The sequence below is a fragment of the Ischnura elegans genome, chromosome 6 (genome assembly GCF_921293095.1).
Source record: "Ischnura elegans chromosome 6, ioIscEleg1.1, whole genome shotgun sequence".
Taxonomy (NCBI): domain Eukaryota; kingdom Metazoa; phylum Arthropoda; class Insecta; order Odonata; family Coenagrionidae; genus Ischnura; species Ischnura elegans.
In genome coordinates, this window is record NC_060251.1 from 33,466,882 (window position 1) to 33,538,970 (window position 72,089).

A 72,089-nucleotide genomic window follows, 5' to 3' on the forward strand; every position below is an offset into this window, starting at 1 on the left:
TTGATTTCATTGCAAACTCAGTTTTACTTATTACGAAATTAGTAAAAATATCATTTGCCTTAAGTAAATTAAGTGTTAGGATACATTTAGGATACTTTATTATTGACTTCATTGCAAATTCCAAGTTTATCATAATCAGTGGCGCAGCGAGGGAGCGAGGCGGTTTTTGGGGGTGAAACCCCCAGAGCTCACAGAAATGTTTAAGGTAAATCTATTTTACATAGCTGGATTAATATTGCTTATAGAATAATGTGAGGATTAATAAAATACCCATCGGAAGGCCGTAAAATTCAAAATTTTGACCCATTTATCTTCTTTATTTTAATTTTTTTCCGGCGGAAGGCCTTCGCACCTCCCATTTACCCTGGCGGGTATACAATACCCCAAGCTCCCCAGTTTTAATTGCGCCTGAAACCCCCCCTAGCCTTATTTCCAAGCTGCGCCCCAGACCATAATAATTAAATAAGTGAAATCAAATAACCTCTGTTTCAAGAAAAGTCACGTGTGCAAGGCTTAGGACGCATTTTGTCATTATTGACGTTTAATTTAGGCATCATGTATATTTTAACGCACCGTTCATTTCAAGTCTGGAGTTCTCTCTTTATCTACTCCAACGCAAATCAACATTCTGGTTGAATCAATGAGTGAGTAAAAATTGCAGTCAAACGCCATAAACGGGCATCTATCCATATCCTACAGTTACTTCCTTTCCCTCTTTGCGTAACTGTGGGTCTCCCCCGAAATACTGTACCACATACCTCACGCGCTAGGAGTCTATGTCATAAGATAGGTGCCAAAAGTCTCTACTCGTGCTGCTTACACCTTTCCCTTTTTTATCACTCCTACCTCTCACTGGGATGCGGAACAAGTAGGAGAACCACGCGGACATTGCCCAATTAAACATCCACACCCCTCAAATCCACTCATTCACCCCACCCAGAGCTTGGTAAAGTGTACGGGGAAGGGATCCGACGAGACGCCGGTTTGTCAGCGTGGACTTAGGTAGCAAGTTAGAAAACCCCGCCCCCGAGTGCGACACCTGACTACGCCGGTATATATAGGAGGCTTAACGACAGAAGGAAACATCAAACGGCGCAGTCTCTCAAGGAATCACACCCAGTCGAATTCGGAAATTTACCACAGCCAAGGTGAGTGTCCTGGATGAAAGGCTGCCTTCCGACGAATAGACTTCAAAGAAATTTAATTACTTCAAATAGTTGAACCGGTTATACGTACATAATTCTATAATAAGAAATCACGTAGATACGGAGCATATCTTTACCCTCCAAAAAAATTTTCCTGTAAGCTATTTCAATACTTGTGGGCTTTAACCGGGACTTAAGTTGTGAGAGAGAAATGAGTTTAAATAGGAAGTGTAATGTAGGTACTATGATTGGGCCCAAAATTTTTATTCCTAAACTATTTTAGACTGATTAACCTACTTACTGATATTTTATATTGCAGCACTAAGCGATTACAGTTATTGCACATTAATGGCTAAGTATCAGAAAATAAATAAGTCAAAATATCAAGCTAAGTCGAGTGTGTAAGTCTTAAGTTATATCTCTTGATTATAGACGCATAATCTAAGTAAAATGTAATTCACCGTTTACTTCAAGGTTATAGTCTCAAAAAAATCAAATACGGTCATACTATTAACCCATTTAACTCCTCAAAAGTTCCAAGGCGTATTTATTTAATAAAATTGCTCACGAAATCTTCAACTGCTATACCGTTGCAGGAGCTATTTATTCGTTCAAATCATCTCATTACCAAAAATGACTCGTTGATCGATGAATTCGACAAGATTTATTCGAAGACTATAAAATATGATCCCTCCAGCTCACGATTATTCCGGAGCTATATCATTGATAGAAAATGAATACCTGCCGGTTAAAATAGCATTACATCGAGCATTTATTGAGCAGCTTAGCCCGGTCTCCAATCTTAGTTTGGCACTGAATGCAATAAGAAAAATAGCTTTCTTCCTATAAAAAAATCTTATTTTTCTTAATCATTTAAAAACTAACCCCTCTTGGAAGGCTTATGTAGCATTTAACAGCTGAAAACACCACGCTCCATCCACAACGTCTGTATCTGTATGTCCACCGGAAGTTTCCTATTTTCCATCACAGCGCCCAGCATTTATTCATTCCCTTTCATCTCCTCACAATTCACCTTCTCCATTCTCCTCCAAATTCACATCTCGAACACCATGGATATTTTCTTATCCTCCTCCTTCCATTGATATTTTGTTTTTCACACGATATAGTATCACAATGTTTATCTTTTCTCTTGTTTCCAGATGTTTACCCGCCTTGCATTCCTCGCCCTCGCGCTGGCCGTCTGCAATTCTCAGCATCACGGTAGTGCCTCATCCTACTCGTCCTTCAGCCAGGGTTCGTACGGTGGTCACGGAGGGGCTGCCAATGGCTACAACCAGTACACGGGCCATGGCTACGGATACGCAGCTCCGGTCGTCGCCAAAGTCGCTGCCGTAGCTCCCATCGCCAAGGTGGTCGCACCCGTGCTCGCCATCGGAAAGCAAGTCGAACACCAGATCGACTACTTCGTGAGTATTCGAAAAAAAATGGGAGGAGGAACATACCGCTGGGGTGATTGTGAAAAAACGCTCGAGATAATTCCAAAGAATATGATTGAAGGGGAAAAGACTGCGGAGGCATGGGCTATTTAATCGCTTTGAAAAACTCATCCTTCGTCATAGTTATTCTCGCTAAGCATACCTTTGTGCTATATCGACTGAGTTCTGATCCCGTGGATTTTCACGGACAGAAAATTTAAACTCAAAGAAAGTTTGAGTAAAAATTATCATAAGCAATGAGCAGGCAAGTTTCCTAAATTCTCAAGATGGTATCATTGGTTTTAGACAAGAAATACGTCCAGATATTAGGCCAATTGAGTGGGAGCAATGCGTTCACAGGCAACTGTAATATCTCAACAAGTGTTTTAGATAAAATAGTATGGGTATAATACAGCAGGGAAGGTTCAAATCTCGTAGGTACGCATTTTTTTTGTGTCCATTCCATCCCTATTCTATAGCGTATATTCTATCCCACTTCTATACCGATCAAAACCGCACTCTGCGATAAAAAAGATTGAGTCGGAAAAAATGTATCACTGGCCTATAGGTACATAAGGGCTAAAATCCAAGAAGTGGAATATATTTTTCAGGATATTTCCATTAATTAAAAGGTGCTCCACTCTCACTCCACTGGTCACATTTCGTCATTTTTAGCCTCATATCATTGTTAAATCTTACCATGGCCTGTAGAGGTTTTAGGCCAAATAGAGCAGATACAAGTCAATACTTATCTATGTGACAAATTGAAAATTATAACTCAGAGAAACTATTTTTGTCATAAGCAATACGCAGGTGACTTCAGGACCAATTCTATGTATTCCTTCACGTAACCAAATGATGTAATCAGTTTTAGACGAGCAATACTTCAGAATATCAGGTCAATTGCATGGGAGTAATGCGACTCCTATGCCGCAAGGAATGTAATCTTAGATAATGAAGAGGAGTTGCATACCCCTAATACATTACGCAGATGCACAAATTCAAAATGGAAAGCACTTTTTTCAATATTTATAGTTACCTAATAAAATACTGGTCCGCTCATAAAATTTCTATTCCATATTTTGACTTCTAAAAAATAACAATCTAATGCAACAAATTAGTGGAATATTAGTAAACACCGTCCTGATTCAAATAAGAAAGTATAAATAATTATGAATTAATTCATGATTTAGAATGTCTCATAACAAGGAATTGGTCGGACAGACATGAGTTATGGTGATATAGAGGGCCTTTTGCATGAATTTTTGTAAAAGTTTTCCATATTTCCTCTTTCAAGAAGTTAATTAAATGGCTAATAATTGGGATATTATCACTTCAGGCTCATCCCAAGTACCAATACGAGTACGCCGTGGAGGATAAGCACACCGGTGACGTCAAGAGCCAGCATGAAGAGCGCGACGGAGACAATACCAGGGGATACTACACTGTCAACGAACCCGATGGCACCATCCTCACCGTCCACTACACAGTCGACAAGCACAGCGGATTCCAGGCCGTCGTCGAGAGGAAAGGACACGCCGCGCACCCACAGCAAGTCAAGAAGGTCGCAGTCGTCGCACCAGTCATCCATCACGCACCAGTCCTGAACCACTACGGCCACTACTGAGAACGTAGGACTTGAATAATCCACCAAAAAATCAGCATCATACATTTCAGGTCATTCTTCTGGTGGTATCGATGCAGTGTTATAGCTGCATAGGAATTCATCCATTGTTTACCTCGAGCGCGTCATTTGATTCATCATTGTGCATCCAATGTTAAACGGCATTTAAAAATGCCGCAGAGCCAATTGATATATTGGCTGATTAATGTACAGTTCAAGAACATTTACTCTGGTGAATGCGCTTGCATATTTGTTGTTGCACGAGGTCATGTTCATATGTACATATTACATGTTGTTTTTCTCTTTTGAGATAATAAACGTCTTTAATTAAAAAATATGTTGTTGGTATATATGTATTATTTTTGTTACATTTTCCTAGTTACATAGAGTATATCTATGACTGATTAATATTTAGATACGAGACAATAATCCTAGTTTTGCAGACCACAGGAACTTTGAAGTGGTAGCTATTACGACAATACTTACAACTATGGTTGAGGCTAAAATATTCCACTCGAAATTTCAGGTATCCTTGTTATATTCTTCATTTACATAACTAACTGTGATATTTTATCATTAACACACCATGCCACGGACGTAATAATACGTATTAGTAATATCTCTGAAGATTGCCCAGTACTTACGTAATTCTGAATGTGAAACAACATTTTTTATGATTTCCTTGAATAAGATAGTTCTCATTGAACATATCAAAAAATTACAATGCATTAAATGGCGGTAGATCAATTGTTTCAACTTCTTTTACTTTAAAAAAGTATGCTTTCATAGTTACATGATATATTTTAAAATCAGCAAATAATTTTATTCGTAACTCATTCATTGCTTAAAACCAAATTTAATTTATATAGAAATACTCTTTGTAATATATATAAAAATTTTTTGCTGGCATCTTAAAAATATTATATTAATTTAGTCAAAATTGCCGGTTTTTCATAAAGGATTTTAAACTACCGGCCAGTACTCAAAGTGTTAAGGATAAGATCTTAAGATGTTCAATTAATTTTCATTTTTCAATTCATTATTTGAAAATTCGTGATTTATTCTTCACAAACGTTAAAGAAATATTTTTTTCCAAACTCCTGCATATAATACCTTTTAAGGAAATAATTTGGTAACTATTATGAATGAGCAGCACTGTTATGATGGTATACAACAATTTAAGCAATCAGTGCTGATTACCTCCAAGTATAATGGCAGAGAAAACGCAGCAGTGTCTTCAGGTCAATCCAAGAAATGTAATGGTAAGGATGGAGGTGAAAGGTAATGGAAAAATTATATGGGCAGCATGAAATTTTATCGTATTCCCACAACTCATATCAGTGGCAATTTGCGTTGAATAAAAAATAGACTCATTTATATGGGATTATATTACGCAATTACAAATGCCTTTGAAGCGATGAAAATCTCTTCGGGATGCCTCTCCGGGACACCAATTTGTGAATAAACGCATATTTGTGAAACATTTATAATGATAAAACAAGGTGGAATATAAAATAACGATATTGCAAGACATGCACCTCTCCAATGAAACCACAAAGATCTGAAAGACTTTTGAAGATCTTCGTGAAAGCAATTACTATAGCTGAACATGTTTCTTTTAGTGTAGATTGCACGTCCAAAACGCCTACAATTTTGCACGTATTAATGAATAACAAATGGAAACATTGAAGAAGTCTTTTTTCATTACTTTCCTGGACTAGCTTTCCAATATTTACTTGAGAGAAGCTAGTTATGTAGATGAAAATATAGTTATTTACAATGTCCCCGAATGTCTTCTCCAAAGAATTACTCCTCATACGGCATCGTGAGTGACAAGTGGTGCAATATAAAAGGTTTAAGGCAACTACGTCTCTTATTTATGTCCTGGAAGGTGTCAATCCGTAAGATGTTTTTTCGGAAGTGTCCTCTTTACGGATTAATTATAAAAATACATGGATAATATTCGCTAATAATTGTAAAGTGTTCCTTCGTAGCGTAGGAGAATTTCGGGGGAAAACGCAACAAATTAAAATTTCTGAGTTAAGCATGGTTAAAATAGCGACCACTAAAAATGATAAAATATAATCAAAATTGAAAATAAATATACAACAGACGCAAATGAAAAAATGGTAAAATGTCTACAAACTGAAAAAAAGTAACCTTAACAAGAAATTTTAAATAAAATTCATGTATTTGAATGATCTAATTGTCTTTAGTCCAAACGGACCATTTCTGAAGTGAGTTGTGACAAGTTTTATCATCTTCTCCATTACTTACAGTAGAAAAGTAACACTGGTCCCTTATACTTTTTGTGCCATTTGTCTCTTAGTGCGCTTCATACGCAGCGTAAATGAAGCTGAAGAGGTGGCTTAATTACGCTCCGGCATGCCGGAGCAGGTTCAGCTGCCAAATAACGGGGATAAATTTGGAGGTTGTCTTCGGCAGTTAATTTTCTACAGTTTAAATAGACTGTACATGGGAAAATATCTTCTTAATCCAATTTATCATATCAAATGATATTTGGATATGTACCATCGATTCAGGAGAATATCGGATTTACGCCATCGATTAAATGAATAATCGGTAGAATATAATACGATTCAATGCCTAATAGTTGTTAGGTAATCATATAATTTTCTGTGGAGAAATGATTATAATATCATTTGATTCTTCTTTGGTAAATCGGTTGACTTAAACCATGTTTATTTTATAGGAAATCAGCCGACGGAATAAGATTTTTCAGTTGAGAGTCTTATTAGAGTAGAGACTTATCGCATGATACTCTGTAAAAACACCGTAGACATATTATAAGAATTTTCTGCGGTTAATCGGTGTTATGGCATATGATTTAATTTATACTGGATGCACAACCATTTGGTTGAGACAATTTATTGTTTAAGGAATCTGTTGTTAATCGTTTTACTCTTCGGATTACGCGAATTACTTTCCATTTTTATTAACCAAACAATTAATGACAAATTTATTTTAAACAAATTGATAACTTTGATTACAAAAGCACAAAATTAAATTTCTAAAAATTATTCCTCGGGGCCAATATTAATTATCCTTTCCAAATGAAAAGGAATAGAATCAGAGACATTGAAAGTTTTCATTTTCATCAAATAAAGTTAGCGAATCCAAAAATTTCATAATGCCAAGTAAAAAAATGAAATTTTGCTTAAAATGACGAGCCCATTTTTGGGTCAGCTCTGCCAAAAAATGTAATAATAGAGTAGAGACTTGAACTGTCATATACGTAATTTGATCGTATTAAAATCAAGCCTTCGGCGACGTTGCGTGACTAAAACCGCTGGACTCTTGTGACACACTCGTATCGTTCCCATTATCATAATTCCGGCTTCGCAACCCGCCGCAGACCGTCTACGGCAGTTCAGTTCCTCTCGTCTGGCGATGCAAGAAACTTGTCGAAAATAAAGTAGCCCTTCCACAGGCTGCGTGGGATTCCTTCAAAAGGAGGAGATGCAGAGTACGCCGTGGCCATAGGGCCGACCACACCGTTTCCTTTCTCCGCGCGCCGGTTCAGGAAGAACCGGATCGTGACTGCAACCCTCGAAAAATCAACGATCTCCTCCCTTACCGTCACTTCCCCAAAAACGGCCCAAAATAATCTGGGGCACTCACCTCTTGTTAGGCCCGGCCCAGGAACCGAATTCGGTGGTAAATCCTGAGTCCGCAAAAACCGGAATTTCAAGAGCGGTGTTGTAGTCAGGATTTCGATTAACGACGGAAGAAAAACAAACTCTGCGATCAGCCTCTTTCTCTCGGTGAATTGCAACATTAGAGTGCTGAGATTACCATAATCTTTCTGTGAAAGTTTTACTCTGGACCTCAAGATGGACTTGTTACATTAAATTTACTTCACGTGACGGAAGGATCCGGGAGTTTTCTTCAGACAAATTTTGATTAATAGAAGATAAACAAAAGAACTGCGATCAACATCTTACCCTCTGCATGCATTGCAACATTGGAGTGTGGAGATTAATATAATCATTTCCGTGAAATTTTCACCGTCTACCTTAAAAGTTATAACTGCACTTTGGCTAAATCACTTTACACGAAGGAAGAATCCGAGTGTGTTCTTGGCATGCATTTTGATTAACGGACGAAAAAGCGATCAACATCATACTTCCTGTGCATGCAACACTGGAGTGCTGAGATTACTATAACCATTTTCGTGAAATTTTCACAATGGACCTCAAAATCCACTCTCATATAACAACGATAAAAAAATATAAAAAATTCGTGGCATAAGAAACTGTAAATAGTTTTGTGAATTTTTCATTTCAAGTTAAATTCTTTTAAAAATTTAGTGCATAATAAAAAAGAACTACTCTTAGTTTAGCCCGCCCAGAAAAAAATTTGCCCATGGTAATTTTTTTGAAACCAAATGGGTAATGGTTTTCATTTTTTTCTCTTTGTATAATGGAATATTTAAATCTATACTTTTCAACATTGTAAATACCCTGTATGCCCACCAAAACGATAATGACGATGAAAATAAAAACTTCATTGAAAAACTTCACTTCAACAACAAATTTCTGTTAAAAGGAGAAATTGCTTCACGCACTATTTTTGAAAAATTTCACATTTATCATATAAGATACCAGTATTACTGAAAACTACACAATGGATGATGTTTGCGATGAAAAATGAATTGGCTTAGCCGGTTTTCGAATCCGGAGATCACGATCTCTAAATAATTAGTACACCACCTACCCATATTCTCAGGGCAAACCTCAGGATACTCGGGTCCGAATCCCGGCGAAGTCAAATATTTTTAATGGCAAACTTCACCCTTCGGTGTATATAACTATGCACCCTTTCACATGACTTAGTATAAAGCCACTTTTTTCATGGAGTACTATTGTAAATGATGTTTATGACTGTAAGCATTCGCAGAATGTTATTTTTATATTTGCTTCTAACGCTGCAGCTGAATGATGGTACGATTTAAAAAAAAAAATAGACTTTAGTAGCTTTTAAAGTACCACATGCCCATGGATATATATCGCTCATTTTTAATGCCTATTTGGGTAGGGATTCCCTGCCAAGAAATTATCTTAAGTATACTTAGACCTCAATAATTGAGTAGAATTTGAGTTTAAACTATTGTTGGTATTACGTTGTAGTACTTACACTTCAGTAGTATTCATAAATAATTACGATCAACCACGCATCAAGTACCATTTTATGTGCTTGAAATATCCATAATAACGCTAACAATTACCCTTGCAACCAAATTGGTCGATACAATTAAAAGATACTAAATTTATAATAGATAAACAGTGACCAGCAGATAAATTGTGGAGGGTGTCAGTTTCTCCTATGAAATGGAATCCCTATCACCTTCACGGCGCAGATGGAATGAATACTTTCTAGGATACCAATCTTATTAATAAACTTTGGCTTTCACAGTGAATTTTAATTTTATCAATTTGTAAATTATTTGGGACGAATAATACCAGCTGACACTCAAGACCGGATATACCTTGCATGGCGCGCCGTGGTCAAAATAAGATCGCGTCACGTATTAGTCGAAACGGCGAATGCGTAAATTTTCACACGGACTGCAATTAGGGTTGCATATGATTAAGTTCGAGCACGTTGCATCCGGATAGAGAAAATTTATTAAGAATTCAAGAGACATCTGCGAAAAAAATTATGAATATTCAAGCATTTTCCTGTGCTCAAATTATTGGAGGCATAATAGTAAAACGGTCAAGAGTAGAAGTAAACATAACTATTTGGATACGCTCTAGTATTTCAGAGCACATTGTAAAAACTAAAAAAAGGTAAAATCTTGGTTACTATGCATTTAAATAGCTGTTTTGAGGATTCAGGATTAAAAGTTTTTGAAGGAAAATAAAACATAACGACTTACCATTACGTGCAAACGAAAATGCTTAATGTATTCACTCCCGACGGAGTTGGAACTCAAGACGAGGCCATGAGCAAAAATCAACCCACACGATCTTCCTTATTTCCGACAAAGTTAGAGCTGTGAAAGCTTGACACCACCCCCATAAAACCCTCCCATGGTTCACATTGATGTAATCGCTTGCTGCTCCAGGTTCAAGGATCAACGAGAAAAATTGGCCGGGAACAAAAGACTTGAGAATCAAGTGAGCGGAAACGAGTTGTCACACCGGTTATGCTCCGACTGATTGTATCCCAACAGCGTAATAAGCAAGACGTAATAATAAGCCGGTTGTGAAGGAAGTAGGGGTGGCCCGACAGGTTCTGTATCTCCGATCAATCACTGCGGTACTCGAATGATGGACGTGACATACCTTCCGGGTGCGGCATGCTCTGTATTACTGGAAAAAAACCTCCTCCAGAAAAAAAACATAAAATTTTACCCATTCTGGAGTAAACGAAAGTGATTTTTGTCCACAAACCAGGAACAACTGGATCCTCTGACAAAATTCAAGCGAGAAAGGTAATTCAAGACTTTTGATCCGAAACCACTGTGTCGAATAACATATGTAGACCAGGAGTGGCTCAAATTCCTGATTTCATGCGATTTTTGATATCTCTCAACCATTCTGTCCTCTATGCAAATTATTTTTTAATGATATCAGGAGAAAATCAAAAACTCCCACTAATCAAGTGGTAGAAAAAAGGATAAACCGTATTTTATTTGAACAATTTTATTACGGTGATTTTAATTATTACCCATAAGAACGAAGATATTGACGAAGACAAGATGAACACATTAATCACCACGGGAACAAATGAATTACTCCACTATTAATGATTTTGGTCTTATTAATAACTGAACATTTGTACTCATGTCCTATGAGTACTGCACATCTTCATTATTGGCCTCAAAGTTTCCACCGGAAATTCACCAAATATTAAATATTTCCATCGTCAGCTGCAATTATTTATCCATACTGAAATCTCAGTTTTTTTATAAAAAACATAAGTGCACGACCTAACTCTGACTTATTCATCACCTGAATATTTTTACGATAATTCTGACACAGTCAATGCTCTTCACAGTGCATTTAACATTCGTTTGATACCAGGCTGAACATATACATTAAAATAGTACAAAAGTAAATCAGTTTACTACGTAGTAATTACCTAAGACGTTCTACGTAATGCTTTATTATTTTATTAAGGAAAAGATAAAAATCGGTCTGACCCATATTTCTATGGCTATGAAAACTTGAAGATCTACCTCCACATAGCACCCTGTTTCCTAAGCACCAAACAAAAATACAAGCCACTGAAGAAGCAAGAGCTATAAATAAAACTCCACGACCAGCTCACGCCCAGGTTTTTAATTCACAGATGGGCAAAATATTCAAGGAAACAGCAGGGTTCGGATCAGCATGGGCCGGGAAATCTGGAAAGAAATTTCACCGCTATCATTCATCGCAGCTAATGAACCCCATCAATCATGAGTTCCAAAGCCGCTAACATAGCTTACATTCTCCGATTCGGAACTCGGGAGTATAAACGTAAAAGAAAAGAGGGAAGTGAATGGCGAACAGAATATACGTTTGCAGTGGACTGGGTGGGTTAAAGCTTTGAGAGAAGGTGGGAGCGAGACGGACAAAGAGGTCAAACAGGTAGAGATACAGTTACCACTTCCACTAATAGGCGCGCGAGGCATGATCTGAATGAAGCAGAAAGGAAAGGCTCCTTTCCTTTTGACGTTGGTCATTTCTTCACTGCTTCCTCCTATTGGCTAATTGTTTACAGAGCGAGTCTGCGGCTCTTCAATTCGCCTTAATGAAAGCCTTTCGTCCCGCAGTAAAAAAGAAATTTTTATTCGACCATTAAGTCATTCCATGGGGTTGTGTAAGAGGCGGACGATTTTCCGAGTACTATTTCATCTGATTACACGCGAGAGCATGTCAATCTTTAATTACAAACAGTTTATAAGCAGTAGCCTTCCGATCAAATCTGCAGAGAGGGTAATTTTCTCGCGACGTTGTGAGTGCAATATATTTCTGCGCCAACTTAATCGCTCCACTTTATAGGCTGTCAAGATACAGGGCGCTGCAATAAATAGGAGGTATTTTTGCAAATTGTTCTGGCAGCTAGAGAATGCTATTAAAATTACCTATTTTAAATAAATCGCTCTGATTTATCCAATCTTCATAAATGTTGACTCCTTTTGGAAATCATACATTTTGAAATATCAATTTTTAAAACATAAAACATGGTAACCAAAATATGCGGAAATATTTAATCACAATTTTCATTTTTCGTACATACTAAAAATAGTTTAAGTAAGTTTAATTATTACCTGTCGGGTGTATCACTCTAGTAGTAAACAGAGAAAATGTTTAACGAAAAAATTGGCATATGGATTAATGGCTTCAGTACCTACGATTTACGAGCTATCGGAAATATAATTTTTGTCTCTTCGGGAATTCTATGCTGCACGTATCAACACCGCACACCACCAGAAGTTACATCACCAAAAGATCTAGTGATATGATGGTACGCAGCATATAGAAGCAACGTAGGATAAGTAATCGCGCCGAATTTAAAAAAGTTAAAGAGAAAACGGTGACAGAATCTTTGCCATAAAAAGTTGATTTTTCTTGGTAAAGCTTAGTAATTTGTGTGATTATTACGATACGACGATAAATAAATATAATGAAGTATTTTTAATTTCAATCCTTTAAACCTCAACATCAAAAACCTGTGTGTCCTGTAATTATTATTGATACATTTTGGTTCAAAATAAAAATGTTTAAATAAGTTCCAAAACGATTGAATAGTTTATATTTTAGGTTTCCGGTTGTTTAAATCCTCTGATATCAGGAAAATGCATTCGGGGCTTAGGATATGCTAGGATAAATACGTGTATCACCATAACCCAAAGGATAATACGGCATTTTTCCCACGAAAAAAAATTCAATAGGTAAGAATTTAGGAGGTGAGACAAGGAGTTGGAATCCTACTCTTCGACTCTATGACTTTTAACGCAAATACATTCATTTTCTAAACCAAAGCTAGGACTTTAAAATAATAAATTATTAATTGTGAATCTTGGTGAATCTCATAACATCCTGGGTGATGTGCTATAAATGATGCACGACGCTACCCACAGCATTTGATACTGCGGCATTTTGCGACCGTTCAATATAATAAATATTTATGTAAAAGACAAAATTTTGCGGCTCAGGGGTGGAATTTTAATTAGAAATGAGAGCAAAAGAAAGCATCTTTATTCCACCAAGCCAATTTATCAGTGCTGATTGGAAATTAAAGCTGCGCTTTGTTAATGCATAACTGTTGAAAGTGCGCAAAAAATCGTATAACAGGGATAAATTCCAAATTGCATGCGGATTCATGCAAACGTCTATCACCAACTGGCATAAAAATAGTCAGTCGATGAGTTACTCTACCCGCAAAAGCAGTTCACCTGAGAAATATATGCCAACAACACCAATGTAGTTGGAGGAAATTCAGCAGCAATAGTAAATTATATCGGGGACACGGAAGCATTTATAAAATCGGTTGTAAAAGAAATAATTGAAATTAATATCAAACCTGCAACAACTATTATCTGTTTTATAATGCATGGAATCTAACAAGTTCTTTAATGACAGAGTAAAAACATGCCAGAATAAAAATGATGCCGGAGGCTAGAATGCAGAAAGCGATAAGTGCTTTCGTTCAAGTACCGCTATACAATTTTGTTCCAATTTTCTCTTTCATTTCACTCTATGATACCATGCCATTAATAATTATCCTCACTACGGAGAGAGTTTTACTTTGCACATAACTTTTAGAGCTATAGGTTTTAAAATATGAATTAACTTTCGGGCAAAATTTTGAAAGCATAGCATATGTGTTTCATTCTTAAAAAACCTGTGCTTTACCATGACAATAAAAAAAAACAATTTAGCTACCGGCTCTTAAATATATTATTTGAACAACAATTCTGCTCCAAAATGGTGTCCAGTAAGTGGTCCTAGTCTAATTAAAAGATTAATGATTTTTCAAATTGAATAATTTTAAATTGAAACATTATCGTCATAATGGAAGAAAAAAAGTGTAAATACACATAGACTTTCAGAAATTAGGAAATCCCGGTATAAAAATAATACTTATATTTTTATGGCTAGCATGGTCAAACCCTAAAACGAAATTGAAGTAAATATCAGTTGCACTTTACATTGCTTATTTTAATGCGCACCACCTGTTCCGGCTCACAGGCCCATTATCTGGTTAATAATACTAAATAGAAAATACTTGAAATATCGATAATAAAGCTTACCTCTACTTTATTAATTCGGGAAAAAATTCACCGTGAAAAAAATCATTTGGCTCAACCAGAATTTGCGCTCGGATCTCCCAATTATTATAGCGAATTCCATCCTTTGTGTTTATAACGCGCGTGCCTGCGTAAAAAGTTACTTTTTTCCTGTAGTACTTCGATTACATTCAGTTTCCCAAAAAAGGAGGAAAAATACGCAAATGAACACACCATGTAACTAGAAAAAATTTTATAGACTACTTATAAAACTAACATTTGACTGAAGCCATCGTTACAACAGAAAAATAATATAGCTCATGGATTTCTTAAATAAGAAAATGCACGACGGGCTACATTCTCATTCACTCAATCTGTGGTAAAGCTCAAAGTTTCACTTGAAAAGGGTGGGAATAGGGCTCACCTGGACCCTAATACCTCGCATTTCGAGAATTTTATTTAGGAGAGTCCACATTTAATTATTAGGGATTCATTTTGGGGCTCCACACAAGATTTGACCCTAGAACCCCTTCATCAATAGTCAAGGACTCCTAATGAGCAACCTTGGTAACTTCATATTTTCGCATGTTTCACTAAAAAGAACGGAATACACATATGTACTTCAAGACACATTTTATCGATGCAAAATTTTAAATAAACTTTTACATGACTGATTTTACTCATTTACCTTATGATTGCATTACAGATATATTTAAAACATTACTGTGAAATTGAGATCTGTTTGATATTTTCGTTTGGCTTTTAAATATAACATGTGTAAGGAGTGTTGAAGTCACAATAGTGGTCATGTATCGGCTGTATGCAAATATACGTCTGCTCATAATATTAAATGATTGAATAGTAGGATAAAGCAAAAAATCGTAATTAGATCGATTGAACGGCTTATCTAATGGAATGTACTGCTCTCCTGTCCAAAAAAATATTATTCTTTCTTTTATAATACTCGGTGAACATGAAAGTAAACAAAATTTTGAGAATAACCCGTACTTTAAATATCTTTGCATATATATAGTAATTCAATCATAGACTCTTATCTAAAATCATACACTTTTATTGCCAACACCCTTGAATAACATCCTGAAATATTTAATAATGAGTAAGTTTTCATGTCATAGAAGGAGGAATTTCAATACATGCCAAGGCTTAAAAAATCACAGAATCCCCGATTGGGTAGTCTAGTAATATAGTAGGACGTAAAGGTAAAATGATATGAATATTTGGGCAGAGTTCTATCATTTCCCAATTACCAGTGCTATCTATCAGTTAATGAAATTTACAGCTCACCGTGCGTGACGCGAGCCCAAGTGGCAATGGTTGGTCATAAGTTGACGCGTGAGTGCAAGTTCAAGTAGGCTATAAATCAGTCCCATAAAACGTTTTCCATAGGTTTCCCGCGATTTCACATCAAACACTTGAAATATTTATGGCTAAAAGCTAGTTCAAAAACCATTCCTTCCAATCATTAATGCTGATGTATAAGAAGAAAATATATTCAAGTAAGAAAAATCTCTCATGCGACCGAGACGCATTTGGCCATTGCGATAGCGATATCAAATTGTGTCACACAGTGGTGGAACACGTTTAGGAAAATCTGTGCATTTTCAAGATAGATATTTAATATGAGAAGGCCATTTTCAAGTACCGTAAAACGGCCTGACTTTACCCCAAGCGGCCTGACTTTTCCCCACCCTGTGAACAATGTTTCATTTCATAGAAATGGATACTGTGTTGTCGATTGGAAGGGGTTTTTTATTTTTCTTGGATTCTTTGGCAACACTGCAAGACATTAAAATGTTTTTCCAGTAGTCTTGCATGTTCTAGTGAAGGGTGCTGTTGATTTTGTGAGGAGGGTGTTTTTGTGGTACTAAAGTTTATATGTAAAAAGTTGCTGATTGTCGGCATCCTAGACGCTTCCAGAAGTTGAGTTATGTATTTTTTACCCAAAATTTGCCATAGATCAGCCGCATAAATCAAACTTTTGTTCACATCAATCACGAAGAATTATATTAGCAAGTTTCTGGGACAACGTACCTTTTCAGAGAAATCCGGAATGACTTCACCCCAGACATATTCTTGGGGAAAAGTCACATAGTTTTTCATGTCATGGGAATGTTCAATGTTTTATCGTAAAATTACTGTTGAATTTGAGTTTTCTGTTTTCCTTTCCCCTCCCATGTCCTTACACTTTATTTTCGTTCATTTTTGGTGTAGGTAATAAAATGCGCTCTAAATATAAAAGAAAGCCAGGAGCCTAGTCTTAAAGTTGATACTTTCTAACATATAAACTCTTTAAAATACTCTTATGATGTTTCATTTCTCCAAAAATCTTTTCTTGTGTGTGTTACAATAGGAATAAAATGTTGGGGAAAAGTCACCCGATTCCCGCCTGACTTAGCTCCAACGATATTGAAAAACAAAAAAAAATATTTTGAATACTTTACTGGTCTAAAAAGGTGATTTTCAGAAACTGTAAAATATCAACAATCTAACCTGAAAGAAATAAAAATTAAAAAAATTTTTTTCAAGCAATTTAAACAAAAAATTGAGTGAGGAGTCAAAATATTTGGGGCAAAGTCAGGCCGTTTTACGGTATCTGATAGCAGAGAAAGACTTTTAAGTCATATTGAATAGAAATACTAGTTAACTCAACCTTAAATCCCACCATGAGAATTCATTTACGTTTTAAATTATATACTCGACTGCTGGCACGACCTTTGAGGCATCGTTTAACTGCTACGAATAGAGCTATTGTTACTTCCAACAATTTTCCAATAATCCATAAGTCACTAGAGAAAACAAATACCACGGTAAACAAGAGAACAAATTAATTATGTGGATTTTTATCAGTATTTTTTATTGTCTACTTTTTTCTATAAATATAATATTTGCAGGCACAACATGAGCTGATGTGAATATACGCTAGTGATTCCCATAAATATCGTAGATAACATTTAATAATTGATTAGTAATCACGTTTAGTAGTCACCCCGAAAAAAATAAATGTGAATATACGCTAGTGATTCCCATAAATATCGTAGATAACATTTAATAAGTGATTAGTAATCACGTTTAGTAGTCACCCCGAAAAAAATAAATGGACTATGAATAGGGCTAAAATGGGGTTCAAAATGTAATAAACCACTGCCATTATTAATAATATAAATGAAGACTCATTATTTATCTCCGAAAACTGTTCTTCAAAGCAAAGAGTGATAAGAATGGGTGAGGTAGCTGCTCACCCGATATAACGCGTAGGCGTGTGGATTACACAACGGAAGGGTATGGACGACAATATCTTTAAGAGTCCATTTAAGTGGTTTATTCTCGAAATAATGGCTACTGAATGACAAAATATAGGAGCATTCGCATATATTGGAGCAAGGGCGGGTCCAGAATTTTTTTCTGGGAGGGGGGGTCTGACTGGGAAACGGTCTTTTCATGTTTGGGAATAAAAACTACAGACAAAAATTACTCTACAAAATATACTCTTCATTTTATAATAACAGTTAGTTATAGGTAAATATTTAAAACTTTTATATTATAATATAAAATTTGTTAATATTTGTAATAAAAAATCCCCTTTCTAAATCCGCCTGTGTATAGGGGCAAGTATGTAATTTTATCATTTTTCATTGTGCAAAATCATTGCACATGAAAGTAATATCGTCACAAAAAAGCTTACCTAAGGTTACGAAAAAGTCAAGGTCACCACACTATAGTTGTTTTCCATGGCTTAAAACTTATTGACAATATTGCTTACCTATTTAGCGTAAAAATAGGTTCTAGTTGTAGGTTTAAAATGATAGGTTCAAACGAACTCGAACGTAATGAGGCTGGACCGAATGCAGCTTCTCCCGTGCAGTTTGACTAGCACTTATTGCGAAGCTGGCAGTCGAGCTGGCAGCGCGGGCAGCATGTTTCCTGTTCTATAGAGTCTAAGAACACCATCTTCTTGCTCGAGGACAGGACCAAGATACTTAATTATATTAGGAAATTTTTTTGGCTATTTTATTTTAACTTTTAGAGGAAACTTCCATTTGGCTCCTATTGAATGAAGTTATAACAATTAGAAGCTAATAAGATGCTAATGGAATATATTCTGGCTCAACATCTACGAATTTTTTATGATAATGGAAAACTTACAGTGTTAAGGAAATTTTAAAAGCTTTAGTACTCCAATCATTACATAAAATACTATTTTAATTCTGACATTTTGCTCAAAATGCACGTTTGAGTGTTTAAACAATGAAACGTTAACATCATGGAGAAATATACGTAGACGAGGTAACAATCTAGAAGGCACTTGCTAATGGAAAAAGTTCCTCCTCAAAGAAGATCAAAAATCCGCTTACATTTAAAAATGGCTTGATTTTGTACCCTTCTTCTCAGCTCAGATGGAACTCAAAGCAGATGGCGCTATCCTAGAGAGTATCCAAAACGCTAGGACATAGGGGCTAAATATTTCATTATTACGGCGATGCAAAACAGTATTATTCATAGAAGCGGGCAGTTGAGTCATGAACCAGGGGGGAATTGTGTCACCGTTATAATAATCGTCGCATTAATGTTGCAATGAAAATGTTTTATACACCTTCGAATGTGCGAGAGATATGCATTAGATCCAGCTAAGTACCAATTGCTGCAGGCACCATACACGACTCCCAGAAATAACAAATAAAATGATATCAAATGGAATTTCTTGAATTGAACAAAATCCTTGATTGAGTTTCTTTACAATTTTTTTCATACATTTTTCAAATTATGACGCTGATTGTTTCGTGCTCTTCACGGCCCAACGTTGAGCTTCCATGTTTATTTTTGGTGATTTCAATATGAAAGTACATACTCCAAAAATAATTCAAGGGCAATTTTACTTTTAAAATCCGCGTGGAGCGTTATTGAAAGAGCAAATACAGCACTATTCAAAAACCACATTATGAAATTCAGAAATAACACGTGCAACCTTTGAAGGAATACCCTGCTATTTTCTATAAGTGTAATAAACCGAGACGCTGCAGGTAGAAATTTGAATGCACGCTAGGTATCCCCACAGAGATAAAATAAAACAGCTGTTAAGTGATTACTAATCACGTTTAAGTCAGCCCGTGAATTATTCCATAAATAGGCATAGGGATTCATAAATATTCCATAAATAGGGATGGAATAGGGTTATAATATAATTTATTCACGGGAATTCTTAGCAATTTAGATGAAAAAACTGATGCGCCTGTATTTTTATTCGAAACCTGAGCTTCGACGCAAAGGATGGTAAGAATGGGTTAGGGAGCATCTCACTCCAGATTAACCCGCAGGCGTTAGTAATACACAAGAATTAGTGAGCACAATACCTTTCTGTGGAAGCCCTTTATTAGCAAAATTATGGCCATTGAATTAAAAAAGTACAGGAAACATGAAAATTCCGCATTCTTTAATAGAGCAACATCATTGGTCAACGACCCAAAATTGGTTTGACGTAGCTCTCCACTCAATTCTCCCATCAGATAACTCTCTTTTTCACACCTGCGTATTTTTTCTTTTTCACATCCTTATTTCTTTATATATTCCAGTCTCTTCCAGAAAAAAACCATGGCGATATTGGCCATGGGGAAATTGTATCGCGATGCAAGCATTGTTTCACAAATTTCCTACTAAAAATATTGGGCAAACCTATGGATGTGTGTGAGATGCACCTAAGCTCCAACCCATCAAATGCTGCATGCACCTCATACGACAGTTAGAATTGACAGCTAAGTTTGCCTCAAATGGGCTGTATTGAATTAAAGTAACTTCTTGAATGGGTTTCCCCAAAATTTACAAATTATTGCTAATAATGCTCATTATATCCAACTCTCCACGGACTTACGTTATGATCCTTCATTACTTTTGGGTTATTTCAATCTGAAAATACGTTCTCAAAAAAACAATTCAAAGACAAATTTATTCAAAAGTCCGCATAGAGTCTTATTGAAAGAGCAAATGCAGCACACTTTTCTAACCGTTTGAAGAAATTCAGAAATCGCTTGAGGTACCTTTTAATTAGTTCGTATAAGAATGATAAACAAAGATATCATAATACCCGCAAATTTCATTAAACAGTTCACAACGTTTGTTTAGATTGCCTTAAAACCATCGCCAGGTAGTGATCAACTAAATCAAAAGCAATCTTTGTGTTGTATTAACAGTTTAAACCTAGTGGGCAGTTCGATGTCTTTGTTTATCAATCGATGTGTTATTCCACAATATCTCTCCGGAAAAAGTCGACTTTAGGCGGCATACGTTTATCCAATCAAGGCGAACATTTTATTTCAAACAAATATAAACGGTATATTGGATTGACCGCTGCATTTGGATCGCAAAGTGACCGTGCGCCCTCTTCCTCCATCCCACATGTTTCGCAACCGCATTGCGTACGTGCCGAGCGCGATGTGTTTGCCTCAAGCGTCTGCTCTCCCGTGAGACATATTTCGGACCGTTCATTCCGCCGATGGACCCTCGGGGCACTCAAAGAAAGGGACAGTCACTCCGCCTGGCTTCTCACCACGCATGGACGTCGATAAAACCTCACCCTTACGATAGGGAAACGGAAAGTGAAGAGGCGTGTAGGCTATATGGAAGTAAAATGAGGATCGAAAAAAATATATCTACGTAAACCGTAATATATAAATTATATCGTAATCCGCATCACCCGTGGATCGTACCGTACCGGTAGGGTATGCGGTTTATCATATATTACGGTGTTACGGTTTTACTAAAAAAAAAACATAAGTTTCAAGTTTCCTCTGCCACTTTTCAATAGCCATAATTTCGAGCTCTCAATCAAGCACTTAAAAAAGACTCCCACATAAAGGCTTTGTCCTCACTAACCTTTTCATATATAATCTTAATCTGGAGTGAGCTGCTCCCTAAACCAATCTTGCCAGCCTTTGCGTAGAAGCACAGGTTTCGAACAAAAAATATATGTGTATCAGATCTTTCATCGAAATGTTTGAGAAATCCAGTGGTTTTATTATATTTCAACCCTAGTTCAGCCCTATTCGAAGTCTATTTATAATTTCCGGGGTGACTTTATATTCCCGTGATGACTTATCGCGTAATGGCTGCTTACTTTGATATCTATGATAATCACTAGCGTACATTCAACTTTGGCAGGTTTAAAAAAATATTATGTTTGGTGCCCAGCCAAGTTCCCACACTAAGCAAGAGAGGCGCCAATTTATTCATCACACAGGCGATATAATTGACTCTCCTTACAAGGAAACCCTTGGCATCTTTACCATTTCTGACGAAAACGTTATATTTCTTTTAACATTGAAGCGTGTGAATTTGAAGCAATCTTCTGTGAATATTTTTGCTCCTTTCTTCATATTAAAAGAGTTTTCTAAATTTAAAATTATTTTCTTTTCATTGTTTTAATATGATTTCCACTTGTTATAACTCAGTCGGTCAAGTTGACTCAGTTAAAGGGAGTTTTTCTCCAACTATATTTTTGATTTTTAACGAATTAACTTTTACTAAAAATTTTTCCAACATTTTGATGGTAGAGATTAAAACTAATTGTTTATGATGGTTTTCAAAGTACTATCATGGCTTAACTTACTAGAAAGCAGTTTAAAATACAAATACGACCCGGTTTACGGAACCTAAATAATTGCACACATATATTTTTAAAATTTTAAATGTGTAACATTTTACTTATTTTGTAATTTTTTCCACATGTTGTGAGTAGAGAGTAAGGCAAATGGCTTACGATGGTTTCAAAGCATTATCTTACCTTAACTTACGAGGAAGCAGTTGAAAAAGACAAAAAAATGTGACAAAATTGACCCGGTTTACGTTACTCATATATATTTACTCACAACCGACGTTTTCCTGCCGATCTCCTTTCACCGCCGAAATTCTTTTTCCGTAGAACCAGTCCCCACCCTCTTCCGACTCGCCGGGAAAAAGGCAAAAACAAGGTGGAAGATACTATAAGCGCGTAAAAACCTGCCCTCCCATGCCGTTTTTACGCGGACGTTCTCTTCCACTCGTCACTCAAGTTCCTCTCACCTCTCGGGGGGGTACCTCAAACGCATATGACGATATCTTCCTCCCCTTCCTCCTCAAAATGGGCCCTGCTCCGAGCGTAAACCTGCCACCGTGATGTAACACCCAAAGAGGCAAAATGGAGCTGAAATTGGGTGTGCGTCGTGTGGTGAGGGACTGTAGGGGTCGGTCTATAGATATAAAAGGGTGGATACCCAAGCTGTAGTCATCAGTTGTCTCAGTGCCTTCGAAGCAGGAGCAGCAACATCCACATCAGACGCATCACTCCCACCGACCAAGGTGAGTTTGAGGAGCCACAGTACTAGACGTATTAATACCCTAACCTAAAGTTTTCTCGGTACTCTCATACAGAATTCATTCTCACTCAGTAGACAGTGATACAGCTATACCCCTCCACCCTCAGGAAACACAATTTTCTTGTAAGGCAAATATTTCTCATAACTTCTTTAAACTTCCTCTTCAAGGGCTATAAAAGGATCAGACACCGGATTTTTGCCAATAAGCGAGAAATACCTCAAACGGATATACTATCCACCTCTGAAAAGCCAGAGAAATACTAATTCGATGGTATTATTTAATTTACAATCAGTTGGTACAATAATTACCCAAGACATTTCCTTATTTATTTTTCCATATTGTATAGAACCAATGCCGCAACCTAATTTATGAAGTAATTTATCTACAATTTGAACACCTATTCCTTCACGAAAATATACAGCATCAAGCACCAACAGGAAATTTTAAAAGTCTACAGGTACCCATACGAACTTTTCTCAACATTTTTATCCAGCAACAGGCGGCATCGCAGCCCAGCCTTTTACTCCTTGTTTAAATCTGAAGGGCTGTAGGGGTTGGTCTATAGTTATAAAATGATTGATGCTCTAACTGTACATCAGTTGTCTCAGTGCCCTCGTAGGGACAGCAGCAACATCCACATTACTCCCACTGACCAAGGTGAGCTTGAGGACCATCAGTAGGAGACGTAGTAATACCTTAACCTAAATTTTTCTCAGTACTCACATCAAGGACTCATTCTCACGTATTAAGAAGCGGAAGAGCTATACCCAACCACCATCAGGAAACCCCATTTTCATGAAAGACATAAGTATTTCCCTTAAATTCTTTCAATTTTCTCTTCAAGGGCAATAAACAAAACCGCCACCGGATTTTTTCCAATAAGCTTAAGGTACCCACAAACAAATACAGCCTCGGCCTCTTGAATGATTGAATGATTCGATAGTCATTCAACACGAATTTCGAAAATACACCCTACTATACATACACACATCGATATAAAACTTTACCTTTCGCATCACCAAACTAAGTGACTTGATCGATTTATTTAAGGGAGCTAAATTAACGAGGAATTCTAATCTTGATATGTGTTCGATGCGTAGGTCCTCTTCTCCACAAAACCAAACATAAGCGTCTATCAACTTGTCCCACTTCCTGGCACTTTGTCGGTGATGTACACAGATAGACATAAGCATGTCAAGTAACACACTGTTTTGTGAATCGGATCTGAAATATATTCAAACGAAAAATATTCCTTGCATAATACATTCTTAGTATATGTAAAATCCTTGGCTTAGTTGACTACAGCTCCCTATTTATCTCTATCCATTGCAATTATTTTACTTCCAAGTGGTTTATCTGCCTCGACTTCTCTGTTCCTGCTTCAAGTCTTCCTCGGGGTATTTTTTTATCAATTACTCCTTTCATACTGTTTACTGAATAGTAGTTAATGGCTCAAAATTTCCTAGAATAAGTCACAAGTGTCAGGATTTCACACATTCAGGGTATTAGAGCAATTTTTCTTTCACAAGGGTACTTTTGACTGTATCCCACAAAAGTATTACTTTGTTTGTCTTTTTATAGATTTTTATAAGTTTGCGCATAACCCTTCGTCATGGCTAAGAACTACGTTCTCCTTTTATTCTCCAAACTGATTATAACTCGGTATTACCTAACGTTCCATTTGGAAGCTCGCTGGGCTGAAAGTACAGTGCATTCCCTGGCGCGGGATAAGAAAAATTCGGGTTGGGAGGGCCATTTATTTTCCCTGGGCAACCTCACAATAATGGTTTATTTTTTGGGAGCACGAATATTGAAACGAATATCCTCAAGTCAGCCTCTCAATGTGCTTTCACTCACCGTGTTTTTTAAATGGTTTTACACAAGTCTCCACTCGCTTCGCTGACGGACAAAGTGATCCGAATTTCACGGGGAACAAGGTACGGGTGTTAACCGAAATTTATATGCATGTTAGTGAGATCTATCAAATTTACAACTCTTCAATGCTTTACTTCGCAATTAAAAACATTATACTGCAAAATATTGGAAAAGGCGGATATCATTGCACTCCTCATCTAGCCGCGAACATTTTTGAAAACTGATTTGAATGCGACCGAAATGGCAACAGAAGTCTGTCTCCTATGGGAATGAATTAGACCTGCTCCATGCAGTCCCCTTAGTTGTAAGTGTCTGGCGGGATTACTCAGGATCTCTTCGGTCAGTGGCCAAACGATTAACCGACTGCGCTAACACACTTCCATGCCGTAACTGAGAAAAACCCTACATGCAGCCTTAGCTTCTAGAAGAATCTAAAGGAGACTTCAATGCTCTTTCTCCGCAGATGTACGCTCGCATCGCACTCCTCACCCTTGTGCTGGCCGTGTGCCAAGCATTCCCTCAGCACGGCGGATCCTATTCCTCCTTCGGCTACGGAGGCGGACAAGGTGGATATGGCGGTAACTACGGCGGTGGATATGGCGGTAACTACGGCGGTGGATTCGGCAGGGGCATTGGCGGAGGATACGGAGGCTATGGAGGATATGGAGGATACGGAAGACAGTCTTACGTCGCTGCAGTCGCGCCCGTCGCCAAGGTTGCTGTCGCTCCCGTCGCCAAATACGTCGCCCCAGTCGTCGCTCCCGTCGTTGTCGGCAAGCAGGTGGCCCACATTGACCACTATGTAAGTATTACATATGCATAAAACTGCACGAGTCGACTTAATAAGTGCGTGAGCGGAGGCACTAGGATATTAGTCATAAGAAAATTTCGGTGCAACGGAGATAAATAGTTGTTGGTAGGCACTATAAGAAATTGTACTGCCCGAACACGACTTAGCACTCATTCTATGACTGGACTTTTAGGAGAAGTACGACCTGTGCAGTTGGACAACCAACTTTGCAAAAGATATGATCATCATTATTTGATAATTTCCCTGAGGATTGTTGGAAAAAATACATATAATAAACAGTCACTTCAAAAATGTGAGAAGTTAAGCGTATATTTAGAATGACTTTGCAAATCACGAAAAGCGTTTTCATTAGTGACAAAGAGGAAATATAGGATTAAGAAGGAAAAAAGTAACACTTTCTGTAATAATTAACTAAGCACAAAATTAAAAAATGCGATTTAACTACGTATTCATTTTGATTCAAATAAATGTTTTATATAGAAACGTAAATGACAAGCAATATTTTTTCAAAGTATTCACAGCCTTGAACTTCCATTTACTCCAGTACTCTCTTCATTATATGAAGAGAAATATTAGCTTTGGTTACAATCAGATTGAAGTTGAAGCAACACCTTGTCACAAGAGTAGAAGTAGACAAGCAGAAAATTTGTAATAATGACCTCTTCTTTGGGTAGAGGAGAATTCTCAAAAGTATCTTCTAAAGGGCAGCTTAAAGGCAAAAAATAAAAATAATTTATATACGCAAAGCCAACCAAATCAAACATTTTCACGAAAAAATGACCCTATAATATGGCTATCGCATACAAATGACTAGATATTTTAAATAAATGAAAATGTTGGCTTACAGGCAGAAGGTACGAAGGTAGTAATAACGTCCGGAGTTATTGGAGAAGATAAATTATTTAAAATCTCAATTTAGGGGGTAAGAAGCTGAGTGGTATAAGTAATTTTTTCTTATCAGATTAAGGTAGAGAAATTAAGTAAAAAAAAACGAGCTCAACTACACATTTAGTTTTGCATATACATATTTAGTATTTTAATTTCCACTCAATATCAGTACAGAACAGAGACTCGCTCTTATTGCTTGGCAACCGAATGTTTTTATACTACTTCAATTAATTTCAGCACCTAATTCTGTTCACATAAAAATCACTGCTACCGTTTCGCTAATAGCCTTCTTATTATTTTGAAATAAATTGACTAACGCCCACTTTTCCTTCTAGGCTCCCCCCCACTACTCTTACGAATACGCAGTGAAGGACGAGCACACCGGTGACGTCAAGAGCCAGCACGAGGAACGTGAGGGCGACAACACCAGGGGATACTACACCGTCAACGAGCCCGATGGCACCGTCCTCACCGTCCACTACACCGTTGACAAGCACAGCGGATTCCAGGCCGTCGTCGAGAGGACCGGCCATGCCGCTCACCCACAGCAAGTCAAGAAAGTCGCCGTTGTCGCACCCGTCGTTCACGCACCAGTCGTGCACCACGCACCAGTGGTCCACGCCGCACCCTACGTCCAGTCCCACCACTACTAAGCAGTGATTCCCTCAAACACCACCGAAGTGGTCCATCATTCTCATTTCCCACCAGCCACTTCATCAACTTAGCTCAACCATCCGATAGCATCGATGATACCATCGCGTGCATCGTCACCTGTATCTATAACCCATCGACCGCATTCTTCGAGGCATCAAATACACCATGCTCCCATCTTCTTCAGCGAGCCTCGCGGAAAAGAATCATCGACGCATCTTTAAGTCATGGATGACAAACTTCAGTTTTCATCCAAGTGCTCGTGACTTGAGAGTCTGAGAGCTTGTAAAGGTGTGTTTGTAAATTTGTACATATGTATGGTTTAGTTGTTAAATGAAAGATGAAATAAAAAAATATGAAAGAAATCTTACTTTTTTCGTTCATTTTCATTGCCCACCAGCGATTCCATTTTTCAGCTAAATGTTTTGATAGCGTTGTCTTACCATCGTATGCATCATTACCTGTACATAACCCACCGACTACCGTTGCTAGGTTTTCAAATCCACTAGCTTCCATTCCAACCACAACAACGACGTTAGGAGAGAGGCCTCAGTATACATCTAATGCACGCTTTTAAGGAACAGCCCAGGTGTACCAAATATGTTCTCGTAAAATTTTATATTCATACTTACGTTGCTATATTTTTAATTGTATTTTATTGGTATTACCTACATTACTTCATTTTAATACCACAGACTTACAGCAGATTTGCGCATACATCTTGCTCTGTATCTATAAACGATCAATTTCATTCGTAATCACTTCAAAGCCAACGTTCCTTCCGCACTCCTTACGGGAAAGAGTCATCGACCCATGCATGACCTCAGTTTTCTTGCGACCGTTCACTTTGCACGGCCTAGAAGGCAATGCAGCAAAGTTTGCAAATGTGTCCGTGTACTTTTAGGCATATAAAGGAAAGGTGGCATTAAAATTGGATGATAAAATTTCCTGCTCGTGCAAATTCATTCCAGAAGACTTAAGTTAATGTTAATTGGACGGTGATCCCTCCATGTTACGACACAAACGTAGGGGAAGTAGCCTAATCAAGAAGACTTTGTTGCTAGATTTTATTGGAATATTTTTGTAAAAAATCTATACCTTTCCGTAGCATTAGTCGTGAATTCTCTCGTCTCTATAAAATACCCATTCATTCAGATTTTAACGCCAAAATCTACTCTCAAAAATAAAGTTTAGGTGAAAATATAAGATTCAGATGGGATTCATTGAGCTATTCGGTTCATGTGGAACATAACATATTTCCATATCATTAATCAAACCAGTTTTATGTATGCAGTTTGATACATACCATCAACATAGCCGCAGCAGTTTGACAAAATCTATTAAGATCAAAACGTTTGATAGAATAAATCATGTGCTTTATTATTTGCAGCAACGTTTAAGTAAATTTAATAAAAATACTCCCTATCATACCTGTTTGATAGTTTTTAACAAATATTTTTTTAGTGTGCATAATCCTGTATCCCTGAATAAAAATCAAACATAATTCGGGGCTCTAATTAAGATACTTGTGATCAAAATAGATACGACAACAGACTTGGATCCGAGATAGTGACTTCCTTCTGTCCGAAGATTACATAGTATCGTATAACTGCCTGCCTCTGCCAAATAATTAGGTAAGTACCTACTTAAGTAACATGTTTGGTAGTGAAGCAAAAATTCTTCATGTGGAATTCATAAAAAGCTATATTCTAATCCAAGGATACAAATAGTACCTATAACAATCATGTTTCAAAACAATAATGCGAAGGTCGGCTAATATTTGGCATCATATTTCGAAAAATGATAGTAATCTTTTGGAGCAGTATTCCTAGAACATTCTATAATTGAGGCACGATGAATTGGGCTCATTTCCCACTTCTTCATACATGATAGTATTTAATTTATTCAATAAGGAACTTGAAGTTCTTCAGAGAAGAAAAAAGATCGTATTATTCAAATGAGTTTACCTGTTTATTTGGATCTTAAATTATAAGAACTGCACCACTCATAAAAACGCTTCTCTCACCAAACTTTCAAAAAATGGACACTATGAAAAATATTCATCCAATAATGGAAACATCTTGTAGCTAATCTTTGAAAAAAGTCATTTAAATCTGAATTGAATTCTGTTCAAAACTTTGTGGCGTTACAAAATATTGATTTGATCAATTAGAAGGAAGTAAGTCGATTGCAAGATAGGTAACACCTATGTATCATGTACCACCGATTTGGATAAAATTACCCAAAATATAATGACCTTGATCCAGCATCATCGTATCCTGTTGAAGTGAGAGCCCGAAATGGTTAAATCTAGATGAAACTATTTTTCCAAGACTGTAAAAATCTTTTTTCTCAAAGAATAATTGACTACTTTGCCAAAAAAGAAGGTAAAACAGTAAAAGATAAAAAAGCTGAACTAATGCTGGCCAAAAATGTAACGTGTAATAAACACTACCTCCTCGAAAAGAAAGTCCTAAGCTCATTATGTGGGACAATTTATATATTGATTGAGAGAGTTTACCTCACATAAAGTTGACTTTAATCACATGTGAAATAAAGAACAAAAAATCATCGAGTAAATTTTCTACGCATAAATTCATAGTTTTAGGGATCTAGCAAGTCTAATTTGAATTAATAATTTAAAGAGGGCAGGAAAACATAAAAAATACAGGGGCTTTCATTAGGGGCAATCCTTAACATAGGAGAAAATAATGGTGAAACATTAACCAATGATGGCTCAAAAATAAATGATGCACAAATAGTAAATTCTGCCCTCAAGAAATGTAAAGAATTCAGGCATTTGCAATCAAGATAATATATAACACAGACTGCGAAACTTAAAAACTTATTTACGGCCATCAGCTTCACGAAACAAATACTGAAAAGTTTCACAGAATTTATATACGTAAATTATGTTTATATTGCTATAGGAGCATTGTCAAGCGAATAATTTTGGAATATGTTTTTCGAAAAAATGACAATCAAGAAGCCGTTGAGTTCACTCATTTCTTATGGTGCTCTTAAATAACCGTGTTCTATGCTCAAATTAGACTTAAAACATTTTAACCTTGATTCCTTTGTCACTTGGGGAATATATTGCTGTGAAAATACTAACAAGAATAGTTTAATGAACAGAAAGAACTACGTAAGGAAATACAGATAGAAAATAATACATGGCATATGAAATGGGAATCGAAACGTCGAAACGATTAATTAGAGAGTATCCGAAGCGTATAGAAATGAAGTGGATTACCGGCAGTTAAGCAATATTTTCTCCCCTATCTTAGCTTCCTCAAAGAGTTGGAGACTCTGCTCAATACCTGGCGTTAATTCTCGTTGCATTTAACTTTCTGTTCCAAGCAATGGGCAACACTACCTTGCTCAATTCACTATCTCGTTAAGCCAGGAGTATCTGAGGCGTTAAGACGAAGCCGTATATAAGAGGACTGGTGGATCTTCCCAATCATTCAGTTCAAGGAGAGCTTACATGTGAGTGTTATTCCTCAGGATAAAGTAACCGCAGATATCAACAAAAAAAATGGCCGCTTCAATCAAGGTGAGATAATAAAATCTAGACTTAATTAAGCCGGTTTAATTGGGGACCTTAAACTATTTGGGCGGCATATTTTATTTTTATTCATGTAATAATCCACGAAAGGCTTCATTTTGAAGGATTTATTTGAACAGCAAAAATCAAAAAAGTTTACCAGTCCTCAAATTAAGAATGGTATCAGTATAGTGTTGAAATAATTCACAATTTTGTTCATGCTCAAACTTAGAATTTGAACAAATTCTTCTATTGTGGTTACCATACACAGCATTGCAAAACCTTTGCAAGATGGCTAATTATAAGCTGCGTACAACATTGCGTTGAATCATTCTTTCACTATAATCTAAAGGAAACTCATGGATAAACTAAAACTTTAGCTATAGCAAAAGAAATTTAAATTCTAAGGGAAATTATCCACATTTGCAGGGATTGATCCAAAATTACTGACTTAAGGCAAAAGAGCTCGGATTAAAATACTGCCACATAAAGGGAAATTTTAATAGCAGTAACTTCCCCCAGAAGCGTGTGCTCAAGAGAGAGAACTTTGAAATAGCATTTCAGTAGCATAAAATTCCAATAGAAGTAACTCTCAGTACAGAGAAGTACTCAGTCTATGTTTCACCCGTTTTATGAAGAATTTGATTTCCAAGTAATACTGTGGCCTTTTTTGCCCTTATGGTATGGGCACGTTAGATTCGTATGCTCGTAGTAACATGACAGAATTCAGAAGTGATAATAACGGGTTTTCGTGTGGAGGCAATAGCAATTTTCATGCAGACTCTGGCAAGCCAGGCATTCTAAAAGTTACTTCATTTTTTGCATTTCTCGATGGTGACATATAATTATTTTTTCAATAAGCACAGATGATCTACATTGGATACTTCGAGTTAGTTTTTGGAAAACTTTTATACCGGATTTTAGTGGACCAGGGCGTGTTCATTAGTGGATGGAATTTATCATGAGAAAGATTCCGCTCATAGGGTGTCATTTCCTATGGACAAAATGCTTCCCGAGATAGAGGAGTTTATCAAGCAAAAACCTAATTAAAATTAATAGCCAAGACTATAAAATGCATGCAAAAAACTCACGGTGAATACAGTTGTGCTCAAGTAAACTTCACAGGCGGCGGTCAGCACCGAAATCCAAACTCAAGTACAGATGCGGGAAATTAGGAAATTTTGAAAGTCAAATAAAATTTATAAATACCACAATTTTTGGCGCCTCTTCTAAATTAAGCTTCCCCAATAAAACTCCATTGCATTTAATTTAATGGAATTAAACTTTCCAATCGCCATAAAATACATGAAAAGAAACGCAAACTTCGTATCCGGCCCATCATAGCATCCCATGATATGGGATTTTGCTATTTCAATCCTGGAAAATTGTGCTGAAATAATCGAAATTGCAGTTTTTTATAATTGTTCTAAAGAGTACACTCCACTATCATTTTCATTAGAATACTTATCATGTTAGTTTTATCGCGGGCGTTCGGCCGACAACTTCTAATATCTATTCCACAGCATATGCTTCACGTTGGCTTTTCAGAGAGAATAGTAGCCGAAAATTTGCCGATGAAGCCGGAACCCTGATTGGGTGACTCAGAATATTTAAATCGAGAATTCCGTCCGCCACCTTGGCTGATTAGAAAACAGGCTGATTTCGACGCCAGTTGTTTCTCCCCATTAGTACCCTATCATTTAGTCATAGCAAAAATTGTCGAGGCGATCGTATGTCTTCACTAATAACTACACCATGCCATCAATATTTCATATTGGAGACATTCATGTGGTAAACACTAAATGAAAGATTGTGGTTGCCTAACGGGAAGAGAAAGACTGCTTATTGTAGCGTCCTGGTTCCAAACCCAGGGCAAAGTATTCGAACCCTCCCGGAATAAATCCCGAAGTGCGAGGTAACCCAGGGAAAGGACCCTTTACCCTCTGTACCAAAAATTAATAAAATTCAAATTTTCACATGCTTGCGGCTTAGTATGGGGTAAGCTCTACCCAAAATAATGCAAATAAACAAAAGGAGTATGATCGACGATTCAGTGAAACTTGGAATGGTAAAAAAAACTAGTATCACGTAATCCCTCGACCCTTCCCCTTCAAATTTTCTGTCTAAGAAGAGTGCTGATTTGGACGATAGAATTTTTGGGTTGTAGCTTCTTTTCAACTGAAACTTTATGTCCATTTCAGTTAACTCTCGCAAAAAAGGAGAATTATCAGACCTCAAATAAAGTCCAATAATGGGGCTGAAATTAACTTTCCCTATATCCATAATTTTTATAGAATACTATATAATAAAATGGTAACTGAGAGGTTAGGGAAGATTGCACCATAAGGGAAGGGTAGGCAAAGACTTGGGGACAGAAAGTGGCTGTCGGCGTTACTCTGCTCTAACAGAAAGAAAAGTACCAAGAGTACCTTTACATAATGACCTTAAGTGATGTACTTGAAGTACTCTCCGCACATCACGCTATAAGGGGTAGAGTAACATCTTAACCCCGATTTTTCACTTCAATCCCGCTATACGGGGTATAGAGTAATAACTCTAACCACTGCATCAACCCAATCACGTAGTGCTGGACTAATTGAGAAATTGAGGAACTCCCCGCACCATTACCACCGCGCAGCCTTGAGTGCACTGTATACGTATAGTGCCTATAATGTTCAAACTAATTGGTTAACAGTTTGGGATGGAATCACTTCCCTATGCGTGAGCGATACATAAAATGCACAGATCTCTTTCCCCACAGATCACCTCCCTCCTGATCGCTGCTATCGCCATCAGCGCGTGCGCGGCGAACCCAGGATTCTCGCATGGAGGCTACGAGGTACACGCAGAGAAAGAACACGTCATCGACTATCATGTAAGTACATTTACAGTTTATAAATACCTAGGATGAAAATGTTTGCCATGAAAAAATATTGGGCATAGCCCGAATTCAAACCCGGATCTCCCGATTGCCATGCGTGCCAGCTAATTACGTCACGAAGTCACCTTCTCAAAGTGGACTAGAGGATGGGTTTTAATCCTTGGTGTATATACATTTGAATACGTGCGCGTGAATTCGTACAACTCACTTTTTTCTATCAATGCTTTACATATACAATCTTCCACCTAAGTATTCAAAACTGCGAGTGATAAAAACCAGATAAGCTTATTCCAGGGGTTCTATTCAAATATAGACACATATCATCGCCAAAGACAATCTTTTCATAGATATTTTACACTGCCCAGGCAGTCTGAGCAAAATTTTAGCAGTGTAATCGGTAATAATAGTACGGTAATCGGTCAAAAAATATGGTAGTAAGGTCCTTCTTTTTAAATCCTGCTCGCTATTTCATAAAATATAATACACGATTTTGAAACATTCTGACGCAATTTCTACGCTGTTACAAAGATCGTTTTGGGCACAGTATAAATGATAAAATATATCAAATTCAGTGACAGATTTATATTTAAAACTTAAATAAGGGAATTTAGACATACATAACACGTGGCTCAAAAGACAATTTTACCAATATTTAGACCTGAATAATAATTAAAAAATCTTTTTCTTAATTTTTTGCCAATAAGATTACGAATGGACACAAATGATATATATTTCACTAACGAAATTAAATGCGCAAACATTTTCTGTGAACAGCTTTAATTTCCATTAATAAAGTTAACATTTTACGAATAGAAAGTTTTTAATGCATCATAAACTTTGATTGAGAGAAATTCTTTGTATCACATTCATTTTTATGGAAAAATATTCGGACAAATTTCGGCTTCTTTTTTGTTACCACAAAGTGTTTAATGTCAGGGCTTGTTTTTATAGCAATTTGGCTCAGCTCTAACAAATTCTTTTTTTTATTCAGGCTTATCCCAAGTACCAGTATAACTACGGAGTGAACGACCCCCATACCGGAGACATCAAGAACCAATGGGAGGAGAGGGACGGTGATTACGTCAAGGGTTCCTACAGTCTCCACGAACCAGACGGTACCGTTCGCATTGTGGAATACACGGCCGACAAGCACAACGGATTCAACGCTAAAGTGCACAAGTCTGGAGTGGCTACGCACGACCACGGTTACCACCACTAGCCTGGATTACACTGTCAAACGTTATGGAAACTCAAGAGCTGAAACTGTTATGAGACTTTGTTGACCCATTTATTTATATTTCTCTCATGAATTACCTCTGTATGTTAAAAGCAAATAAAACCATATTTAGTGTTCGAATAAAATATTTCTGTACATCTGTATTATACAAAAACTCGTAACATAGGAGGAAATTAATGTTAATGTTAAATACTGCGCAGAGAGATAAAATGCCGGATAAAAACTACTTACTTATCTATTTGCGGCCTTATATCCAATAAATAATATTGATAACTACCCACTCAACGAATTAGTTCTTAAAAAGAGACGAGGAATCATTTGTACGCGTCATAAATATAGGAATACCGAATGCCGAGACATTTGCAAAAAAATATTATTTTTATTAACGTCTATGAAGCCGAATAATATCTTATTGAATGTACCTAATTTACTCGATAATTATTACAACTGTGTAATTTTATAACTGCAATGTAACAAACAGATTTGCAACAGAAAAGAGAAAAATGTACATAATGTCTAATCATGGCAATACTTCTACCTTCACTGTGGTTTTAATGAAGGAACACCAAGGATTTTTGAGGAACAGTGAAATACCTTAGTAAAGGCACTCACAGTAGCCTGACTGTCGTTTGTTAAGAGATGATATTTCTCATTTCCAGAATCAAGGTTCAGTACATATTTCGAGTTCACCTTGCTTCATACACAAGAAGCAATCCCGAAATATCCAGCTATGTCGTTATCAAGACAAATATTCGAAGATAAGAAGCAGAAATAATTAATTTATAATGCATTTACTTATGTTATCAACAAAAATTTTCTCCAGCATTCAGGAATGATATCAGTGGGTCCACAAAAATAAAAAAATAAAAATGGCTTTGTTCAAAGATTATTTTATATTTTGGTTTATAGCATGATTAATACCTCGAATTTGATTTTTTTAGGCAAAACTTGAAAAAACAACCTTGCATTTGATTATATAGCAAAATATATGCCTTCTTGAGGAAGAGTCCTTGGGTTTATGGCTGATTTTAGTTGGCTTATTTTCGCATAGGCAAGAGGTTAAAATGCCAAAAGTGAAATGGGAAATAACAAAAAACCTTCAATTAAGTTAATTTGATAGACACAATCATGGGAACGCAAGGACTCAACACCTAATACTCACAGAGATTGTATATCTAAGTAGCATAGAGCTTGAACACTAAATAAATAATGGGCTTTAAATGTAGAAGCACAAAAAATACGTCTTTATTGCACGTAAGATTATGTAGTCGATCAAAATATATTATTGTAATTATGAGAATTAATTAGAAATTCTTCAAGAAAATCGATTACAAATCAGTTTCAGTGGAAAGTAAACGCTTATTGAAAGCATTGACCGCAAACCATAGGTGCTTACAAAATCGTTTTTACCCAAGAATGCAAATATAAGGAAAGTTAAGTGGTTCCAGGGTTCTATAAATAATGGGGCAATACAAGAATTCAATACTTATCACTATCGTGAAATTAAAACAGGATGAAAATACAAAAAAAAATTGTTTTTAAGAAATTTCAAAGTCCAATATTAGCTACAAAAACAGGGAAATTGAGAGGTAATGACGGAGTATTTTGAAGTATAGAAAATATCACCGATACGATAAAAAAGACTGATACTTTGTAAGCACTTTAACAATGCAGACTACCGAGTATCTTAGGAGAATAAATTCTATAAGACTGGATCTAAGAAGCAAGAAGCAAGAAAGAACCCAAATAATAACAGCATTTAGGGATAAGAAGGAAATTGTACAGTTTCTAGGATAGAAGAGGGAGATACCAACAGTGGATTTAAGGGTGGAATAATATTAATGGCAATAACATGAAAGTACAGCGTTCAGGAGGAAAGGGAATATGAAAGATTAAATATTTAAAATTGGCTAGTGGTCTATATTGTCCTGCAATATTATTAACCGAGTTCAGGAGAGGAAATACGTAGGTATGTCAATATGTATTAGCAAAACATCGAGCAATAACAACTGCATAGTGTTCATATCGTATCAGAAATAATAATTGATAAATTTCAGGTAAGCAATAATATGATTGTATTTATACGTCATCTTCTCAATTTACAAAAAATAGGAAATTAATTCCAGTCGTATTGATCTCATTGGTCAAATCATTTCCTTTCACTCAGAGATAAAGCATGCCGCGCCCAAGTCGCACGTTCGAAAGAGGTTTTATTTTGACGTAAGATCCTTCCATAAACCACACCTAGTCACCCTCCTTCATTTCAAGCTTTAATGGAAAGCTGCACAATGACAACGTTTGGCAAGAGCAGCGCACACAACTTTCTCCCTGCGAGTACTCGAAACGCCTAATTTGAAATTTGGCACGTGTAGATTGTGATAATTTATGACAAAATCGATACTAGGTCGCTCCGCCATAAGACTTTAAGCTTTCTTGGCAAGAATGTCAGAATTTCATGGAGATTTTTTGGAAAAATATACGATTTATACTACAGCAAGACTATTATAGAGTATTTCAACTTTTTAGCACATTTCCGATTACTGAAGAACTCCTTCCTCACTCCTACGAATCTAACAATGTTGTTTAAATAACGAAACGCATCACTTGAAGATAAATTTAGTGGACATATTTCAATGTCTTATTTGACTTATATAAACCTAAATAATAAATGCATTATTTTTCGGTAATTAGATAACAATCATGGAAATTTAATTTCATACGCTACTTAGTCTTTAGAAAGCATTAACTACTATACAATACAGAAACGACAAAATTAAGAGACAAGTGACATTCATGATAACAACGAAGCTAAAGGCTAAGCCACACCGTCAAATTAACACAGTTACCTTCAAATTCTGGGATGGTGAGGGTCGTAATTCATTGAAGTTACAGGCAGTAGGGACGGAACTTGCAGAGACAATTGGGGTAGTTTCACGAAGTACATTTAGGAGTATGGAAATGAATATCAATTTCCGTAAGCTTCCATACACATTTGACGTAAGATTAGTTATTTTTTGCTCCACAAAAGAGTCAAATCATACCAATTACCTATTTTATCATTTCATTGATCGTGTTATTTACTGCTAAATTAAGTATAAAAATTATTATCTAAAGAATGAGGCCCACACAATGTTGTGATGTGTTCCTCCAAAAAAAAAACTGAAACAGAACCCACCCAGATAGGTCACACAATATGATAATAATTTCGAGATGGGAGGGACTCTAAAATGGTGTAAAACCAACAATGTTCCTTTTGAACATTTCTTGATTTCAAACAGGACCATATATTTCACGTTTTACAACTGCTGTTATTGCAAATAAGAAAACTTTCACAATAAGAATCCCGAAATAAAATTATATAAACCCTGCATAAAGAATAACTTTATTTTATTCTTATTTTTTTATTTTATTTATCTCATTTATCCCCGAAAACGGCACAATGTGGCATTTACATCAGAACTTTTAACAATCAACAACAGACGATCACACAAACCCATATCTGGAAGGGGAAACCCATCCGGGCGGGACTCAAACCTTTGGTATGATAGGTGAGGACCTATCCCCGCCGCCACCATAAATATGGCAAATATGTAGACTATTAATTCAGATACATCTACATACTATCCTGCAACCTTCCGTTATAGACATGTGGCGGGGGGTGATAGGACGCCAGTCCTTAGCAAACAAAAGGAAATGCTAAATTGAGCAGTAGAAGTAAATCAAAACATTTTAAAAAACGAACTCTTTACTTATGCTGAATTTAAAACATCCGTATGAATGAATTTCTATTCACAAAACACGCCATTTATGATCTTAGTTATGATAAAACACCTACGCGTTTCTTCCCCTTCAAGTGAAAACCACAAATCAAATTCATTATGTGATATGGTGCAGGAAAAAGGTGAAAAAAGGTATTTATTAGTGATACACAAAAGAGAAACAGAGTGAGTGACAGAAATGTTTGGAGTACTGGATTGGTAGAGTTAACAGGAGAGGAGGAAAAGGAGCATGCTGTGGTGGATGCACAAATTAGTGACTGAAGAAAATGCATGGGATGAATTTGGGCATGGCATCACAAAACAAAACTAAGCGGAAAAAATGCATGCAGTTGAAGATAAAGGGCCGATTACGAAAGATGAATGTAAATCAGGTCTTCTTCTTGAACAGGAAGATACAGGACTTGAAGGACTGACGAACAAAAACCCTGAGACCCTCCCGAAATAGCAATAATTTTTTAAAAAGTCGGTTAAAGAAATAGATTTCAGGCTTTGTCAGATTTTTTGTCAATCGTTTTACTCGTATGTTCATATATCCACCATACCAATGGGCTACTTTCAATAACTGAATATTAATAATAATCATCAAACGAGAGGAAATGATGAAAAACCATTTTATACCGAATATCGCTCATACGGAAAGACATTTTCCCAGTAAACGAGAGGTATGTCCCCGCTCTCACATATTTGTACAAATAGAGTTAAAGAAATACAGGAAGAACAACGAAAAATACTGTATTTCCTTCAAAATATACTAGTCCATTTTTTAATTCACAGTTTATTTATTGTAAAAGAAAGTAATAGCTAGAAACGATCCACTGGTGTAGAAATGAAAATTTTCACATGCTACTCCACTTCCTAGATTACCACAGCAATGCATTTTACGCTTTAACTCATGCACTGAGGATGATAAAATTTCCCGTATATTCTCCACTAGCATGTACCGAATGACACTTATTTCAACAACCATGGAAAAGATACGATGCCGCCAGGCTTTCTGTGTCGCTTTGAGCCTTTCCGCTGCGAAATCAGAGTTTCCAATGCAAATTCTTTTCCGAGCGCACCCTCCCCCACCCCACGTGGGGTCCCGCCCTCATGCTGGGCACCCACCGCCCAGCCGACCAAGGAATTTATTGCGAAGGTGGAGTTGACCACACCGCAGTTGACACTTCCGAAAGTCCATACTCTCCTGTATATATACCGGTAGCAAACGCAGCTCTAATATCAGTCGACCAAGGCGCACCAAATAAGAAGGAACGTGTTTTAGCAGGAGAACTCCATACCTCACTCAAGGTAGGTTCATTGATTGTTTATCAAAGATATTACAGCCCATTATCAAAGTAATAACATATTTGGGAAATAATATAGTTTATGGGAGGCTGATCAGAAAAATCACTCTCATATTTAACACTAGCTGCAAACTTCTCCAATTCTATAACGCAGTTCATGAGGTACAATGCCGATAAATTCTTTATTCCTAGTCTGTTACTTATCCATTCCCTTTCCGGGTTACCAAGGATCCCTTACGTTATGAGTTTCTATCAATTTAACATTCCTTCGCCTCTCAAAACTATTGCGACCCTCTTATTATAATATCCTTACCCACTAAGTCAAGGAAATACTTCAAAAGCACGTAAACATTGTCCAACGCTGCTATGGGAATTATTTGAAGGAGTTTTCCAAAGTCGTTCGATAAAATTTAAATCAGTTGGATTGACTTTTCTATTATAGGCTAGTGTTTGAATGTCAATCTTTGTTATGTTTTTTTTATTTATTTATTTAAAGTTAACCTTCGCATGGATATGTAAAAGATGTCCACAATTTTAAATACATCGATCCCTTCGAATGTTTTTTACACATGAATAAGTCAATGACCATGCACTGCTATCTTAGTTGAACATTGATAATACCATGAAATTCTAGTATGGTCGTTGAAATTAAACTGATTTTTAATTAATAAAATATAATTCAATGTTGGGTCATTTATTCTAAAAAATCATGACCGTGATCCATTATCTTTTTACTTAAACTTTTCTCGGGATTCAGCGCGGGTAGTAGCCGTGAGAATGGGTAAGGAGTCGGAACCCGAAACGTCGCGTCGGCGCTCTTAGAAAATATTACCCGCGCGGAATTCCGAGAAAAGTTTAAATATCCTGCTCGCCGGGAAAGTGTAAAATCTTACAATATCTTTTCACCTCTCGATAAGCTCTTGAACTTTCTAGTCGTTTTACAAGCACTCATCGATATTAAAAATTGACACTCACGCTGATTCTTATTTCACCTCTACGCAGATGATTGCAAAAATCGCACTGGTAGCTATGGCCCTGGCCATTGCACATGCACTACCTCAACACTACGGCTATGGAGGACATGGAATCATCGCTGGACACGCCGCGCACGCCGTGGACTACTACGTAAGTGGAAAGATAATCTCTTACTCTTACCGGCAAGTTTTATAATTTAAAATAAAATCCTATGAATTAAATGAGATTAAGGTGAGTAAAGAGCGGGAGTCATCTTCTTCAAAATTTTCTCTGATTGATCCGGAAGAATGAGTACAATTTATAGCGATGTAAAGAAGAATAAAGAATGTTGTATTGCTAATTATAAATAAAATATTGCAACATAACCGCAGCTTTAGAAGTTTAATGGTGAATGAAGATTGCTCGGTAAAGTAATTCGAGTCAAATGTAATGTGAAGACCGTTACGCCAATGGGGCATGCATCAATGCTATCGCATTTATCAATTAAACTGCATAAATATTCTTCTGCAAATATTTCCATCTGTTAAATTTTAATGAGAACGAAATACTGATCGATTAGTGGGTACATATTACAGCGTTTCGATATTGTTTACGGCATAAAGCTTTCTTTTTCATATTTAATGGGATACGATTTCGAGGTTAATATGGAAAAGTCGTGGGCATCACAGAGTTACACGGGTAGTTTTTTTTCACCATGCTATTTCTCACTTGTCCATATTTTTTATCAAAGACGGCAAAGTTGATAAATTTAAGACATAGTGTCATATTTTTTATATGGAAATAGCATTCCTTAACTGTTCGTTGCAGCTTTGAATTTCTATTTCCCCATAAAAAGGCAATTCTCACTCATGATGCAGATAAATACGCAAATCCTCTGAAATATTGTTATTCTCTGACTGTTTTTTGGCCATAATTGAAAATATCTGGAAATAAGCCCAATTTTTACGGTGCTTAGGGCAGGAAAACGCAATGTCATCGTCAACATGGATTCGAGCATTAATAATCGTTACTTAAACTCTTTTACAGCTAAAAGCTATATCATTAGCTAATTAAATACATTATGTAACTCAAAGGCCATTAATTTCCATTTATTCCAATCCAATTTACCATTAATTTCGGAGATTGAACTTCAATGTTGCTTGAAATAAGCTTTCAAACGCGCTAAAATATATTTAAAATAGTATTTTAAAAAGCATGAAAAAGTCTCGAAGCTAATTTGGATTCAACAAGCGTCATTGAGGTTTAATTAACTGTTGTAGAAATATTTAGTTTTATTACAAGAAAAATGTAAAAATGATGACTTTAGGTAGCAATCACCTTCTCAGCAAGGCAATGGAAAACTTAAAATTATCCTTATTACAAGGCCAAAAATGGATAAAATTCTTAGTTAATTTGTAACTTTCCATTCAGAGAACGACGAAACCACTAAAATATAATGGCGTTACCACCGAACTTCATCTTATAATGACCGTTTTTAATTAAAATAAAAACAACTAGTGTTATTGAAATGAATGTCAAATAGAATAAAGTCAAAGCGACACACTTATGCATGGACGTATTTTAATGGCTTGACTTGATCATCATTATGCTCAAGTAATCCATTCCTCTTTCCACAGGCTCACCCCAAGTACCACTTCGAATACGCCGTAGCGGACCACCACACTGGGGACATCAAGAACCAACACGAGGAACGCGACGGAGACGTCGTGAAGGGATCTTACAGCCTCCATGAAGCTGACGGCACCGTCCGCACCGTCGAATACACCGCCGACGACCACAACGGATTCAACGCAGTGGTCCACAGGAGCGGGCATGCCGCCCACCCACAAGTGGTGCGGCACCAACCCATCTTGGCTCAAAAGATTGTGGTGCCACATCATAACTACTATTAGAGTCCATCGCAGAATCATCTCTCACCCTTGTATATAACTGCATATATTCTTTAGCTGTAAATAATCTCAATAAAATTGAAATTTGAAAAAAATGTGTATCTTACTTTATGAAATAGAGCAGCAGCTCGAAAATTTGCTTATTCACGATATGTGACGGTGATGTTCCATGCGTCCATACAGATTTGAAGGATAATTCGTTTGGCGCGTGTGGTGCGTTAAACTATTTCAGGAAAATAGCGTATAACAAGTCTGTATACGTTTTTCTGCTACATATTTCACTTCATATATTTCAGTCTTTCATGATAAATTTTCTAACAATGTCAAGTCTTCTTGGACCTCTCGCACCCATGGTAAAAAATAAAACAATTGCTTTTCACCCTCCGTTGGTCGCTTGGCATCTACCAGTCGCCAGTTGATTTTATTTTCTTCTCCCGCGTCGTATTTTCGTAGTTAGGAAACTCATATTATTTCATGATTCTGAAATAGTTACCTATATGGTTATATGTTCTGTCACATTTATTGAATTGATTTTGATATTTTGTTGTTTTTGGCTTCTGATATACGCAACGCGACAACTTGAGTTACAATACGTTACTTGCTAATAACTAAATAACATCGCCAAGTTTTTAAATACGTTTATAATTTAAACTGACAGCTATTTAAACCATTACATTTTTGATACGCTACTTATTGCCACGAATTTTTCACTGCAATCAATTTAAAACCTGTGTAAAACTGTTATTGCGAAGAATTTACTATGATTGTCAAATTATTTGAGTGGACTTTTACGTATAATATACTGTTTTCCCCTCTGCTACATATGTTTATGATAGCTTATTACGTTGGTGTAGATGCATAACTGATAATGTTCTAAAATTACGCAATAATAATTTGTAGCACAACATTTGCAGTTAAAGCTTTTAACATGAAAGATATACAACTAAATTCTTAGGATTAAGAGAAATGCACAACCAAACATAAAATTTATTATTTATATTTAAAAGAAGAATGGAACGCAAAGTGCCCCACAAATCAAGGAGTAAGGGTTTATTCACGAAACACTCTTCGGTATACCCATATGAATAAATTTATGTAATTTATAATTATTGGTATTGCTCACGCATTAATAAAACACTACCAACACGTCCATTAATGCAGGTATAATAACATTTTTAAACGTTAGGGCCTTTTAAACGGCTCAGAACTCGTTCATGAGAATCTTCCTCAGCAGTCTGCTGCACATAGCGTCATCTCTTTTAAGTCACGTAGAGAAACTAATAATATATCGTAAAATAACTCCAAGTGTTCACAATTGGAGATGAACCCCAGGTTAAAGAAGAGAAAGGTTAAAATTTAGACCTCGAGATTGATTTTCCCGTTGAGATCGGAACTCATTTCTAAGCTTCTTGAGGAATTTGAATCAGAAATTCTTTAAGGTGACTCATAAAATTCATTTGAAGGTTGAGCTACATCTCTCCGCCTAATAGGATCGATAAAATAAGTGATGTGCCTTTCTGAATAGGGATAAACACCCCTAGTATGATATTTTCTCTTCCCAAGTTGATAAACTGTGAGACCATAATGAAAAAGAAATCAATCTTTTGCATTTACGGCGTACACCGGGTTACTTCATAAATGGGTCCCATTGAGATTGGGCTCAAATAAATCTACATACCCATCTAAGCTAGGAGAACGACAAAGGCACCAAGATCCTGGTGAAAACACACGTTCTAACACAGCTGATAACCCGAGTAGCGTTCATTTATACCACTGAAAATTACATTTAAAGTTAATCACTTCCACTTTATCACAAGTAAATCACCTCCACATAATCCTCAACCCATTCAGAGGCGTTGTCCGTACATCTCCTGCCGCGTGGCAGTACCGAAATTTGTAGGATATAATTATGATAACAAAATAACTCACATAAATGGCACTCAGATCAGTAGCACCAGAGTTAACCAAGGCCAATTTTAATTGCGTATACAATGAAGATATACACAGTTAACTGGAAAATGGAACCTCATGGGGTTTATCAATGTGTGTATAAACGGCTATTTAAATACAAAAATAAATCCATACAAGACAAAATTTAGCTTTACCCAGTGAGAAGAAATATGAGATAAACAATTTTTATACAAATCCAGTAGAGATTAGTAGCAATATTTGGAGACATGAAGAAGAAAATCTATTAAATACAAGCACCAGGGAAGAACAGATAGGAGAACCTTTACCCCCATGAGCTCAATCGAACAAACAATGAATGTGAAATGGAGGATGAACCCATATAAATATGAGAAGTTTATCAAATATATGAATGCTTGTGTGGAGGTACATAAAACCTATCCACCTACAGTAGAAGCATAAAGTAAAGAGCTAAGTAATAAAATCCAATCTAAGGATATTTTATCCGTGCCAATGGCGTTAAAAGAGCAGATACATTTGTACATATTATTCCCATAAACGACTTTTAAATCATATTTAACTAAAACCTTGTGAATTTTTATCCCCACAGAAGTATTTTAGAGCAATAAGCTTTAAAACCAAAAACAGCCGACCATATTCTCTTGGATAAACATATGAAAATTTAAAATTATCGTATACGATAGTGACTTTCACCACTAGAATTAAATTAACCGGGTGTTTAAAGTAGTTACTCACGATTTTCAATGCCCACTAAACAGATTGACTTTTGATACCACTTTCTAACATGACAAGTAAGGAAACCGTTGCGTCATTCAATTGTGGCAATCAATACTTAGATCCATATAACTCGCGCATATAGTAGTACCCGAGCAAAATACTTTCTTTTTTCTTTTGCTCTCATTGGAAACCTCATTTCGAAGCTCTGCATCTCGATTTCACTGACTTGAATTTCTCAGGGAGCATTAAAAGAGAAATGGGAGCGCAAACTTCATTTTCTCCTGGGCCATTGAGCGAAATTTATTTTTCAGGATATATGATTCACATAGAATTTAAACCAGTTCTGCTGATATCCATATCAATAAAAAAGGAAATTTTCATCTGAAAACAGTATCAAGTCCAATATTATACATTTTTATAAAATGCAACCAAAATAAAATAATAACCGGTACAATTTAACCCATTCAATTCAACAAAATTACGACTACATTTCTTTTAATTGAAAGAGAATCTTTAATTATTTTCAAATATATATATATCCTGCGTCATGGCCGCATTATTACGAAAAACTTTTTGTTATTCAAATCTGAATATTACCTTGAATTTACCTTTGCTGCGATCGTGACTTTGTTGCTGACGGTATTCTTTGAGAATATATTAAATTAAGTGAAATGTTATACTACCTAGCAGTAGAATTCCATTCCAAGCAATTCCACACACCGTCGTCATTAGATTATAGCATGTAGTCATGAAATAAAATAAACATGAACCATCGAAGTGTAGTATTCCACACGAATTTTTGCTGTTCTAGAGTATTGCTTCAATCTACGGTATTGGAATAAAAATTATGAGTAATGTACATGAACATGAGTAACTTATGCTTTTCCATTATCTATTTGAAGAGCGGAAATAATGATTTTTAGTTTAGAATCCCTCAAAGCTTAGAATTAATAGTAGAATTAATGTTTAATGGATCAATTTTTCCCAAGTGTACAAGTTAAATTCGTTTTCGAAACTTTATACTTACATCAAAAGATAGGTTTTTGTTGGATATAAAAAAGAATACTGAACGTGAGATGAAAAGGGGGGGCAAGAAGGAAGTGCAAGTTCTCATTGGAGAGCAGGATGAACATCTAGAGGAGATATGAGGAAACACAGGATCTGGAAGGAGAGGGTATTAAACGGGAGAAGGCATGCTTAGAGGCGTTTTTGAGGGAAGTATACGAGGTTAAAAGCGGGGAAATAGGAGGAAGTAAGTAATATTTATTTATTTAATGGAAAGGAAAATGTCTCATCGTGAATAGGATGTGGCATCTGGATGCGTCTGGGGGGACAGGCCCTTAGTGAATCGCAAAATTCTCCGCACAATCCAACCTTCACTATGGATATCAATTTTGAAAATTTTATTCGTCTAATTTTTTAAATTAATCGAAACATCTAAGTACTCAATTTTGACAAAAGAATAATAGCAATTTTAGTTCGAATATTTGCCCTAGTAATTCGGTAACTGCAAAAGAAATCTATTAAAAAAACTTCAAAATCCTCACTAAACAAAAATATGTTTCCACCAAATTAAAATTAGAGTGACGAAGACTTTTGATCCTGAAATATTACACATACATACGTGTAGTGATTGAAAAATGTCAGTCAAAATCGATTTTTAATCGAAATAGCTTCACTTTTCAAAAATAATCGAGATTTGATCCAAAAGATGGGTAAATCAAAAAAAATCGACGGCGCAAAGACATCAGTTTGTTCGAAAATATGTTTATTATTCATTCGAAAAATAGTCCAAAAACACATTCGAGCAACAGAAAAATCTACTCAGAACACATAGGTGAATTATTGGTTGACAAAATTAACAAATTCACGCACACTAAAGTTCAGTTATGACCGCTTGGAGCCAATCGGCTTCACTAATATTTTTAATAAAGATTAAGTGAATGAGAGTCCTTCTTGATGATTGAGTGCGTGTCTTTCCAATTTTGCCGGTCTTTCAGAATGTATGGATGACGTTATTGTAATAGGCTGGTTGTGACGCTACCGATTCTAAGATCAAATGAAATTTTGACTTCGGATCGAAAGTCGAAAGATCATACATCGATCTCGATTTCCTCGATCTTGGACTATTAAAAAAACTCGATTTTCTATTTTGATCGAAATCGATTTTTCTTCGCTGCATTCGTGATCTGCTAATAAACATCAAACCACTATAACCATCTAATCATATTCCAGGGGAATCAATAGGTGGTTGGAATGGCGAATGAAATAAGCATATGTTCGTGAGCTCAAAATCGATATTCGAGACGAAAAGAAAAGGTGGGTGAATGAAACGTAAGTAACGACACACGACGGTCCATAGCTGCGGGGCGAAAAGAAATTCTATAGAGGGGAAAAGCATACACCGTTTGGGTCAGGCGTGTGTGTAAAAAAAGCCATGCGAACAAAAAATGTTCGGCGAACGCGGAAGAGATTAGTCGCGGGTGGATCAAACAACGTTTTTGCGGCCGAAAGTGAAGGCGCCGCGTTTCGTGACAGAATTGGAAGGAAGGAGATCATCCCATCCCACAGGCTAGGAAACTGGAGACTCAAAGGCATTCTAAATTATACGATTGAGAATCGGCATGGAATCTGCGAAACTAGACCCCTATTATTAGTGCGCGAACTAGCTTTCTACACATACAGTACGTACGTGGGTCGTTCAATAAGTTATGCCCCATATTTTTTTCTCAAAACTTATTTATTGTTTAGAGTCAGAGCATGGGCGCACCCAGCGGGGAGGCAGGGGGGGCAATTGCTCTTTCCTCCTAGAAGCAAAAATAAATTTAGTTCAAAACAAAGGTTATGAACAAATTTTCCTTTTGAGGAAAAATGATAAATATTATTATAAGACATTAAACAAAAATAAAAAAGCATTATTTTTTCAAGCAAATTATCATAAAACTAAATTGCTGTTATAATTTCCCTAAAATTTTGGTTTCATTAACCTTTTCAATGCAAAAATTTCAACTTGAACGACCGCGGCTAGTTTCCCCCCCTATTTTTGATTCTGTGCACGCCCATGAGTCAGAAGTCGGTGAAGATATGCATCAGCATTTCCTTCCCATGTCCTATTTTTCTACGTAGTTCCCATCAAGTTCTTTGCCCGTGCGCCAACATTTTTGGGAAACATGTTTTCCTTTGTGGTAACAGCCCTTCTCTTGTAGGCAAAGCCCTGTCCAGCGTGGCTGATCATCGAGCTCTGTTTCTGCATCTCCTAAGGATGTAACTTTTTCATCCATCGCTCAACTATACCCCTACCAACTGCCACATGAACGTACACTGCATAAAAACGTTTATGGATGTTCAAAACGGTTCCTTTTTCTGCACACAAGAGTTCAGTGACAACATGCTGCTTTTAACGTGAGTCGCATGTAGATGCCATGTTGACGCTGTACTACGGTTCTGCTATATGCTAGAACGGTGCCAAACTTCACCAGTGCGGAGAACAAACATCCTTGGTGAAGCACTAACAAGGACAATGGTCTATTATTGTCAATGGCTTAAAAACATATGTGGTATTACTTATTTACCATCGTATAAACATATTAGCCTGTACTTTGCGATTTTGGATTTGAAAAATTTGTTTGTATTTATGTCAAAATTAAAATTTCATGGTAACTCTCCACAAAAAATATATAACATGAATCAGAAAACTTTCGGCAGCTTGTACCATTATCAATGTCTTAATTAATTTCCATAATGGTACAATATCCCCAAAATTGGTCTGTTAATTATAGGTTTAATTACTGGTTGAATTAAATTTGTTTTGAAAGCTATCAATGAAATATTAATTGTAGTTCTCCACAAAAACTCATTGAGTTTCCACATGAACAACCTCCAAATTATAGAAGGAGTTAGTATCATTTTCTTAAGTCAGACCGCTAAGCGTTGAGCTGTTACAACTCCTTTTACACATGATCTCCTGAAAAATAACGCCCCAATTTCAACTTAGATTCCCTACTACCAATCGCTTACTTAATTACGAAAATAAAATAATATTTCGTTATGTATACACACAGATAGTGGTCGCGCTTAATCAAATATTGCTGACAATATTTTAAAAATATATATATATCATCAAAAATGAGTAAAAGGGGACAACGCGCACGAGCTTCAAAGAATGCAATTATTGAGTGGATAATTTTATTTCAAGGTTGAAATAATTTGGAATTCAGATGAAGCTTTGGAAGTGACTGAAAGTGAAGGAAGAGATGAAAAGATGGTCCGCGTATTAAAAATCAGGTAATGCCCAGAGGGTTCAAGGAAAGGGAAATAATAAGGAACGTAGAAAATTTGAAGGTATAAGGACGCCATGAGGCTCCGGTACAAAAAAGAGACATACTCATATTTGATAATCTATATTTATTACAGAGAGAGAGAATCAGGACCAAAGGGGAGTCCACTGAGGGTTACAACGCACCGGTGCACAGTGGACGGAAATCGGAAAAAGCCGGACAAAATTACAAAATGGATATATAAACTTGACACTTCGCTGGTATACTGAAAAATGATTGATATTTATGGATATGTACTTCATTTGACATAGATCCTAGCCGTTACTGAGATACAGAGGCTCAAACGTGAGCAAATTTCCACAAAAACGTCCGTCTTCAATTTTCTATGAAAATCTTCCAAAGTAAGTGGATGGTGAAGTTATGAATGGATTCATGCGGAATAAAAAAACATATTCTGTTGGCATGGTGTTTTTTCTTTAATTTTCCTTGGTATTAAAGAATACCGTCCATAAATTCTCACCGTGCAGTAACAAAATGGCAGATACTGTTTTTCGACAAAGTTTTACATTTAGGTAGGGTTTCAAATGGGTTTTCGGCAAAGTCACGCGGGTCACGGGTCGTAGTTGTTATTTCTGCAATTAGATGCGCTGCTGCATTGTCTCCCCTCTCTTTCAAACTCACAGATGCCGCGGGAGCAAGCTCAGTAGTAGTAGCAGTAGTTTTTAAAGTTCGAATTTTCTTCTGCGTGATCTAACACATGAGGTGCGACATTTTTTTGGCCGCCCGGGAATGCATGGCAAATATAATATGAATTTTGTAACATGAAGCTACAGGGGGAATTTTATTTAATCAATTAATTTGAGAGGAATAGATTTTTGCAACAAAACAATACCAACCGGCTGTCGTTGAAGTATCGGGAAAGTGATGCATAGCAAATTCTTGAAATGTTATGGATTCAGCCAGTCAACTTTTGTATCAACACAAAAATCGTTCATTATTTCGAGAACTCTCTGCCCATTTCTTAAGGTATGGCCATAGGATGCGTTTTGTCAGGAAGTCATTGAAAAAATTTCAGAGCATCAGGGTTTTGTCTTATATTCAGCCTCCGCGATAAATAATGCAGCAAATATTTTTTTTCCGAGTGAATGATTTTTTTTCCAATTCCAATATTATTTTACAGATATCAAGTCGCCATTTTGTTTCTGTATGGTAAGAATTTATGGACGGTATTCTTTAATATTACGGAAAATTAAAGAAAAAACACCATGCCAACAGATTATGTGTTTTTTTATTCCGCATGAATCCACCCATAACTTAACCATCCACTTACTTAGGAAGGTTTTCATAGAAAATTGAAGACAGGCGTTTTTGTGGAAAATTGCTCACGTTTGAGCCTCTGTATGTCAGTAACGGGTAGGATCTTTGTCAAATGAAGTACATATCCATAAATATCAATCATTTTTCAGTATACCTGCGAAGTTTCAAGTTTATAACTCAAAAAAACTATTTTGTAATTTTGTCCGGCTTTTTCCGATTTCCGCCCGCTGTGCGGTGCCGGGAACCAAGTCAGAGACTTATACGCCCGCGCTCCCGGGGAGGGGTTTGGATGGAAAGGAAAAAGGAAAGAGGCGCCGCCGCGATAGGGGCCCGACAACGCCTCTGGAATAGGGAAGGGAGGGACGGGGTACACCCTCGCTGCTATAGAAGCGACTAGGGCCAACTAAATAGCGAAACCATTCTTTAATGTTTCTACGAAAAGGAAATATTTTCCTATGAGGAAGAAAAATCCTACGATTATTCGTAGATAAATCCTATATTTATTACATTTCTAATGAAAGAGAAACCAATAAGGGCGGAATTTGATATAACTATTATTCTTGAGATTGCGACAAAGGGATAGTAAGGGTTGGCTATACAATGAGTCATATAAAATTCTTGGAAAAAATACGAGAACAAATTGAAGACAGGTAATAACCTACCAAGTAACCTACCAACAGTGACGTCATTGCATCAAGTGAAAGAAAAAATGAACGGAATTAAATCATTGCGGCATGTATACGTCGACATATATATCGACTATGGAATAGTAGAAGACTTTAATGAACGCGTCATAACGTAATTTAGGTAGTAATAATCAGATAATATACATGAAATTTTAAAATTATGCTTAATGCATACCGTGCCTTATTTAAGATGGATAAAAGTTAAATAAATAATTGAAATCCTGTCGTTCGGGTTAAATTAAGGCATCACAGATCTCCTTCTTTGCCACAAAGATTTCTCTTTCTGTAAGGGATAAGTGAATTCGATTTTGTAAAGAATTATATAGTCTAATACCTATACCTATTGCAATGGATCACTCCCTCATTTGTTCTACACTGAATATACACTCTAGACTAAAGCCTGCATCACACGAAAATTGCTTTCGTCCCTCAGAATGATAGTTCCTACGACAGATTTTCAGGGATCATAAGAGCATTAGCTCGGCCCATAATTTTCTAAATAACACGGTCTTTCCAGTGTATGTTTTCCATCTTTTATTCTGTCATATTCCGTCAGTCAACTAACATTCAATCAAAAGCTTAGAGTGGCGTTGCAATCATTATTAGCGGCCGTGCGATTTGACTGACTGAAAGACGTTACAATGATGGTTTCAGCGACGGAAAAAAGGACGTAACGAGTGATTGGAAAAAAGGGATGGGATTTATATCCTTTGAGCCATCGCGGAAAGTGGTTTCGTGAAACGGTCATTTTTCCAAAATCACTGGAGCGATCATTTTAGCTGTCCCTCGAAAGGGATAGAAAAAAAATAATCGTGTGATTCAGGCTTTGGGTATGCATATGAACACATAATACTTACAAAGGAGTTCCTTTTCTTGTGCCACCTTGCAATTCGAGAACCGTACCTCATGGAATTTATAGGCTTCGCCAGGAATTGTAATCCGAAAGCCTTTGATTAATGGCGTTAAGCTATATCCACTGAGATTTATTGCAAGTCATACGATTTAAATACCGTACATATGCTCAAATCAGTTCAATTTATACCATCGCCAATGCAAGGATAAAATGGCTTTACAGTATCATCAGTACTATGGAAGTATCCACTTTATGATGACATAACCCCAGGCAATATTTTGATCCAGTGATGGATCCAGAAAGGGGGTAGGGGTGGGCTTTGCTATAACGCCCCCTCCCCTATGTACCCAATTTACACTAGATAAAATGGTCATTTTGTTCGGACCCCTATTACTGTTAACAGGTTATCCACAGGCCTCTCATGTTCCTATCCTGGGTCCGGCGCTGTTTAGACCTTAATTGGGCTTTCAATTTCGGTCTAACTCTCTGAATTAATAAGAAAAAATAACCACACTGAAGTTCGCACGCGATGAATTAACCGCGAAGGCGTCAAATTACATGTAGCGAAGGTTGATTTCTAGAACAACCTCACCCCTCAATTTTGCGGTACGGAACCAGCCGAATTCCGAAAGGAACAAACTGGGCGCGCCCACTTCCATATTATGACATAGGAGTTTCTCTCCAAACACACGGGTACACGAGCACTGTGGACGAAGACAGGAACATTCTCCTTCGAACGGACTTCTCACACTTCGGCCTACGTCTCCTCACCCATTCACCCCTTTCTTCCCGCATAGGATCCTTCCTCCCCCGAAAAAATGAACCACTCTTAATCTTGGACAAGAGAGCGGAAGAAATCACCTCCGGGCGGATTGAGAGGGACTATATAAAAGGACTGACAGGAGAGTGAATTATCATCAGTCGCAAAACAGACTTTGGAGTAGCAGCTACCTCGACGAAACGCTCAATCATCGCTCCGGATCGTAACCGATAACCTCCTCATTACAAGGTGTGCACCATTACATATCGATCTTTTATTGATAGCGTTACCTTTAAGCGTGACGACTCAAACGTTACCGATAATGCTAGATGTGCATAATTCTAAATTTAATTAATTTTACCAAGATTCAAACCTTCATTTGGGATATTCTGGATCAAATCCCAGTCAAATCCAATTATAGCTTTAAGCATAATTGTATTCCCTGATCACATTGAATGTAAAGTAAAACTACAGTTCCATTTACCTTCTAGTTTTGAATATTAAGGGCGCTATGAAATGGATTGGCATCAGAATAAAATTTTTAAGTTGCAGGGAAAATTGTTTCTAAATATTCAACGCAAGGGTATTACAGCAATGAATTCCGATTAGCAGTCTAAATTTCATCACGTTGATAGATTGACTGGGTGACAATTGAATACGCATAAGTAAGAATTGAATGCAATTGAATTAGTGTCTCTCGTACAGATGATATGATGCTTGAGGGCCTTTGGAGCTTAATCGTTACCGGAAGTAAGAAAATGAGAGTGAAGAGTGGCGCTAATGCGTGCAAAAACACAACCTGTTTCAGATGATCGCGCAGTTGGCCGTCATTGCCATGGCTCTGGCCGTGAGCACAGCTCAGCACGGATACGCCGCCTATGGAGGACACGGAGGATATGGAGCACAAGGAGGCTATGGAGGTCACGGAGCCGCAGTCGTCGGCCACGCCACACACGCCGTAGACTATCATGTGAGTGATTCAGGAAATTATCACTTAAGAATATGGGCGCATTTGATCATCATAATGATAATTCAACAATCGTAAAGGCCACTATACACGGTGAATGATCATGCGAATTATCATGGGGATCGGGTTGGTATGGTGGCAAGAGTGTTGGCTTCCCACCCGGCGGGCTCGGGTTCAAATCCCGGCAGTGGTAGAGAATTTTCAAAGATCCCCACTTGAGTGCTGTGTGGAGGACATTTCAAGCGCAACACTCCGTCAGTCGGATGGGACGTTATGCCGTGGTCCCATTGGCGCCTTTGGTTAAGAGCAGGCTAAGGCCGACGCCGGGATTCTCTCCACCCTTCCTTCCATACCCTACCCTCATGGCGCTAATGACCTCAGCTGTCGGTCGCCTCCTCCAAATACCATACGCGAATTATCATACTGAGTGATCATGTGAATGATATCATTCGCCGTGTATAACGGAAAAATTGGCTAATGCACCGTCATGCACATGATCATTCAATGAAAACTGCAGCAGGTTCTATTCTTTTTCTCGTTTGATCCCCTGGCTGATAGAAGTGCGAATGATTTCATTCGAATGATCATTAGTCATGATAATTGGCCCAATGAGTTGAGCTTCCAGCAGTTGATGGAAGGGTGTCGGGTTCACATTCCCGGTGAAACCTTCGGACTTCCCAAAAATAATACTCTCGCAGTTTGAAGAGGCCCAGGGAAAGGAGCTGGTCTCCCTATTCTATTTTTGTGATTCTCACTCGCCAATTATTTACATTTTGTCCGTGCAGAGTTTCACACATCACCTATTGTAACCAACCTTAGGGTTGAATTACTGAGTCAGTGGGTTTTCAGTAAAATTGAAAACGCATTATTGCTCATTTTGTATCAGGAAGAAATAGTGCAATTTTATATTTTCATAGACTTTTTGATTACTTTTGTTAGCCTTTATATGCTCAAAGAACTTCGGTACTTCCTTTTATACCATGTCTTCGAATGCAAGTGACAGAATTCTTTCACTTGCTGCAATATGAAATTTGTTTCAGATTTCATCAAGACAATACTTTTCCTCACAAACAACACTTTTCCTTACAGTCGAACAAAAATATTTCTCTAATATTTCCTTCAAAACTGAGAGAAAATACTCTCTTGGTGCTTCAACCTAAGAGCAGTTCCTAATAGCGAGGGTATATCTCACCCAGCCAAGCCATGGACCCATGAATTTCACATAGTCGGGAAAAGGAAAGAAGTTCCTCTTCGGGCCGTTGCGTGAAGCGCCCAACGTAAAATAATACCATCATTCATTTAATATTATCATAACTTGCCAGGAATACTTTTGCAAATTTATCAGTTCCAAAAATGATATAACTTGGTGCTTGCCCGGGAAAACTGTTGGCGCCTCATCCTTACGAGTCCAATCATATTGGTTTATTCCTCTTTCATCCGGATTAACGATTATCACTAATATGCTTGGAAATGTAAGCACTTTTTGTGGAATTTTACGTTAAATTTTGTTTAAGGGTTGAAAATTTTCTGATTTCACACATACGTTAGTAAGTACCAAACTAAATTAGTACTGCAGAATAAAACTAGAATTTTTATTCTACAGTATTCTCTATTTTCCAATGAGTATCAGTAGGTGCACACCCATTACATACCTCCGTATGAAGGAATCGTTAATGCTGAATTAATACCCACGCAGCGAGACAACCGTCATATTTTTGACCTAGGAGTTCTCCTGAAGGATGCATGTCATTATTCTAACTTTCTGGTGAGAGTATGTTGACCCAAGGAGATGCTTCAAAACTCAGATGGATTTATTAATGAAAGTTCAATGAAATACTGCACGTGCAGCGAGGCGAGAGAGATAGGTATTTGCCATGGAGTCTGAGAACCTACAGAAAGCTCACACGACTGGGCTCCACTTATTTGGCCTCAAATCATTGATTTGGAATAATTTGCATTCTATAGTACACAGTTTCACTCTCTAAAGCTTATAAATATTTTATATGGCAAGTTTGGTGCAAAAATTGAAACCTTAAGGCCACGGTTGAATTTTATTGTGAATAATTTTAGGGTAAGTACAAAATAGATAAAAGCATAGAGGTCTATTGATGAAAAAAAATTTCTCTTCACGAATTAAAATTAAAACTTATAGTATGAACTTTATTACCCAAGGCGGTCGCTGATTATGAATGCATAGCAATTGGAATTTAGCCCCATAAAAATAAGCTTTGCTATCATTAATAAGGTTACAAGATCGCTTCAGTGCTCCTAGGCGTCGTTATGTAAAAGAAATATTTTTTCAGAGCTATATTTTTTTATGATTTTTTCAGGATATGAATCTTAAACCTGGATGCCTCTCAATACCAGATAAATGGATAAAAATGCCCATTTTAAATTGTGGAAAATGATAACCTATGGATCGGGTGGTGTGGTGGTAAAAGGGATTCCCGCGGGCTCGGGTTCAAGTCCCGGCAGGGGTACAGAATTTTCAAAGGCCCGATCCATGCTTGAAATTCTGGGGATGCAATTTCAAGCCCAACGCTCCGTCGGATGGGACATTAAGCCGTGGTCCCTTTGGCGTCTGTCATTAAGAGCAGGCTAAAACCGAAACATGTTTTCTCTCCACCCTTACTTACCTTTCCTCGTCACGGTAATGACCTCCGCTAACGGTTACGTCCTCCAAATACCATATCATACCATGGTAACTGTCCACTCAGAAAACGACGGAAGCACTCTAATATAATAACTTACCGTCGAATGCCATCATATGGGAAGTTTTTATCGAAACAAAACACCTAGTTCTATTGAAAGTGACATAAGGTAATTTACATAGAACTTAGAACATTTTAAACCTGGCAAACGTGTACAAGGACCTAATTAAATTGCATGAAGCATCATCATCATGCTAAAGTGTTCCACGTCTCCTTCCACAGGCTCACCCAAAATACCACTTCGAATACGCCGTCGCTGACCACCACACCGGAGACATCAAGAACCAACACGAGGAACGCGACGGAGACGTCGTGAAGGGATCTTACAGCCTCCACGAAGCTGACGGCACTGTCCGCACCGTCGAATACACCGCCGACGACCACAACGGATTCAACGCAGTCGTCCACAGGAGCGGACATGGTGCCCATCCCCAGGCCGTGCACCAACAGCCAATTGTTCACCACCAGCCCATCGTGCACCACCAGCCGATCGTGCAGCACCAGCCCATCGTGCACCACCAGCCGATCGTGCAGCACCAGCCCATCGTGCACCATCAGGTCGCCGTGCAGCACCAGCCCCTCGTGCACCACCAGGCTATTGGACAGCACCACACAGTCGCGCACCACCAACAGCTCATCCATCACTAATCGACCGCCTACGCCTTATCCCCCTCGTCGAATATTCATCTTTGCACATTCTTCCAGCCTCCATTCACTCATTTGAATCATAACATAAAATAATCGTTCTCCAGCCGAACCCCACGCATGCCTCGCAAAATCTCATTCAATTACTTGGAGAGCGATTTAAGCGAATGAAAAGTAACCATCAGCTAAATCATTATCTTTTTACAAAGGAAAGAGATAAGAACTTCGAATGCTCCAAAAAATCTGGACTGATGAGAGTTACGTATTGTATATAGCATTCTTTTCATCTAAATAAAAAGCTTTAAATAGAATTTCTTGAAGCATTTTTATATTATCTAATTTACCTTATCCAATGATTTATTGCCAACAACCAAGCTCTTTCCTATGTTAAGTTTAAGTAATCCCTCCAGCTATATTCCTTGCATACCTCAGGAAATAAGAGTATATCATCATTTGGAAAATCCTATCAAGATCCCAGTCTTATGTAAAATCCTTGGTAACTTGAATGTTTTCCTTAATACCCTAACCTTATAAAACATCTAATGTACTATTAATACATCTACTTTTGCCGTTAAATTTATTTGAGTACGATATACTTCTCTTCACAAGGATACGGATACGTGACAGAAATATGCAGTAACTCATTCTATCTAATAGTCTTTGCATAAATTACCTTTCCTTTACTGAGGAAAAAATGACGGAATCGACTCTTGAAGACTTGTCGCGTATTACGTAAAAAGAAGTGAACACGCTTGAAAATCACTAATTTCATTGAATGATGACTTCAGTTTTCCGAGCGATGGCTTTCAAATGGTTTACAATCAAGAGCATGGGAAAGAGAAACTCTTACTTTATGCTACACATTTTTTTATTTAATCAATTTAAAAACATGCTATGGTCAAGCAAGCAAAAGGAATCCGACATAAGTACAGATTTATTCCTATAAACGCGTTTGTATTCAACCGAGAAAACTCTCAGAAGACACTTCCTGCATCATATTTATTGAATTTATAGGTTTCCTGGCAAAGATACTAAGGAAGAGGACTTGATGATATGGTCGCCTTCGCTTGGGATTCAACATCGCTTAGTTAAATGTAACGAATGATGACTTCCAGGACGGTATTTTTTATGTTATGTCACACGCATCTTTTAGAATTCACAACTGTTTACCTCAATCTTCAAGGTCAAATTCATCATTGAGAAAAGAGAAATTCTCTTCTAACATTATCCTTACATCTATTAAACTCGTACTTTAGGCAACTTCAAACAGCTCTATTTTGTTGGCTGCTTAATTATATTAAATATTACACAGTCTTTAACATAAAAAAAACATAAAATCTGTAATGACAGGGAAGGATAAGTGTCTGCTTCATTTACTGTTACTGGTTCTGAGAGCCAAGGAAATAATAACCTTAATCATGAGAAAGAAAATTAACTCAAATGGATTTGAGAAATATCTAGTTATCAAATCACTAAGTTATAATTGAGTTTGTGCCTTTGTATATTTCACCTTACCATATGAAAATCGACATTGACACTGAATTAAAATTTTCCAGGAAATGGTTGAGTGCATTTCATGTTTTATCGCAAGAAGTGGGATGAATCAAGATATTACATTATTAGCATAGGAACCCTGCTTTCCACCAATAACATTACTTGCATGTTGAAATACGATCCATCTACAGTATTACTTGAAATTTTTTTATCACAAACGACTTTAACCTCTGGTTACTTGCCATGGTTATTTCATAGGAAACCGACGGGGTCTTCTAGAAACCCCCACGTTTTTTAGAAACGATTATTATTTTTAATCCTACCGTATCTTGTTTTATTCGAAAGTATCATCAATATATATAGCACCAAGGTTTTAAAAATTATTTCGAATTAAGCTTTCAAATAAATATAAAATGTTTGTACAAACAAATAAAAACATTCACCAATGAGCTTCAATTTGCACGTAATGGTGACATTTTTTCTTCGATGTACTGAGAAAACAAAATAATTGAATAAAAAATGTGGTGTCTAGTGAAGTTTGTTATGGCAAACAGTGAATCTCCTAACTATGCATAGCATGGTACTTGGTTCGAGTTCGGCCATTTCTGGGTTAGTGTCTCTTGCCCCGCATCTTAAAAGAGTTGAAGTAACAAGGATGCGTCTTGTTTCCTATAGCATTTTTACTGCCTCGTTGAGCAGTTTATGCCCAAAAAATTTTATAAAGAATCGTTTGTGTAGTCTCCCTTTTAATCCTGAATTTTTACATTTTAATGTAGTAATTGCATTACTAGTTGAAATCGTATTGCCTCGTTGTTGCACAAGCTCATTATAAGTCACTTAACGCAAAAATTCAGGTAACTTCCAGAAGTGGATTGGTAACGAGACGTCATAGTATGCTTAGGAGGGTTTTCCCTGCGTTGCATGTATTCCGCCACTGGGGTTGTAGCAGTTGAGAAGAGGAAGGGGGAGGATGAGCATCATCAGCACGGTTTATTTCCGACACGTTTTATGTACAGTAATCGTCCAACATGCCAAGGATCTTGAAGAACCAGGTGATTTCCAGGGTGAAAGTCAAAAAAAGGAGAGAAATGACCGTTGGGATTAAGGCTCACATACGGTGCGGTCACCGGAAATTTTGTGTTAATATAGGGGGGTGAGAAAAAGGAGACACTGAAAATGTTATCATTGGTAGAACTCATTACCTGTGAGATGAACAATAAACGAGGTGAGGACGACTACCAAGTTAGAAAAGAAGCAATGTGGCGTCCTTGGTATACCCTCTCACTTGCTTAGTGGTTGCATTTGCTCAGCAGGGAGTCTACTCATTAATACCTTGGACTTGATGGACACCATCGACTTTTGTGCAAAGAAATCAAAAGGAAGTACATGGTGCCGGTATGTTCAATGCAAATCGTTCCCTTCTCTCCTTTCAACCCGTACCTTCCCTCTGCCTGAAGGTTCTAAAAATAACAAAGACCCTTGCAGCTCAACGAAGCCTTACCTTCTATGAGTCTACCCACACCTTTTCTTAATCCTGCCCAAACACCACTCTTTGACGCACGGTTTTCGATTCCTCTTACCAAAACGTATCTTAATTTGTCTATCTACTAGGACAAAACAATAAAAAACGAAGGTCATGAATAAATCGTTGAATTGGAAATAAGGAAATAAACTTTGTAAGGTGCACTATTATATTAATATGAGCAAGACCCGGGTTTCGTGACAAAGTTGCATCTTCATGTGAAGATGTAACTACACTACACTTCATCTGAAGATGTAACTACGTTGCGAAACCCGGGCCGTACCCATATTAATATAATAGTGAACCTTACAAAGTTTTATTCCTTTGTATCCACTGTGGAGAGGTTTCACAAAGTCAAGTCTGACGTTATAAGTTAAATTATTGAATTACTTTGTGGTACATCAAAAAGTTTGATTTCATTCTCACAAAACGTTTCCCACAATGCCTCATGCCATTGCAAATCTGATGATATGGTTTAAGAATAAATATATATTTCATCTATATCTACGTTTTACCCAGCGAGACATTTATAAGGAGTACGGCTGAGAGTGAATATTGCTACCCTCTGAAAGTGAACTCGGGTACACCTAAATGCTACGACAATCGCACATACAATTATGCGGCATGGGCGTTCTCCTTGTGAATGGTATTATCGAGCTGAAAATTGAGCGAGTACGGAGGAAAGAAGTACGAGGGAACAGTATGTTAGTTTCCTTAATCAAAGAAAACGAAAGGCATTGATTGCGATTCGGTACCCACCATTATGTATTCATTATATACATATTTTTGGTTTTAGAAATCCCAGTTTAGACGAATGTTAATGGTCAACTTTAACCTCATTAGAAAAAGCCCAGATTGGCGCCCATACGATGCCACTCCACATGATGGCTCAGGGAAACATCTCTTAGTAATCATACATTAAATTACCTAAGTTCGGAAAGTTTCCTTGATTTGATAGGGTAATAATAATCCTTATTTAAGCGAAGCGCTACCTGATAGCAGCCTGCGTTGTTTCAGCGCTCAAAGCCTCGCCCCAAGGTCACCTCACACGCCGACAGCTGGAACCAGAAATACGCCGCACGGACTTTTCCCAGCATTCCCACTTAGCCGTCGCGTTTTCGCGCGCCTGAAAATTTTCACTTTTCGTTTAATCGCAAAAAAAAGATATCGTCATTTAAAAATCTAAGAGCGTGAAATGCATGCTCCAGGAGCTATAATCTTTCGATTTAGACAGTAAAAAAAATTATGGGAAACCATCCTATTTAAAGTATTAACCTCCATCATTCTCTCTTTTCAGTCACACCCAAAATATAACATAATATAACATAGTATAGCGTATATAAGTTTTATAAATAAAAGCATTGTTTCCATTATGATATTTCTTCAGAAATTCGAGAAATTGCTATGTATCGCTAAATACTATATCAATAAAATAATATGGAATGATGAATAACCAAAAATTAGGCCAATGCCATTTTCCCTTGAAATACTCTCTGAAAACATTTGGAATCGTGCATCGTTATTTCAGGGTAAGCCGAATTACTACCGAAAAGGCATTGGATTTATAACTATAAGTTCATTTAAAAATAATTCATCACAAGTTCGTACCATAATTAACAACGCATGTACTTTTGCTGCCATAACCATAAACTGTCGAGGTGTAATTGGGGTTATTAATTTTTCACTGCCTCGCAGTCGTCGAGTCCTATATACCGTCCAGTGAATCAATTCTCAACCCTGTACAATGCGTATTGTTTGCAATTAGAGAGTAGCCGGATAATGTAAACACCAAAGTAACACAAAAGTGAAAAAGAAAAAAGGGAGTAAAAAAAGAAATGCGGAAAGTACGTGCACATTATTATCTATCAGGCCTTTGGACGCTAAGAAAAGGAAAAAGGTAATTTTGATAAACCACCAATTTTTAGTTAGAACTTGAACACAAACTATAACCGTAACAATAAATGATATTACAATGAGCTTGACATAAAAAATCGCAGGGTTGTTGCTGTAATTTCCCATCGCTGATTATATAATGGAGACCTCATAAAGTGTAATGAAAACCGGAAGATACAGCACATATACCGAGTTAATGGATTCGAATGCGACACCACTTTTTTGTCCTCAACTGCGCTTGCTTTCTAGCCACCCTGGTACTGAATGTACGCACCACTCACATGTGGAAATCACCCGCACTGACCAAACTAGATGCTTACGGACAATCCCCCCTCGCGCATGCTCAGAAGATTGCGGTGGGAGAGATAGGGTCTGTGGAATGAAAGGGGGATTTTTAAGTTCCGGTCGGAGGTTTGCGTATATAAAGCGGCGAGTTCAGATTGATGTTCAGCAGACAATTAAAGGCTCCCAAGAGGAAACCACACAACGGCCGAAGACATCCTACTTACGGACTACCTCAGCATAAAGGTGTGATCACAATATAACTCTTTGGATTTAACTTTATTTAATAATTGTGAGTATTTTGATTCTTCTTTTCCGCAATGTATTTCAAACCTGCCTTTGAGCCGCAAAGTATTTTTAAGAAATTATCATGGTAAAATATTCCCATCAGAGGACCGAGAATGGAACTATGAACTTAAGCTTTTCCGTGACATTGCGCCGACCGCTATTCTATCCAAGTTATGTGAAATATAAAGAGAATTAAGGAACCTGGATAGCGTAGTGGTCTGCGCAGTGGCCCGGAAAGCCAAAGGTCCGTGGTTCGATTCCCGGTCCAGGGGAATTTTTTCTCATGGCAATTCTTGTATATTTCACCGCCGTTCACGCGGCAGGTTTAGAAATATTTCACATACCGCTTTGCGCGGCTTTAGCGCAGGTTTGAGGCTCTCAACCGGTTGTGGCTTCTTGGAAGTCCTTTCTCCCTCGCGTTGCCATCCTTGATGGACCGCGAGGGCCTAACACCTAGTACCATGAGCCTCGGTATAATTGCCATGAGAATTAAGGAACCTGGATAGCGTAGTGGTCTGCGCAGTGGCACGGAAAGCCAAAGGTCCGTGGTTCGATTCCCGGTCCAGGGGAATTTTTTCTCATGGCAATTCTATCCAAGTTACTTCATTCAAATGCTAATTTTCCCCGATTTTAATGGCACTTGGTGGCTAATGGTGATTAAAAATAAGGCACACTAATAACAGGTATAATAACCTGCATACGGACTACCTGAGCTAAAAAAGTGTGGTCACAATCCAAAGAATTGGAATTTACTTTTTTAACAATAAGCTAGGTGTTTTCAAAAATTCTCTTGAAACATTTTTGTAAAATTCTCTCTCCTTATATTCTTATCTTTTGAACCATCTTCCACAATATACATTTCAAACCTTCCGTTTAACCACGAAACATTTTCAAATATCTTGTAGGATATGAGGCCCAATGTGAAGGAAGTTCTTAGAATTATTTAAATAAAACATTGCAATTTTTCCACAGAGATTCATTATAACATGACGCTTTACGTTGTTACACAGAATTATCAGTCACTAGATTTAGGATTTTATAATCTTTGTTGCAACAAAGAAACGCGTTGTGTTCGAATAAATCCCATGAAAACATTGCACTGTTTCATGTAACTAATATTTCCAACTAATTGCCATAGGAAAATTCTCATAATAGAAGAATCGAACCACGGACCTGAACCTTTTCGTGGCATTCCGCGGACCGCCATTCTAAGGAGGTTACTTTATCCCAATGCTATCTTACCCGATTTTAATGGCACTGGGATTTTAACGGTTATCATAATTATGCTACATAGATAGCGTAGCGGTTTACGTGATGGACCACAATGCCAAAGATCCACGGAACCTTGCCCGGATAAGAGAAAGTTTTCCTATAGTAATCAATGTTAATAATTTTTCTAATTTCCCCAAACATATAATTGAGTTTAATTGCAATTACAATGTCGATCATTCACACCGACAAAAAAGATAAGAAACTGGATTTCCGAGTGAGTTTTTATGCTAAAAACGCTAGTGACAGCAGTGGTGATAATTAGCGTATATATTATTTTATATTTGACCTCTGTAATTCTCTGATGAATCATAATCATCCTAACGACTCGCTATATTTTTATGACTTCTGTGATGACCTCGATTTCATGTTGACGTCGTAGTTAACTTTATTTATATACCTACTTATCTACTCCTCCCCTCCCATTACCCTCAGAAATTGCCAAGGAGGGGTGAACACTACTCAGGTCTCGCTGTCTCCCTTATTTTCTCTTCCCTCCCTCCCTCGTACGCTGTCTTTCATTCTAACCACATATGGTAAGAGCTTTGGAGCGGTGCATTTTCGCACCTTGAAAATGAATATAATATGAGAAACATGGTGCGCCAGGATAATCAAGAAGGGAATGTGTAAAGCAAAGGTTATCTTCCCACCTAATGGTGCGACGATGACGAATGCCTCACATATATGAAATATTTTTTTCAAATTATTAATAAAGCCGTTTATTTAAGACATAGACGACGAGCAACGGATTATTTGCTGTTATTCATGGATAAAATGAGAACTATTTCGTGACGAACGTCATGCATTACCTCTTATTGATTCACGGCTTACTCCAGCTGATATTTCAGCCGACACAGAAGTTTCGATTGCATTTATCATTAAATTCAAAGTTTCATCAGCTGATTATTTCATTATCAGGGGCAATAGAAGATTTCTATCATGATGTAATGGTCTTTATAATCTTACTTAAGCGTCTAGTCTCTTACATGATTTTGGTTTTTTAGGAATAATAATTGAATTTTCAAATCCAGCAGAAGTTTCAATCCCTTTGGCGATGACTTGCTATGGCCTATTATACCACTCTAGCGAGCGACGAGCTTGTATGCATTATAAATTTGTAATGGATTACTTTTTATCGAGTGCTAACTCAATTTATTTAACAATTACTTACAACCAAATATTTTTAATTCACAGTAACTAGTAATGCTCATAGTTCCATAGTGTAGATGATATATAAATTATCACTTGAGTTAGAGTTTAAAATACGTTATTTAATCCACACCTCATATTGAGGATAATTCAGCATACGAGTAACATTTCGTGTATATTTATTGTATTTTGCAGATGGTGCTAAAACTCACTCTCTTCGCAATGGTCCTGGCTGTTTGCCACGCCTTTCCACAGCACTACGGATTTGATCACGGCTACTATGGGGGTCATGCAATCGTAGCACCCGCTAAACACGTGGTTGACTACTACGTAAGTATATAAATAATTATAGAAACTCGGAATAGTCAAGCTGCCTGTTTAATGGGATAATTTCTTGTTTTGCCTACTCCAAAAAGGGCTAACCTTATTCATTAAAATTATAATTTCATCGCCCTTCAAATTAACGGTCCTTGACTGTTTAATAATCTTAATTTTTGTAGCTTGTACTACTCTGAAACGTAATCTAAGCAAAAGATCTTTTGGGGACAGCTCTGTCTTCCATTTACTCGGAGACTTTCCTCATCCAAAATTATATTACATTTCCACCTTGTTACCTAATATTTTCAGGCATGGGAATTTCTAGAAACTTTAATGGATAATGAAATATAATTATTAGCATTCAATTAGAGGTTATTCAATATGGGAAATATGGATAAATAAGTAACAGAGTGATAACCTCCAACCAAACAGCAATTAAGTGACAAAAAGTGGTATGAATTATTAAGTAATGTATATGTAACCATGCAGCAAGTACTTATCTATCATTTACAAGAATATAAGTTAGGATGACTCACTTTCATTCATCATGCCTTGTGCATTGAATATTTTTGAAGCGTTCACATTGAAATAGTGCATTGCAAAAATATATCTCGGACGATAAATTCAAATTATATAAACAACTATACACTAATACAAGTTTAAAAAAATCATAGTCATGTGAGAGCCATAGAAATAAAATTTCATTGATTGAGCGAATTTATGCGGTCATTTTATGCCCAGAGAAACACATGGGACAGTTATTTCGCTTCTAACAATATCTAATATCTGCAATATTTTTCGCTATGTCCATAAAAAATGAACCCATATGCTAGTGCACAAACCTATCATTTAAACAAGCTCTCGATTTAATTAATGAGTAGAATACACCAATTGTAAAACACATCCTATTTCCGTGGGGATGAAGCAGGCCAACTCAAATGATATTACCTTTTTCCTAACTCGAACAGTAAGTAAGCAGCTATTCGTGCAGGTAATATTTGTGGTTCAAACTGCTGCCACTTGAGCAGCTTCATGGTTGCAGCCTTAATAACGGGGTTTCAGATAATCGGCCCGATATGAGGATTTTTTTACTGCCGAATTTGAAGTATAGTTTGAAGATTAAGAAGAAGTATATCATTCTGTTTTATGATATGCCGCCAACTAGTAAAGCCACTTGCGGCAAAGAAGTGAACTCTTTGAGCGATGAACCGGAGCTCAAATGATATTATCATCTCATGAAAAATGGGTGGAAAATTTTCATATTTCCTTATTTTTAACCTACATTTAAATTGAAGAGGTGAGATGTCAAGGGGTGGGAGTGATTTCATTTTTAAACAGCGACAAAGAAAACAAATGAGATCAACTAGATATTTAGTAGTGCATTGAATTTTCTGCTCAATTTCAAAACAAAGACTCGTAATCCTTTGCCGCAAAGTTTTTATTTATCTATTCTATTTATTTCAGTGCCTAACTTTGTAAAAATAGAACCTATACTCTTTGGATTCTCACGCACTAAATTAAATAGCATTAAAATATGCCATAGCTTATCTTTCCCCTCCATTTGTCAAATAATTTCAATGAATTACAATTTCGGAACTGATTGAATGAAAACAATTCCGAATAACACGGCTATTTTTTCTCCATTTAGGCCTACCCCAAGTACAAGTTCGAGTACGGAGTCCAGGATCACCACACGGGAGACATTAAGAGCCAGCACGAGGAGAGGGACGGAGATGTTGTCAAGGGAGCTTACAGCCTCCACGAACCCGACGGCACCGTCCGAACTGTTGAGTACACAGCCGATGGCCACAACGGATTCAACGCGGTCGTTCACAGGAGCGGACACGCAGCGCACCCGCAAGTAGTGCACGCGATTGCCGCACCCCTGCACCACAAGTACTACTGAGGCGTAGAAAATTGCTGCCCATCATCTTTCAAACGTCAATGCGGTGCGCATCATCGATCAAAACGTCATGAATTCATCTGATCATCCATGCTGACAAGACCTACCTAAGGAGCTTAGCGTCGGTTACGTGCATATACGATACATCACTTCAAGGACCATTTCCGACGAGGAAGTCATCTCAGGACTATACAGGAGATGCCTCTTTTCTTAGGCTGAATACCTTAAATGTTTTCGATTACGTTCTTTACTATTCATTCATGAAGCACTACTTTTCCGTATATTTTTTCGACGTATACAGGAATTCTGACAGCCATTACGAGGCATAGTTCATTTTTCCGGAAAAAACGAAGAAGAAAAGACTTAAAACTATCGCGTTTCCCCATTTTTACAACTTTTCAATACCCAAGCAGTTGTGACGCAAAATTAAAGGTATGACGTACTATCTGCAAACAATTCCATTCTAGCAGTATGCATTACTTCATTCATGAGTAAAGAGCTAAACAATTAAAAATGCTGACCCGTATTTCAATACATATTCTAATGTTTGCACTACTTTATCGACAAAAATCGAGATTATGCTTTAGTATACTTTTTTATAAACGTGAATAACAAATGAGGTGCTACTTAGCGTTCTTAGTCAACGATAGAGAAAATTCTTATGTAACCACAATAGCTGTTGTTACATTCGAGTTTTATGGTTTCTATATCCTTAAAGCCTGTCGTGTCACAGGATATTTACGCGTAAATAATCAGACACTCTCCGAGCATTTCCTTAAATTTTTTTTATACTTCAAACTTGTGTCGCTGTAAAGGCTCTGTTTCATCGATATTCGTGGGAGCTATCTCAAAGTTAACATAATAAGGGTACCGGGCTTCCTTTTTGAATTTCTGGCACTGTTACGAGATCCGGCAGACAAAATATTCTCCTCCGTCTCTAGCGTGATCTTCAGGTCTAATTGTAAGTGTTAGGCTTTAGCAATGTAATCCTAGTCAGGGAGCTCACCTCAATGTTATAGCAGAAGTGGATTATTTTATTTAAGAAGACTAAATTCCTTTTAGGGTCCCCCAGGAAAGGCAACCTCAGTGCAACACATGGAAACTAGGTCCACTGAAGTGGCAGAACATTTTATATCGAGCCTTAACTTTCCTCTTAACTTGAATGTAGATCTTCTTTTACGCATCAAATAATAAGCTAAGAACGTATTATCCAACAGTTACACGAAATGTAATTCCTAACAATATCCTGTGGTTTTATGCTATGCTTTATTTCCAAGAAGAGGTTTGACAGTGTTAGATACTAACAAAAACTTCCCGGATTCAACTATAACGCAAAAGTCACCTACAACGCTTTTCTCGCGCATCTAGTTCCCCGCTTAGTAGATTATATCTGGTCGCCTTGCTGATAAGTTCCCTCTCCCAATTTTATATTTCATAATCCCTTCCCTCTCCTATCACTTTTGTATCGCTATGGATTGTGGCAATCAATCACTACATAAATAATTCGTGCCAATAACGAAGAAATTCCTCCTTCGAATTATTTATAGATCGCAAAGCAATGCATACAGATGCTTCATGTATGTTCATACAAGTATTGAAATATATTGCTAGGGTGCAGGATGCAATCATTACTTTGGTTTCTCAGGGTTATTTTTTTCTTTGCACTGTTTTGCTTAGGTCTATCAGCTTTCCTTCTGAGCTTATTGCAGTTACTCATCCGTCATCATCATCAACATCACAACCTCATAGGCGTAAAATAATTGTAAATAATACAAATGGTTCCATTTTTTCCTCATTGTGTACATATTTTACCCGAAATGCATTTTGTATGTACGTATAATTGAATATATTTATATTAAATAAATTGTTCCAAAGAGTTTAAATACCTTTAAAAATCATCTTATTTTAATCATACGCATTCAAGAGAAGCAAAATGACTTATCTGACCTTAAAAAGTGACAATATAATTTTGAAGACCACTCAATGTAGTCAAACGTTTGATATGGCTACTAAAGATGACAATCCGGGATGGAAAGAGCTAGTGTCAGAGTTGTCCATTTTATTTGACTACCTATTTCCTATAGCCATGTATGCAATATTAGTACAGAATTGTTGAAAACCTATTTATCCCTTTTTACATGCACGCACTACGCATATAAATAAGGATGGAAGCCTAGATATTACTAAAAAGAAATTTGACTGCTCAAATACTCACTTCAAGCAGACTATGGCAGACTGATGACAAATTCACAATGCGGATACATGCAATCACAAGCAGACAATGAGTGCACCCACAGGTTCAACAATGTTTTACGAGGACAGGAAATAATAAGCATTTTGAGTAGAGAACACATGGGTTCCAAAGATGAATATTTTTGAGGCTATGGTAGCGCTCATGATGATTTGCCACATTGGGGGCAATAATATTTTATTTTCAACTATTTAATTAAATAAAGTAGCAAAAGCCCTATTTCCGCGTATGTAGAAAATGTAAAGAACGTTTGTCAATGATAAGAGATCTTAATCTCTTCTTCAAAAGATATGACTGCTTAGAACCTAAGCAGGAACTGGAACTAAGTCATGAATTATAAACCATTTACCTTCTGTCGGGCACAATGGATCTGAATGGCACAGTAAGAGAGTTTTTTTCATTTCTACTTGCCACTAAAGGGCATAGACCTTTTACGCTTATAGTAGCTGTTTGTTTTGGCATGCTCTATCGAGGATTTTGCTTTTTGCATTTATGCCGACAGATCAGTGGCGGATTAATTAGCATAGGTAAACACAATCATGGTACAATAAAACAAAATAAAAGCATTATTAATGAATAAGTTAGAAAAATAAAAACACCGTTCATGTAGAATTCACATGCTGAAATACATTACACATACTAATACTCAATAGCTTAAAGAGCAAGTGAAATCGCACCTTGCTGGATCTGTCCGAGGCCATATGACGGCGAGTAAAGGGGCATGTAAATAGCATACAAGGCATAATTTTTGTGGTCAACTACGTACATTGATGAGTTTGCTTTAAACTTTCAAGGTGTACCACAGATCCATGTTATGAGTAAATAATGTTTTTCACATCTGTGCCTGTCAGACACATTGCGCCTGAACTCGGAATTTCCAAAATTGCGCGTGACGAAAGGTTAAATAGCATGGTAGTAATAGCAATATTTGTAGTTCTCCTTTTCCCACAAATACTGCTAGTCAGCAGTCAACGATAGCTGGGTATTTTATAAATACAAATTGCTTGGAATTATAATATGGCGTCACTCCATGGGCGTATTTAAAGATTTTCAAATGTCTGTCACATAAATTAAAGATGGTTAACAAAAAGACATGTTCTAGAACTGGAAGCCGATAAGATGAACCACATAATTAGGATAACAAAACGACGCGTTGATTGAAAAAAAGACCCTACGAAACTGTTAACTACTCCTACATTGCTAGGATTAAGTCACAATGCAATGAAATTTTCGTTGATTTAACGTTTAGTGAAACTTTTTTGAAGATGGGGCTCACCCTATCCTTTATAGAAATGGAAATGGGTCCGTTCCGGCATTGCTGAAGAATAGAACATCTTTCTAAAATGATGGGATGAAAAATGGCTAAATGTAACGCGCCGCAGTAATCCAGTCCATGTTTTATCATATATCAATTGCAAATATATATTACTCAAAGAAAGGCCAAGAAAAAATAAAAAAGGTAACACTTACAGATATCTCGGCGTGTAGATAGGAAGCTAATTCTTCACAGTCCAAATTTCAGATAATTAACCATCCTATACATATAAGTTATTGTTACTTCGGTGGCAATGAAAATGCATGGGTGGCTTTTAATTGTGAAATAAATGTGTCCAAAATATAAATGAGAGCTAAAATCATACGAAAGAGGAGTCAAATTAACTTTCTCTAAATAACTCAAAATTCCAAGCTACTGAGCAACAATTAAGGAAAGTGGATCATAAATCAGTCAAATTTAATTAGGAATTCGCGCTAGGTGGCTTCCAAAAAGTGATTCTTTCTGGCCTGTTTGGTGTATGAAAGGTTTAAAAAAAAAGTTTTATGGATTTTCACCGACTGATCGCCACCAAAAAAGTTCTTATTTACTCGGACAAACACACAGAATTAATTTCAAATTTATTCCTTTGAAATAAACTAACCCCATATGAAAAATGAAAACCACCGAATTGCCCATTATTCTCTTCCAAATACATTTTAGTGTATACTAGTCGATCCAGATCTAAAAAAACGTAATTTTTTACGTAAATTTAGCATAAAACGCATTTGAACCGATTAAGCAGCAGATCTATCACTTCTAGGCTATGAAATAACAGTTATTACACTGAATAAAAATTACTTTTAAATTACTTTAAATTAATTAAAAAAAAACTAGTTACTAATAACTAGTTTCTTTTATTTATGCAGTTGCGACGAAAAATAAATATTGCACTAATAGGAAAGTGAGCTA

General features: G+C 36.9%; 5 protein-coding genes across 5 annotated transcripts; all 5 read left to right on the forward strand.

The window, feature by feature from the left end:
* The first annotated feature begins 1,086 nt into the window (after positions 1-1,086).
* Positions 1,087-4,542, forward strand: LOC124160303 (cuticle protein 19-like). Its single transcript, XM_046536134.1, has 3 exons — positions 1,087-1,148; positions 2,306-2,572; positions 3,921-4,542. Exons 2-3 carry the CDS (start codon positions 2,306-2,308, stop codon positions 4,206-4,208), a joined length of 555 nt encoding a protein of 184 aa, XP_046392090.1. The 5' UTR covers positions 1,087-1,148; the 3' UTR covers positions 4,209-4,542.
* Positions 4,543-22,731: 18,189 nt separating this feature from the next.
* Positions 22,732-27,238, forward strand: LOC124160300 (cuticle protein 19-like). Its single transcript, XM_046536131.1, has 3 exons — positions 22,732-22,797; positions 25,154-25,492; positions 26,725-27,238. The coding sequence occupies exons 2-3, from the start codon at positions 25,154-25,156 to the stop codon at positions 27,040-27,042; spliced, it is 657 nt and encodes a 218-aa protein (XP_046392087.1). The 5' UTR covers positions 22,732-22,797; the 3' UTR covers positions 27,043-27,238.
* Positions 27,239-30,516: 3,278 nt separating this feature from the next.
* Positions 30,517-34,830, forward strand: LOC124160316 (cuticle protein 19-like). The gene is made up of 3 exons (XM_046536145.1): positions 30,517-30,596; positions 33,349-33,462; positions 34,460-34,830. The coding sequence occupies exons 1-3, from the start codon at positions 30,579-30,581 to the stop codon at positions 34,685-34,687; spliced, it is 360 nt and encodes a 119-aa protein (XP_046392101.1). The 5' UTR covers positions 30,517-30,578; the 3' UTR covers positions 34,688-34,830.
* Positions 34,831-39,668: 4,838 nt separating this feature from the next.
* LOC124160313 (cuticle protein 19-like) lies at positions 39,669-42,726 on the forward strand. The gene is made up of 3 exons (XM_046536143.1): positions 39,669-39,774; positions 40,773-40,895; positions 42,362-42,726. Exons 2-3 carry the CDS (start codon positions 40,773-40,775, stop codon positions 42,635-42,637), a joined length of 399 nt encoding a protein of 132 aa, XP_046392099.1. The 5' UTR covers positions 39,669-39,774; the 3' UTR covers positions 42,638-42,726.
* Positions 42,727-53,336: 10,610 nt separating this feature from the next.
* LOC124161332 lies at positions 53,337-69,454 on the forward strand. The gene is made up of 6 exons (XM_046537646.1): positions 53,337-53,422; positions 53,982-54,143; positions 57,074-57,493; positions 62,868-62,933; positions 65,589-65,723; positions 67,360-69,454. Exons 2-6 carry the CDS (start codon positions 53,982-53,984, stop codon positions 67,615-67,617), a joined length of 1,041 nt encoding a protein of 346 aa, XP_046393602.1. The 5' UTR covers positions 53,337-53,422; the 3' UTR covers positions 67,618-69,454.
* Positions 69,455-72,089: the final 2,635 nt, after the last annotated feature.

What these genes read in the sequence shown, in the direction of transcription:
- LOC124160303 (XM_046536134.1), top strand. Translation starts at nt 2,306, where the DNA reads ATGTTTACCCGCCTTGCATTCCTCGCCCTCGCGCTGGCCGTCTGCAAT. An exon ending in AACACCAGATCGACTACTTC is followed by an intron (nt 2,573 to 3,920) that starts GTGAGTATTCGA and finishes TTATCACTTCAG; the next exon opens with GCTCATCCCAAGTACCAATA.
- LOC124160300 (XM_046536131.1), top strand. Translation starts at nt 25,154, where the DNA reads ATGTACGCTCGCATCGCACTCCTCACCCTTGTGCTGGCCGTGTGCCAA. An exon ending in TGGCCCACATTGACCACTAT is followed by an intron (nt 25,493 to 26,724) that starts GTAAGTATTACA and finishes TTTTCCTTCTAG; the next exon opens with GCTCCCCCCCACTACTCTTA.
- LOC124160316 (XM_046536145.1), top strand. An exon ending in AACACGTCATCGACTATCAT is followed by an intron (nt 33,463 to 34,459) that starts GTAAGTACATTT and finishes TTTTTTATTCAG; the next exon opens with GCTTATCCCAAGTACCAGTA.
- LOC124160313 (XM_046536143.1), top strand. Translation starts at nt 40,773, where the DNA reads ATGATTGCAAAAATCGCACTGGTAGCTATGGCCCTGGCCATTGCACAT. An exon ending in CGCACGCCGTGGACTACTAC is followed by an intron (nt 40,896 to 42,361) that starts GTAAGTGGAAAG and finishes CTCTTTCCACAG; the next exon opens with GCTCACCCCAAGTACCACTT.
- LOC124161332 (XM_046537646.1), top strand. Translation starts at nt 53,982, where the DNA reads ATGATCGCGCAGTTGGCCGTCATTGCCATGGCTCTGGCCGTGAGCACA. An exon ending in CACACGCCGTAGACTATCAT is followed by an intron (nt 54,144 to 57,073) that starts GTGAGTGATTCA and finishes CTCCTTCCACAG; the next exon opens with GCTCACCCAAAATACCACTT. An exon ending in ACCACCAACAGCTCATCCAT is followed by an intron (nt 57,494 to 62,867) that starts CACTAATCGACC and finishes GCAGACAATTAA; the next exon opens with AGGCTCCCAAGAGGAAACCA.